The sequence below is a fragment of the Psittacula echo genome (assembly GCF_963264785.1).
Source record: "Psittacula echo genome assembly, chromosome: 4".
Taxonomy (NCBI): domain Eukaryota; kingdom Metazoa; phylum Chordata; class Aves; order Psittaciformes; family Psittacidae; genus Psittacula; species Psittacula echo.
In genome coordinates this window covers 46,644,837-46,716,647 of record NC_137738.1, presented here as the reverse complement: position 1 = coordinate 46,716,647, position 71,811 = coordinate 46,644,837, and the positions used below count along the sequence as shown (strand labels likewise).

At 44.8% G+C, this 71,811-nt stretch overlaps 1 protein-coding gene across 5 annotated transcripts; it reads left to right on the top strand.

The window, feature by feature from the left end:
* The first annotated feature begins 55,898 nt into the window (after positions 1-55,898).
* TNFAIP3 (TNF alpha induced protein 3) lies at positions 55,899-71,525 on the top strand. Of its 5 annotated transcripts, none has more exons than XR_013956611.1 (10): positions 55,899-56,250; positions 59,025-59,337; positions 63,346-63,536; positions 63,762-63,909; positions 64,112-64,282; positions 65,021-65,201; positions 66,678-67,588; positions 68,986-69,218; positions 69,893-70,734; positions 70,947-70,963. XR_013956611.1 is itself a non-coding variant. In XM_080615613.1 (10 exons), the coding sequence occupies exons 2-9, from the start codon at positions 59,025-59,027 to the stop codon at positions 70,172-70,174; spliced, it is 2,430 nt and encodes an 809-aa protein (XP_080471739.1). In that variant the 5' UTR covers positions 55,899-56,250; the 3' UTR covers positions 70,175-70,190; positions 70,947-71,525. The 5 variants fall into 5 exon arrangements, 4 of the variants coding, with proteins under 4 accessions (XP_080471739.1, XP_080471740.1, XP_080471737.1 ...); XM_080615613.1 differs by having other exon boundaries at positions 69,893-70,190; positions 70,947-71,525; XM_080615614.1 differs by having other exon boundaries at positions 59,036-59,337; positions 69,893-71,525.
* The last annotated feature ends 286 nt before the right edge of the window (positions 71,526-71,811 follow it).

Here is a 71,811-nt window from a genome sequence, read left to right as displayed (position 1 = left end):
CTTTGGCTAAAATTAGTTCTTCTGGCAATTTGCAGTTATCTCAGAAGACACCTCTGATAGCAGAGCTGAGTATGTTCCCCCCTGGAGCAGATGCTTCAGCTCCAGGAGTACAGTTCTCATGGAGCTGTAACCTCCACTGAGATGGATCTTCATGTACATCTTTAGCAAATGAAAATAAGGTATGTATTTTGTTAGAATATCAGAAACTGGAGAGGGACTCCTTACAAGGGCATGTAGTGACAGCACAAGTGGGAATAGCTTTAAGCTGAAAGAAGGGAGAATTAGATTAGATATTAGAAAGAAGTTCTTCACTATGAGAGTGCTGAGACACTGAAACAGGTTACCCAGAGAAGCTGTGGCTGCCCCATCCCTGACAGTGTTCAAGGCCAGGTTGGATGGGGCTTTGAGCAACCTGGTGTAGCGGGCGGTGTCCCTGCCCATGGCAGTGGGGTTGGAACTGGATGATCTGTAAGGTCTCTTCCAACTCAACCATCCTATGATACTTAATGCTGATATACTGAGTCTCATATCTGGGGGAAAAAAAAGAAATCACATTTTACCCCACCAGTGTCTATGTTACCTGTTTTAGCAAATCTCTGATTTTAAGAGCACAGATATTGCAACTCATAACTTTCAAAGATCTAAGACAACTGTTTCCCAAAGCTGCTGAGATTTTGGTCGTAGACCTTTGTAGCCTTTTATTAACGCATTATATGATTTTGCTATCAAGTGTAACTTCTGATATTAATAAATGTAACTATAGTTCCAAAGACAGACCATGACTTTGGGGGAAGGCTAATTTGCTCATACCTATTAACTGGCAACACAGTACAACAACAAACTCAGTGTCTGAGTCTCATCTGCCTTACCACTGCCTTCAGACTCACAGATCTGAACAGGCAGGTCAAGAACTGGGTCCTACCACTGTGATTCCTGGCCCTGCTACCAGCAACAAGATCAGACTGTTAGCAGGTTGCCCAGATTTACAGATCTCTTTCTGCTGCCACTTTACAGTATCCATGGGCACACAGAAAGGTCAAAACTGCATGATGCACCCATAGAAGGTAGAAGTGCTTGCCAGTGGCATTCACAATCATTGTTAGCACGATTATTTAGGTCACAAATCCCAAACATTAATAATGGTTCAATATCCATGTTGTCCCAGTTGGTCATACTTGGGATCCCTTGTGGTCACTTAACACTGTGCAGTCATCTGCAAAATCAGGTAATTCCAGGATTCCTGAGACATGTGGTAATACTATCTTGGATTCCAAGGAGATTTCCAAGCCTGCTGAACATTTCCACAAAGTTTTATGGAAAGCACAAGGTTCAAAATCAAGGGAGCAAACATCATTCCAGTCCAAAAATTACTCAAAAGTATGTTTTCTTTTGTTAATGAGTAACATGGGAAGCTTTTCCTTCTCAGATGGTAAGCAAAGAAGTCAGAAAGCATATGAGATCTAATCATAGCTGTGAATAGTCCAAAGATAAGTTCAGAAGTCTGATGGTTCTCATTGTCTTCCATTTCTTCTCTGCATTCTCTGGGAAATTCTTAGGATCATCCCCTTGCCTGAAAAGTACCATGTTTCTGGTGGCACCAAAAATGGAAGTTGTGTTTTGGTAGGAAAACCAGTTTGTGATTTATTTAATACAATAGTGGTCATGTCTGTGGTTGGTATACAAGGCCACCTTGAGTCAAAAAGATTTTTTACATATATTTTTCATGTAGGTCTCAGACATGCACACACAAACACAAAGACACACATATATGTTCCTTCTTGAAATTACTTTTTCTGCAAGGCAGGGGCTGTCAAGAGTTTGCAACTTTCATGAAAATATAATCATTTAGTGCTATCAAAACACATTTGTGTTTAGATAACAAGATGGATTTATAACCAGAACATGTTTATAAAATATTCCTTAAAAGGAAAAGAGGTTCCCAACAGGTCCTTAAAACTTTTTGTATGTTATTCCTCTGGTGATGGTAATGGGGGAATCCAGGAGACAAGCAATTGCCTTTTCCCCTTTAAGTGGCGAAATCTATTAAAGGATTTCAACAACGTGAAAAAAACCCTGTCTCTAAGGGAAGTGCTGAAACAGAGGCTGTGTTTTCATCATCTTGTAAAGCTGGCTAAAAGCACTCAGTATTGAAATACTACTACAGGTCTGCAGCTCAAGCCAAAAGGAGTGGCGCAAAGATACAGGACAAAAGTTTTTTTTCTTTCTTTTTGAAAGAGTTTAGGATGTGAAGAAGAAAAGGATATTCTCTCTTCTAAGCTTCTTCTTTTTTTTCTTTTTTTTTTCTATAGAGAGAACAAGGGAAAATATTCAGTCTGTTTGTTTGTTTCTTATAAGAAAAGAGAATATGAAAGCTGTGTTAATGACCCAACCTGAAGGACATGGATTTGTGATTGCATGGATCTGCTTTGCTGAGTCTTAACAGAAATTGCTTGATTCTTCATTATGGATTACTAGGACTACTATACTGAATCACAACAAAATTATGATGAATGCATTTTTCACCTAACAAAATATATTAATTCTCCTTTTAAATTTTACCTCTTTTAACAACTGTGAAGAAGTCTGGGAACCTTTCTAGATGTGAGACTTTAAAGAAGTATACCATGTAGCTACTTCTTAGTTTTAGGGATGTTCAGAGGACTGTGTGTTAAAGCAGAAGGCCTCTACCACTTCACACATGGTTATTTCATCCCCTGACCCTTTCTGTCTGTGTGACAGACCCACACAGAGAATGTCCCTGGTGGCTCACGGTGAGTCTCGTGGGAGGTTAAATCGGTGCGAGTTACACTTTTTTGTCCTTTAGTATCTCCAGGAGAAATCACGCTTAAATTTGTGCTGCTATTTTTGTGCCAGTTGTTTGCAATGGAAAGAGGAGTTTACCGTGTACTTTTGTGCTCTACTGTAGACATAAAAGGAAGTATCAAACTTCCACTGCTTATTGGCAAACTAGAAATAGAAATATTGAAGGGGAAGTCCAAGATGCTTTCTCCCCTCCCTTCAAAGTCATTACTTCATAGCTTGCATGAACAAACGGTCTTTAGAGAGACAGTCAGTGATTTACCCAATGCTGAAAGTACGTCTCTCCAGTGTGCTCACGGCAAAGTCACAAAAACTAGTGTGTATTTTGTAGTGGTACCCTGCAGTGCCAGAAGACTGAACTTTGAACTCCCCACGTTCCTGCTTTCTGAAAGCTCAGCCTTTAAGAAATACATGGTCCTTCCTACACCTTTTCCAGATTTGATTCTACCAAAAAAAAAAAAATCATTGTCTTTGATCTCCTGTACAGCAGAGTGTTTTAAATGAAAACATTCTGCCAAGTCCTTTTTATGTAACTGACTTGGAGCTACATAATATAAACAAATAGCTATTGCCATATCCTGAAATCTCTACAGCTCTAAGCAGGTTCAGTCCTGCCATCTCACACTGAGACAGGTGATCTTCACTCTTCTTGGCATACGGAGGTGCATGGGAGCAGAGTTATTCATGAGCCTACACCCATGCCAGGCTGAAACGGGTGACAAAACTTCCAGGGATTGCAGCAAGGCAATGTGAAACTCTAAACACCCAGTGAAATGATATTATCTATGACCATAGGGCAACCACAGCAGTGGGAGATAAGAAGCATTCCTAAGGCTGTAACCGTTCACCATGATGGTTAAAAAGGAAAAGGAAGAAAATTATTATACATCTGGAGAAGAACTGAGTGAGACTGGGTAGCCAAAGTGCAGGCGCAGCAAATCATTTGGACTCTGAGAAGCAAATGCTGGCGTATGAGTCCCTGTTAGGTGTGCAGGAGTAAATGTGTATTTACTGCCCTGTTGCCCCTGTTCACAGCCTTTGGGATTACATTCTGCCCCAATATGCTACCACAGAAAGCCACCTCTTCTCCAAGGTGGGCACTCTTATGTACTCTTATGCTGTGGTTAGTGGTTGCTCTGATGCTTATGCAAAAAGGGCTTTGCTTAGGCATTTGACAACATAGTGCTTTCTTGTGTTTTATGCTGTACCCATGTCATACGTATTAGTTCTGAGGTTTCTAGGAAAAAGCAACTGTGAATAGCAAACACCCCAGCACACTGGGAGGCACTTTGGCTCTTCTCCCACACCGGGAGGTAAGAGTTCAGCATGGAGAAAGGCTGGGTTGGTTAACTCCTGCAAGCAGCTTGGGAGGGATTACTTGCAGGCTTCTGAGGAGTTTCTGAGTTGTACTTTTTTGATGATGGGAGACAAGCTGGAAGACATTCAGTTTTCTAAAGCTGTCACAATGCTGGTAAGGCTCAGTTGGCACAAAAGGCGTCAGAAAGCTCCTGAAGGGGCTCTGGGCTTTCGGGTTCTCATCTGGGACCTTGCCCTGTAACTGGACTCCTTGACGTTCAGTAAAAGTGCAGCCATCCTGACATCTCCTGAGTCTGAATTCAGTATCTGACATAAGGATTTGGCTTTAAAGTCACTTCAGAAACAGACTGGGAAACCACTATGGAGGCTGGAAGTCTTAAGCGCTGGGAGCTATCTCTGCAGAGGAGGCAGGCAGTGGCTCATCATATCATCTGGTGTCTCCCTGGTGCTCATGTTGAACTTGTTCAGAGGAATTATAGTTACTCAGGGTGGATGGGAACAATGCTTAACTTGTCCTGACCAAACTATTGTCCAGTCTAAAATAATGACGTTTCTTAGCAAGGAATTACTATCTGAAAACAAACTATTGGCAAACTAAAAAGTGCCTTTCCTATTTCTGCATCCAATCCAAAGTTATACTGCCATGTCACGACCCAGCTTCCTCAGCTAGCATGTGTACTTTGATGCTGTTTTGGCCTGTTGCTTAGACACTCAAAATTCTTGTGTGGAGGCTTGTGTTTTCTAACAGCATTTTCCCTCTTTCTGTTTCTTTCCACAGGTCATCCAAACAGAGAAGAAAAAGATCAAAGTGCAGTTTCTAATGGGCAATCACAGAGTGTTTCTCACAGCTGAAATCTGGCTGATGCGTTGATTCTGTGTTCAGCAAGAGGTTCCCCAAACTTTTCCAGGAGTTGCTGGCAGCGGGCAGAAGCGAGCTGAGGCAAATCAGAGCAGCAAGTGACCATTTAGAGGCAGGGATGAGAGCAGTGAGTGCTGGCCAGGTGCTCAGGAAAGCCACGCTGCAACTGCACAGGCAGCAAACACTGCTTGCTCAGCTCTCACTGCTTCCAGGGATGCCTGTGGAACCCTGTGGCCAGGATCCAAGGCCCCCATTTGATTACATCTCTGTGCCATACAGCATGTGCAAGGCCATGGATGTAGAGGCAAGAGCTGAAGCTTCATGCCATGAGGATGAGCTGGGCAGGGGGTAATGTGAGAACTCTTAAAAACTAGCCCCATCCACCCACACAGCTTTGGTCCTAGCTTGGGGCTGAGGCAGCTGTTCCTTGTGCAGCATCAGAGAAGCAACAGTCTCAGGCATTCATTTCAACAGGCTGGCAAAGAGTGGGAATTAAATAATTTCTCCCTCTCTCCCTGAGCCTCTGGAAAATTCACTTAGTTCACCTGTACTCATTCTTCTGCTGTTGTTCCCCATGCCTTCATTCAGCAAAGACTCTTTCAGGCTCATTTGGAAGCCTGTTGAGTGAAACTGTTTTAAAAATCCTTACAGCTCTTTTCCTCACCCAGGCTGGGGTGATTGAGGGTGACACAAAACCGCTCAGAAGAGAGGGCTAGGTGTGATGATGGCCCTGGATCCATGAAAAGGCTGTAGGAACCCCGGCTGGCTGCTGCCTGCATGTGCATGGCAACAAAACACAATATACCTGCAGTTATGACAATTTCTGAGCCAGCTTTGAAGGCAACTGAGTGGTCTGACCATTTCACCTGGATCACAGGCTTTTACTCTCTTCACTTTTTTTTACAAAAAATTATATTTTCTCTAGGTCAGACACAGACAAAAGGTCAGCTGTGGTGCTAGTGCAGCAAAAGAGCTGATGAAGCTGCCGTTGCATCCCCCATGTCTAAAATGACTTGTGGTCAAAGGTGCTCATCTTTGAGTCTGTCCTGCTATAATATGGGGGCCATATCTGTATGAAAATAGTTTTGCACGTCCTCTTAACAGGATCGTGGGGGAGAACCATAAAACATTTTCTTTCCCTTTGATATTTGTGACTGTGGAATATCTCCACTATAGGCAGTAAAATAATAATAGTAATGTTGAGCATGTGGCAAACAAACAGTAAACCTGAGGTTTCTCGCCACAGGCTACATGGGCTTGCAAAACTCAGCCAGACATGCTTGGCCAGCACCTGCACACTTGCTTTGTTGTTGTTGCTGGTGTAGACGGAGTCAACCAAACTTGCAGAGAGCTGGTTTGCAACTGGACAAGGGCTTCAGACACTCAGCAAAGAGTCCCATCTCAGGTTACGGCAATCAGGCGTCTCTCTTTAGATGTGTGATGTTCAAAGCCCTGAGAGTCCTGGACTTTCCCAGCAGATTCCTCTGGAATGTAAATAGTCTTCAGATCCCCCACCAGGTGCCAGCAGGCTCCTTGGGGTTGCTGAAGGGGAAGTCCTCATGACATACTCAAACTAAATAATAATAACAATAATGATGTTTATGATGATGATGATGGAGGTGTTGAAGGTTTTTTGCCTCGAGGAAGGATGCTAGTTCAGGAAGAAGCAGTTGCTGTCACTGAAGAATGTTATTCAGAACAGGTCAACTTAAAATAGGATTTGCTGGATATCGGTAAGATATCTGCTCAGAATTCTGGCTGGTGATGCACTGACAAAGCAGAGGAATGTTTTTGCTGGCTTGAAGTGAAAATGTTGAAACAAATGTTTTAAATGAAGATCCTGGCACTGCAGATAATGAGCACCTCAAACTAAATTTGTGGGCACTTTGGAGATACTAAAGAAGTTACACACAGCAACTTTGGCTCTTTTTCGACCTCATGGACAGACAAGGGGACTGGTCTTAGTTCTGGCCCTGCCTTCCTGGGTAATCTTGAGCAAGCTGCTTCATCTTTCATGCTGCAGTTTCCCAAGACACCAAACCAATGTGTCTGCCATGGGCCTCCTTCATGGAGCAAGCCATGGAGAGAGCTGCGCATGACAATCTGCCAGGCACAGCCCTGAAAATGTGAATACTGATGCTGTTCCCACAAGATGGAACAGCACACTGAAGGTGACAGGCAGCAAGGACAGGGCTTATGGGGTGAGTCCGTGACAGCTTGGATACCTGTATCCCCATGACACGCTGCCTGAAAGGTAGATTGGCTGGTGCTAAAATATTCCCTAGGAAATAATTTTAATTTCTTTATTGCAAACCTCACCAAGTGTCTGTGTCTTTAAATCATATATATGTTGTTCTTGTCTCTTCCTTTTTTCATTTTCATTCCCTCTCCAAGTGTTTCCTGTGGGCCTCCTGACTACTTCTGCCCTACCTCTCCCCTCTGCACCAACTTCTCCTTTTTCCAGTCTCTTCCAGTTTGCTCCTCCCTCTGCCAGCAGCCCTTCCGAGCCAGATGTCACTTTCATAGCACTCCTTGGCCACTCCAACCAGCTGCTTGGGGGTTCCTGTTGCTGGACTATCCCTCTATGGGGAGCACACAGGCGGCATGGGACAATGGGTGAGCAGATGATGGCCCCACAAATGGAACCCTTTGGACAAACATGGCTGCTCATCAGTAGAACATCACTGATGGAGAACTGGGGATGGCCTGAGTTCCACTGAAGTGCCATGACCCATCTGGAACCACCTGGCAGTAACAGTCCCCCTACTTCTCCTGTCCTGCATCCCATCCTGTCATAGGGATATCCAGAACAGTGGGGTGGTAGCTGAGGCCCTGGTCTCGGGGCAGGAGGGAGTGCAGCCCTGACGGCAACAGGAGATCTCCAAAAGTGGATCCAGGAAGGCTGCCTGGCCTGGGTACCCATCCTAGGCTAGGCAGGGCAGCCACTGGGAAATCACCCAGCCTGTGCCAAAGGCATATTGCCTCTCCCTTGGGGCAGCTGCTATGGGGGAAGTCATGCCAGCACTGCTGCTGAGGCAGGGGTTGAGCTGGTGGGGCAGGCGAGGTTTGAAGAGGTCCAGAGAGATGTTGGACCCACTGATTCGCATCATTGGCACAGAACGGCAGGCATGCTCCTTGGCTGCTGGTGCTGGTGTCCACCTGGATGGGGCAGCTCCATGAAAGTGATTCTGAAAATGCTGCCAGGGATGTGTTCTCTTTTCTCCCTTTTTTCTTAATGTAAGTGAGAGTTCTTTGTTGCCAAAGAAAAACACTAACAACAGAAAAGTGGGCATGAAGGGACAGAGCAGGAAGCACGTGGCATGCCATGATGGGACTTGATACAAACTTTCTATTTTTAAAGTGGCTTAATATAGTCCTGAAAAAAATTGTTATGAAATATCTCCTTGCTCTCCTTAAAAACATCATGATTTTATGGGCAGCAGAACAGGCTGGTCCTTCGGCACCTAACAATGCTACTGCATTACCAGATCCCAGATATATCCGGCGAATATAGAGTCCATGCCGAGATCAGAGCCTGTTCTTAACCAAAGCTCCTTCTGCCTGTGCTACAGAAAGCATTTCATTTCCTAAGACATAGACACCTGAAGCAAAGGCTTCTAGTCAACAGGAGAGTGAAACTTCTAGACATTCAGAATCACAATTGCAGGAGCTGAAGGAAGGAAAATTATATCAGCATGAGGTCCATTCAAGAGATAAAGTTATTTAACTGATATATACATGGAGAAAGATCAAAGCCTCTTTCTGTGATGAGTAACTGTGATTCACACAGCTGGGAGGTGCAAAGAAATTACTCTACCTAGCTGGCTATCACCTGTTAGCCAGAAAGAAAGCATTTCTTTACATTTACTTTAAGGTACCCCTTTTGTTCCACAAATGTTTAAAGTACTATCCTGTAGCAATCAAATGGCAGGTGAAGTAGGAAGAGGAACAGCATGTTCTTGACTGACCTGGGTTCAGCTGTAAGAGTTATTTTTCTCCTTCTTGGTAGCTGATCCAGTGCTGTGTTTTGGCTTTAGTCTGAGAGCAGTGCAGATAACACACCGATGCTTTAGTTGTGTTTAAGTAGCGCTTACCCTGATCAAGGATTTTTCAGTCTCATGCTCTGCCCAGGGAGGAGGGGAAGCCAGGAGGGAGCAGAGACAGGACACCTGACTCAAACTAGCCAACGGGGTATTCCATACCACAGCACATTGTGCCCCGTGTGTGGACTTGGGAGAGTTACCTGGAATGGCACATTGCTGCTCAGGTCAGGCTGGGTATTGGTCAGCAGTTGGTGAGCAATTGTATTGTGCATCACTTGTGTTTATTGGTTTTTGTTTGTTTTTCCTTTTTAGTTTCATATTCTCTCCCCTTGTTATTTCCCTTATCATTATTATTAGTAGTAGTAATTTTGTATTATACTTTAGTTATTGGACTGTTCTTATCTCAACCCATGGGGTTTATATTCCTCTGATTCTCCTCCCCATCCTGCCTGGGGTGTGGGCAAGAAGGTGCTGTATGGTGCTGAGCTACCGGCTGGGCTTAAACCATGACATTGACACAAGAAATAAGTCACAGTTCCCTCCCACCACCAGAAAGGGAAGTCAACATAGCTGGAATGGCAAACTGCACTGGAGGAAATCACCTCTGTGTTTTAACCTCCCCCTTCTCCATGTCTTACCGTGGCAGTCCTGCAGGCTCTGAGGTCGCAGGTAAGGGGGCAAAAGAACCCATTCAGCACAAAAGACACTGCCCCAAAGGCATCTCAAAGCTTCACACTTGCACCGCAGAAGGCAGCATCGGCTTCTGGCTCCAAGCAGAGCAGCTGGGTCCAGCTTAGACCTCAGACTGGGGGAAGGCTCTAGTTTTGCCTGGACCTCTCCACTGTGGAATAGTCACCCACAGCCTGCGATGCTCCACATCGCCGCACAGGGCCTCTGGAGTCCTGAGCAGCCTGAGAATTGGCATTTGTTTTTTCTCCTAGATAAAGCCGTAGGAACGATTTTGTAGTGAAGACAGGAAAAGCTCTACGTAGCATGGCTTTGATGCAGGTTGCTCGGCTCCGGTAGCTCAGTTTAGCATCAGATAGGTATCAACCTGAACTGTTTCTGAGGACTTTTTTAGAAGTGAAATGAAGGTTCAGCAGAGGGTAAAAACCTCCTCTCTGCCCCACAGCCCTTTCCACCTCCTACCCCCACACCTCCCTCTGCCAGTGGGCACGAAGGAGCATGCCAAGGAGACAAAGTTTCACAGGGCTTCTTTCTATGGCAGTCCCAACCACTGTCTTCAGTAAAAGAGGCACGTATGGCATCACAAAATAAAGTTGAAAAGGAGAAAAATGCACAATACAAAAATGAAGATCAAATAATGACAGGAAACAGGAGAACAGCAGTAGGAAAAGCAGCACTATGTTGCAGTGGTTGCCTTTTTGTTCATTGCCTGAGCCATGCCTAGTGCAGCTGAATCCCAGGCTTGGGGTGCCTTAGACTGTGCTTCCTGCATGCAGAAGCAGAGCGAAGCCATGAGATAGTGTGGGAAGATGTTCACAGAAGATCAATATTACCTGACGCTGCTCATAATATGACTTTCAGCTTTCAGGCCTAATTTGTTCATGCCTAAGTGGCTGCTTTGGGATGAGGTTTTCTTAGGAGTATAATGAGGATGGGGAATGAATGCTGTTTATCCTAGATTTTTGGCAGATACCTGATTTTGGCAAAGCTGCATTGCCCCAACATGCTGGAACAGGGCTTTACATTTAGCAGGGAGATGGCTTTCAGTCAGAGAAGGGAGTTTCGCTATTCTTGGAATAATCTGCCCAAATTTGGTCAAGATATAGAAGCTTTCAGAGAAATTTCAGTTTGCACAACCTCAGGAAAAAGCTCACTGGATCTTCTGCAAGGACAATTCACACTGAGCATGTTTAGTACCAGGATTTCAGAAAGATCCCTGCTCAAGGCTTTAAGCACCAGAGTATGAGGAAGGGTGCTAACACTTCTGGGCAGCCCTGGCTCCTTCTCCTAGCCCCAGGCAATAATGATAAGGCAGATGCCTACCTGAATACAGGTGGACCAAGGACAAGTAGGCAGGGATATGGGTGGAACAGGTAGGAATAAAAGCCTGGTAGTCAGGGCCAGAGGATCAGACTGGGACTACATGCAATGTGTGTCATTTCTCATATGCTGAAGGCTGAGATAGTATTAGTTATGGTGCTGCAGCCTCTTTACTAACTGCCAGGTGAATCTGTCCATTTTATCTTCTATTCCACAGCAGCCCCTTTTCCTTTTGTCATCTCCTCTACTCCTTCCCCAATGCCCTTCCCTCTGACTGACTGCTGTCCTTTTCCCACCCTTCTCATAAGATCAGTGTTTTGCTGCTGGCCCCTGTAATTGCTTAGCTGTTTATTTCTTTGTGCTCATGCTGTCATGCTACCTTCTAGCGCAGCCCTCCCACATGCCACATCTGACATTTAGGGCACTCAGTTTTCTTGAAGCATGGTGCTGCCTCTAGCATTGCTGAGTCCTCTCTTACCTTCACCCAGCACTGCTAACTGATCCACATTACCTGCCAGATCGCCTTTGCTTAACTTTCCATCCATCAGCAGTGATGTTAACTTAGATGCTCTTACATGCTCCCAGCTCCCCCTCCCTGATTCTTGAAGTTACCAGTTCTCCTTAAAGCACCTGGGATCCCACACACACCTTCTCCCATGGCGAAGTCTCTCCTGGCTCACTCCCAGCCCCTGGTTTGCTCTTCACTTCTGCCCCTCTGAGAATAGTCCTCTGGGTCTGAAGACCACTTCCAGTGAGTCTATGCCCAGGCTAACTCCCTGCATTGCAGATTCATTTGCTTATTCTTCCTTATTCTTATTGAAGCATTTCTGCATCTCTAACTTAAATTATTCTTGCGCCTGCCTCTCTACCAGCACAGAGACAGTCTTTTCCTCATAGAAAAGTTCTCTTCTGACTTCCTTTCCTCTCTTGCCCAGTCATTTCCCCCAGGGAGCCCAGCCTATCCCTTCACATCTCTTTTCATTACCTCTTCTGCAGCATTTCACGTTGGCATTACACAGGGAAACGGAAACAATCTTAACTTTCAGAGACTGACTCTCAGACCCTTGTGTTGCCCCATCCTTTCTAGCCCTCACCATTCACTCATCAAGCCCCAGAAGTGCCAGCTCACTGGATTATTTCTTTGGGCCAATTCAAATCACCAACCCTGCAGAAAACATCCTCTGAGGCTTTAAGCTGGGTTTTTTCCTGCAGGGTGTTATTGGGCTGAATTTACAATAGTGAATTGGAAGCCAGTGGGCCAGAGGAAAGAGCAGCATCTGGCCAAGGAGAGAAGGGACACAGCAGGTGGAGGAGTGGAACCTTCCTCTTTCAGTGGCCCCAAGCTGTGAGAGTGGCTCAAACCACTGACTGTAGCTTCACCCTCACTTTCCTCTCGCTCTTTCCTTCATATTATAAATATGTCTCCCTCTAAAAGAACAACAGCTCAATTTCACTTGCTTTGCCAGTGAAGATGTCCAGGTTCCTTTCCCTTTTAAGCTCACTGGCAAATGGATTTTACATTATCTCCAGTCTAGAGTCTCCAAACAGTACTCTGCTGAGTTCCTGACCACTTCTTTCCTAGCTAAACCTCACATCAAGGCACATTAACAGATGTCTTGACCTCTCCACCCCTGTCCCTACAAACAGTGGTCATGAAACACTCACATTCTCTGGCCTCAGGATCCAGTCTTCTCTAGCACTTGTCTCCCAGCCTTCCCTCATCAGTCTCTTGTCACCATAGGTAGCATTCAGGCCTGTTAACATGGAAGCCATCTGCATCAGAAAGCTCTCTCCATGTTTTTGTGTTCAAGTTATATATAGATTTAAGTGTATGAATATTTGAACAAACCCTTTTGCACCACAGTTTTAACATGAATGTACCAGTTTACCCAGATGGCAGACTCTCACAGTAACTTAGGCAAAGAGACTCTCAGCTTCCTATCTAGAAAATAGGTGGATTTTGCTATCATCTCTTCTAATAGCCCAAGATGCTTGAATGCTCTACAGGAGGAAAACTGCATCTTGTGGTATTGTAGCATTGAAGAGGATCAACTGCTTAACTTCATTATGGGAAGCAAATCTGAGTATAAAAGCAATTTATACTGATGTAACTGAATCTATGCTAGTGCTTTTAGTGGCATAACTACATTAGCAAAAAAAGCCCCATACTTCTAATTGATATAATACTGCTGGAAAGATTTTACATATAAGTGGATCCACAGATTTATTTGCCTCAGGCATTTCTACCTGTGGTTCTGGTTATTTATTTTGGTTTGTTGTACAAAGTCAGGTGCACAGCATGCCACAATGTTCTGTCACTGGAAAGCACATCTGAGTACTCAGGCAGGGCTGGGCACACTCAGCACCTGTGTGAGCCAAGGTTTGGAAACTCCAAGTCCTCTTTGTTGCTCCCTAGGGCAATACCTTGTAGAGGCACATAGGGAAGTGTAGGATGTCTTTACAACTTCCTCCATCCTACATTTGCGTCCCATATATTTTCCAGTATTTAAAATAAATCCCTTTATTTCCGTATATTTTCCCTCTATGCAGATCATGCTTGGATCAGCAGAATTTGAGTACTGGTTTTACACCAGCTGTGATATCTTTCTGCAGGAGGCAAAAAACATCACTGTGGTAACAGTGACTGGCGATTTAATGAACAGCAGCCTTGCTGGTGGGAGGAAGCCACATTCCTGGAATTGCACACCTGCATTTTCCCCATCCTAACAGCATGGTGGTGCAAGGGAGGTTATTTTCCCACTGGGAAGGCAGCCAGGGGTAGCAGCTCAGACAGAAGGTCAGTGGGGAATCATCTCAGGGCTGGAACAGCCATGAGCCTGGGGCTAGCAAGAGCTGGGAGGGACCAGGGGAAAGGATGGGTGAGAGGCAGGTGTGCATGAGGAATATCTTCTGCACATGTGTAATACAGTAGTAATTTCAAGTATCCTTGCATCACACTTGAAGGTGATGAAGACCTATGGAAGGTAGACACTACCTGTGGCTCTTGAGCCCATTGATGCCAGCAGCTTATAGAGATGGCCCCTACAGAGCTTATTATAAAAAGCCTCGCTATGACGGAAGAAGCAGAGTGACTTTCTCTCATGATCTCAGATAAAGAACCGAAGAGCATCTTCCAGAAAACAATGCAGAGATGACACAGACCAAAGGAGTATTTTTGCATAATTGGACAAGAGACTTTGCAAGAGCACCAAGAGAAAAGCCCACACATTTGAAAAGAAATCAGACACATCTGCATTGCAACTGGCTCCCTACTTGCTCACATGTGCCTTGGCGCCAGCCCCGCTGTGTTTCAAAGATAGCCTACATCTCCACAAGCTTTGTGTGTTCATTTCATCTCAGTATCTCTACCTTCCATCTCTTCATTTTGGCCTTCAGAGGTTCGTACTGGGTTTTCGCAATGACAGCAAGAGTGGAGACCAGTTCCCCATCCCTGTTTCCAGCTTTATTTATAATATGTGCTCCCTAGATCCTTTGCATGGAACCTCAGCTCTCTGCTGCTCCTGGCTCATATCCCCAACCTCAGCACCTGAGTCCTGTGGCTGCCCTGTAAGCTAGACTCCTTCAGCTGTTTCTTTCTGCAGGCTGAAGAGACTGAGGACATCCTTCCTGATCTGGGCAGGGAGAGAAGGTTTAGGTAGTGAAGCCTGTTTATCTGCCTTTTTAGGAAGCTGGGCAGAAACAGGTTTCCAAAATTGTTGGTAGGTTGGAAAAAGGATTAAAGAGGATAGGAAAGTGTCTTGTTCAGGGCAGGTAAAATCTGTGACCAGAGCAATCACTGCTGTATGAAGAAAGTGGATAACAAGACTGTGGCTGCAACTGTTGGGATAGGTATCTATCATGCCAGCTCTACCTTAGCAACGTGCTGACAGCCAGAAGAGGAAGCTGCAACTGGTATTTTCCTACAGTGTTTTCCATCAGCTGGTAGAAAGGTATTATTTTTCCAGCAGGAATAAAATATAAAATCATGCACAAAGAAGAAATTTTCCTGTAAAAATGTTTTTCCACAGTTTATAGCATAGTGGGTTCAGTTTAGAAAAGTTTCTCTGTGACATTAGATGAAAGCCCGAAAGAGCATCTGCAGTCAATACTCAGACACAGCTGGAGCAGAAATGTTGGTCCATGGCCCTAGGTCCACTTCTCAAATCTAAATCTTTAAGGTACATTTTTTTGCCTCTTTTCTGTTACAGCCCAGGCAGGACATTGTTCTTAGTGACAAGCTTATTGCATGATAAATCCTCATGGACACTTTCTGACTCACCCCAGGAAAAATGAAACAGTGTGTCTGTCAGTCCTTGCCAAGGCTGGGACCCCTATGATTAATTTTTTACACTTATTTCTGAGCATCTAGTAGCATCTGAAAGCACGTGTGCAGACAAGTGACTGCCATTTGGTGCTTTCTCACTTGAATTTGGCAGTCCTTGTTTGTTCAGATTTCTTTGTCAAAGGGCACATTACCAAAATTCCCCTCTCAGACAGTAGCCCAAGGCATGGCTTGTTAGCTAAAGACTGTAGCCCACATAGATAAGATGCCTGCTGTCCTTATTTACACTGACACTAACCAGGCTTCTTGCCTTCCATCTGGAAATCACTGAAGGTTTGTCTAACCAGGACTAGCCTGACTCTCAAGAAAGCCTTACTTTCAAGAAAGTATGTTCTCCTCTGCATAGATAAGGGAAGACTTTGAAATCCCTGAGACAATCTCCAAGGCAGGGGATTTGTTTGCTTACAAATACATTTCAATGACCACTAAGAGTATCTGTCTCTCACCTTTTGTCTAAAACATACAGAAGCAAAGGTGAGGTGTCTGATACATAGTGAAGTGAGAAAGCAGCTGAATTCCTGAAGAAGACTCTGCTAAAGGTGTGAACTCTATTTCTACAAGTAAAAGCATGCTTTTACTTGTAGAAGCACTAGTAGTGCTACTACACTAGTAGTGCCTTCTAAAGGGGCGGGGTGCAGCTAAGTTCTTTCATTTCTGAGGACTGAGTGTGTAGTTTTAGTTGAGTCATCCCAGTTTTCCCACTTATCCTTGGGAGGTGGGCCAGCAATGGCCAAACTATCCAGTCCTCTCCCTGATGCTTCCCTGTGCCTGACGGCTACAAGACACCTACCACATACTGCACCACCATGAGCTGAGAGGAGGGGAAATTCCAGAAGTAATGTGGCGGAGCAAGACCAGGCACGCAGCTGTGTCCCAGGACAACCCTGCTGGCTCATTTCCTCCTGGGACTGAGGCCTGGGGTTGCCCTTCAAATGGGGTAGCTTGGCTCTGGCCGACCTGGCAGTCTCTAGTTATTGCATTCTCTTTCTGCAGCTGGCTCCAGTTGGTCACTAGGTGACCCTCAGTAAGCAGCAGGAAGGTCAGCCAGGGACAGGGAAGAGTGGGAGCTCCCCTTTCTGCCTTTTTATCCCCTTTTCAGTGGGAGCATCCCAAGCATTTACGCTGCACTTAGAGTAATGTAAAATTGCACCTGGCAATTTTATGTGGCAATCTCAGCAAAATGACAGCTTCTCTTGCATCCCCAAGTCAATGAGAATTGGGGTCATGGTGCCATTTCCAGGAAGTCTTCTAGATCTTGCCCTTTGATGGTAAGATAAGATCACTGGTACATATAGAATAGAATCAACTGAGTTGGAAAAGACTTTTAAGGTCATTGAGTCCAACCGTTACCCCAGAACTGCCAAGCCCACCATTAAATCATGTTACTAAGGGCAAACTGATCTCCTCTCAAGGTCTCCTGTCATGGTGCCCCTCATAATCTCCACTTACAGCCACCCCTCAGCACCCCATAGTGGCACAGAGTATAGCTACTGCCCCTACCCCTCATACCCCCTCAAGATCTCCCTTCATGGTCACCCCTCATGCCCCATGGCTGCCTGTACTTTCCCCTCACGATCTCCCATCATGAATGCCCCTCACCCCTCAGTGCCGCCCTTGCTCCCTCCTCATGATCACCCATCACACTTCATGGCTGACCCTCCTCTCCCCTCATGATCTTCCATCATGGCTGCCCCTGCTCTCCACCCATGACTGCCCCTGATCTCCCCTCACAATCTCCCTCATGGCCACTGCTCCACTCAACTCATGATCTTCTTCTATGGGTGCCCGTGCTCTTCGCTCATGATCTCCCCTCATAGCTACCCCTGCTCTCCCCTCTTGATATCCCCTCATGGACACCCCTCCTCTCACCTCACAATCTCCCCTCATGGTTGCCCCTCCTCTCCCCTCTCAATCTTCCCTCATGGCTGCCCCTCCTCTCCCTTCATGATCTTCCCTCATGATCTCCCCTCACTGTCGCCCCTGTTCTCCTCTCACAATCTCCCCTCATGGCCATTTCCCTTCTCCCTTCAAGAATTCGCTCACTCCTCATGGCTGCCCCTCCTCTCCGCTCACGATCTCCTCTCATGGCCACCCAACCTCTCCCCTGACGATCTCCCCTCATGGCTGCCCCTGCCCTCCCCTCCCGATCTCCCCTCATGGCCGCCCCTGCTCTTCTCTCACGGTCTCATCTCATGGCTGCCCCTCCTCTCCTCTCACAATTTCCCCTCATGGCTGCCCCTCCTCTCCTCTCACGATCTTCCCTCACGGCTGCCCCTGCTCTTCTCTCAAGATCTCCCCTCATGGCTGCCCCTGCTCTCCCCTATTGATCTTCCCTCACGGCTGCCCCTGCTCTTCTCTCAAGATCTCCCCTCATGGCTGCCCCTGCTCTCCCCTATCGATCTTCCCTCACGGCTGCCCCTGCTCTTCTTTCACAATCTCCCCTCATGGCTGCCCCTCCTCTCCCCTCTCAATCTCCCCTCATAGCTGCCCCTGATATTCCCTCACAATCTCCCCTCATGGCTGCCCCTCCTCTCCCTTCTCAATCTCTCCTCATGGCTGCCCCTGCTCTTCCCTCACAATCTCCCCTCATGGCTGTGCCTCCTCTCACCTCACGATCTCCCCTCATGGCTGCCCCTCCTCTCCCTTCTCAATCTCTCCTCATGGCTGCCCCTGCTCTTCCCTCACAATCTCCCCTCATGGCTGTGCCTCCTCTCACCTCATGATCTCCCCTCATGGCTGCCCTTGCTCCCCTCTCACGATCTCCCCTCATGGCTGCCCCTGCTCTCCCCTGACAGTCTCCCCTCATGGCTGCCCCTGCTCTCCCCTCATGATCTCCTCTCATGGCTGCCCTTGCTTTCCCCTCACAATCTCCCCTCATGGCTGCCCCTGATCTCCCCTCACAATCTTCCCTCATGGCCACTCCTCCTCTTCCTTCATGGTGTTCCCTCATGATCTCCTCTCATGGCTGCCCTTGCTTTCCCCTCACAATCTCCCCTCATGGCTGCCCCTGATCTCCCCTCACAATCTTCCCTCATGGCCACTCCTCCTCTTCCTTCATGGTGTTCCCTCATGATCTCCCCCCACTGTTGCCCCTGCTCTCCCCTCACAATCTCCTGTCATGGCCACCCCTCCTCTCCCCTCTCAATCTCCCCTCTTGGCTGTCCCTGCTTTCCCCTCATGATCTCCCCTCATGGCTGCCCCTCCTCTCCCCTCTCAATCTTCCCTCATGGCTGCCCCTCCTCTCCCCTCTCAATCTTCCCTCATGGCTGCCCCTGTTCTCCCCTCAGGATCTCCCTTCATGGCTGCCCCTCCTCTCCACTATCGATCTTTCCTCATGGTTGCCCCTCCTCTCCTCTCACAATCTCCCCTCATGTCTGTCCCTGCTTTCCCCTCACAATCTCCCCTCATGTGTGCCCCTGATCTCCCCTCACAATCTTCCCTCATGGCTGCCCCTCCTCTCCCTTCATGATCTTCCCTCATGATCTCGCCTCACTGTCACCCCTGCTCTCTCCTCACGATCTCCCCTCATGGAATCACTTTCTCCCCTCAGGAATTCACTCAGTCATCATGGCCGCCTCTCCTCTCCCCTGATGATCTCCTCTCATGGCTACCCCTGTTCTCTTCTCACAATCTCCCCTCATGGCCCACCCTCCTGTTTCCTCCTGATCTTCCCTCATAGCCACCGCTGCTCTCCCCTCACAATCTTCCCTCATGGCTGCCCCTCCTCTCCCTTCATGATCTTCCCTCACAATCTCCCCTCACAGCCACGCCTGCTCTTCCCTCAGGACCTCCTCTCATAGCCACTTCCCTTCTCCCCTCACGATTCTGCGCACTCCTCATCACCGCCCCTTCTCTCCTCTCACAGTCTTCCCTCATGGCCACCCCTCCTCTCCCTTCAGGATCTTCCCTCATGATCTCCCCTCACGGCTACCCCTGCTCTCTACTCAAGAGCTCCCTTCATGGCTACCCCTGTTCTCCTCTTATGATCTTCCCTTATGGCTGCCTCTCCTTTCCCTTCACAATCTCCCCTTCATGGACGCTCCTCTTTTCCCCTCACCACTCATGAAAGAGGATGCTGTACTGTTTATGCTGCCATGCCGTCATCTAGCTTGTGAGCTAACTCAGTCCCCCATAACCCCCAGCCCCCTGCTCATCCACCCTGGAGAAGTACTGTTTCATTTTCCTTTTGGGAAAGGGCATCTGGTTCCCTGTGAAACAAACCCATGTGCAGCAGAGAGAACAGGTCACCCCAGGGTGGCCTTAGAATGTGGCATGGACAACCTGCACCACATTTGCCTTCCTCCACTCCACATTTTCCTCCAGTACTGTCCCACACAGACATCTCTAGGCACCAGCTTCTGCATGACCTCACCTCACTTGGTGTGGCATGCAGCAGCTGGGAGGTATCCTCAGCTTCACACCATACGAAGAATCCCAGAGAGGGCCTTTTCATCAGGAACTGTAGCAATAGGACAAGAGGCAATGGGTTCAAACTTAAACAGGGGAGATTTAGGTTAGGTATAAGGAAGAAATTCTTTACTGTTTGAGTGGTGAGGCACTGGAACAGGCAGCCCAAGGGAGCTGTGGCTGACCCATCCCTGGCAGTGTTCAAGGTCAGGTTGTATGGGACTTTGAGCAACCTGGTCTTGCGAGAGGTATCCCTGCCCATGGCAGGGTGGTTGGAACTAGAAGATATTAAGGTCCTTTCCAACCCAAACCATTCTGTGCTTCTATAAAAGTACTTCTGCAGTAGACTGCGATGCAGCCCTCTCATTGCTTCAGAACTTTGAACTGAGGAAACACAGAAGCAGCATTGATCACGTCCTAAAGCCCCAGCTGCAGTGCATGGAGGTGAAAGAGGTCTGAGACAAGCCCGCTGTAACCTGGGTGTGGTCACTGTTCTCTAGCCCTGAGCAGTAGGAGCATAGCCACTGGCACTGCCTGGCTGGGGCAGTGACTGTGTATGCATTGGGGAAAATATGGTTAGCAGAGCGTCACAGTCCATGATGTCCCCATTGTGTTTCACTTGTCATTAGGACACTAAAGAGAGTTGTCAATATTTCATGACATCACCATCACTGCTGCCTTCCAAATGTAATTGCTTGTTATATGTTTATTACCTGTAGGAATATTAACTTGCAGTTACTGGCATACCTTAGCTACTGATGAAAGGTCCTTTTTACTTTGTTTGCTTTCACAGACATTTACTTGCTATAGTTAAGTAACTGCAGTGCTACCTTTGTTATTAGAGAGAACTTTCAAAATAACTGCCTGGAAGGTAGAGCACCACTTGTGCCAAGGAACATTATCAGGGGGCACACCTCTTCCCTCTTTTCAGTGCTTACCACATGGAAAAGGGCAGAGCTAGTAATGGAAATATGGTCTCATATGCTTTCTTTTTTAAAACAGATGTTCTGCCTTGCAAACAAGGTGGATATTTGAAGGCAGAGCACAGAGCTCTTCTTTGTGTGGGCAGAACTTCATGAAGAACAAGAGGTATTTTCATATACATATGTGATTCAAGAGAAAGTACTGTGAAAAAAAGAAAAGAGGATAATATATGCCAGCCTTATGTGTTTGCTTCTTCCTATATCCATCTCTTTTCCCCTATCCTCATGACTAGGAATGTTTCTGTAAAGTGCCATGCTACATAAATCGAGCAGGAAAAATGACTGATGCCATACCAATGATTATAGAGAAGAGCCCTTGTTGCTGGCTGAGTGAAATGCCGTTCCCAGCTGGGATTTGTTTGACTCCTGCAGTGCAGCAGAACTGATGTGTTGTACGTCACTCACAGGGACAGGGGCATGATTTGGTATGGCTTTTTTTTCACAGGAGCACCCAGGGGCTCAGGACTCGTCTGCTCTGCAGCCCAGCTTGTCCAATACAAAGTTGAGTTGAGGCATTGGTCAGATCCTGGCAGTGATGCACACAAAGGAAAAACTGACAGCTGCCTTACGTTAGAGAGACCTAGGCCACGGCTTCTATGGGCCCCTTTCTATACACGCACCGCATTTTTCTGAGATGAAGGTGTTACAGCTCTTATCTCCAGTGTGTATTTTTGTGTGTGAAGGTATATAAATGCATAGGACAACCAACCCAGATGGAGGTACCAACTACTTCCATCTTGGTAAAGCACAGGACCCCAAAGGCAATTGCAGAGAGCTCAGTGACAGGAAGAAAAAAAGCTATGGATAATAACGTCAAAATATCAGAACTACCAAACTAAACCACAGCCCTGACAGTTGCCTATCTGGGAGGGACATAAGGATTTCCTTTCTATGAAACCACAGCAGGCTCTGCTATAGCAAAGGGAAAATTGCCATCAGAAAGCAGAGGTTTCCTGCTGTAGGACTAGAAAAGCATCTGAGGAATTATCTAGGATGACTCACAGAAATGTTACTTTTAACAGGCAGACAGATCAGCCCAGCATCACCTCAGCAAGTTCTGGTCTGTAGTAATTTGACACTGCAAACTCCTTGTTCTGTCACGCTGCCAAATTCCCCTGCCTGGTTTGGGCAGCACTGCATTTCAATTATCAGAAGATTTATAAGTTGTATCAGTAAGATTCTTCTCCTTGATATTAAGGCCTTTAGTCTCCAAACTAATCCACCATCTCCCTAGAGTTAAACAGAGAAGCTGGAGCATGAGCTTCTGGCACAGCACAAAAAATGTGTTTGTTTAGAGCTTTTATAGGCCCTTAAAAATAAAACTTATATTTTCTTGAGGTTTTTTCCCCCCTTTCTCTTTTTTTTCAAAAGCCTTTGTTTATCCAGAAGATCAGCCAGAAGAGCAGAGTCTAGTTTTCCAAACTCATTCGAGCATTTTCAGAGGAGATAGGCTTACTTCATGGTCTTCATATTTTGCACATCCTACTATGTGGTCACTCCTGTGATTAGTAAAAACGTTGTCATATAGGTTACAGTGACACTGGCCTGAAAATAACATTTCCTATGAAGACTCCAAATTTTAGTTACAGTACAAGAATGAAAAAGAGATTGGTAACATCCTAAATAACATCAGTCCTCTGGGGTTTGACTTTACCTGGAAGGTCTAGAAATAAAGATTGCCACTGTAAGTGATTTCCATTTCACAATTCTTTCCCTTTCTTGTTTTCTGAGAGTCAATTCCAATTACAGAGTCTCTAGTTACGGGAGTTTAGAATGGAGACTTTCTCAAGCCAGAAAGGGGAATTAATCTTTAAATACACCCAATACTCATTGTGGAGAAATAGGTCTCTTCCCAGGGAAAATTCAGGTTAACAGCTAGTCACCCAAATTTTCTGGCAAAGGCCAGGAAACGAGAAGGAAGAAAACAGAAAGTGGAGGAAGTTAAAACCAAAACAAAAGACTCAAAGTAAAAATTGTTTTTTCTTTGAGTCTGCCAAGAAACACTGAGGTAGCAGAGAATGGAAATGCATTTTTGCTGCTTTTCATGATGAGGCTCTTTTCTCCATTGTAAATGTCGTCCTTGAAAATATTTATGAATCCCTAGCCCTGACTCCACTATTTTAGACAACCAGTCCCTTGAGGGTTCTCTAACAAGAACATTTTAATATAAATTCACTCACTCGTAATCCTCAGTCAGATATTCAAATACTCACAAAGCTTGAGTGTTTCTCATGATGATGTGGACCCATATCTACTTTCTATGAAGTCTCAAAAAATTCTCTAAATAAACAGAAAAATTAATAACAATTTTGCCCGTGAGAAGATGTGCTACTGTTACACCTCAGCAAGTAAGATGCCTTAAAATCAGTTATGAATTTGAAACCTATCTGAGAGTGCAGGTGGCTACTTGGTCTAGCAGATAGCAGGGACTGTGCTTTTGTGCATGTGAAAGCGTGTATGAGCCTATATACTTATTCTTCAAGCATTTAAAATTCCATTTTCAGTTGGTAATGGTAGCACACATTTCCCCCCTTTTTCTGCCAGTGAGAATGTGAAAAGGATTTACATGCAGTATTTCTTCAACAGCATGGTTTGGGGGAGGAGAGGTGTCTATTTTGTGATTTTTCCATACTGTCTCCATCTGGGGAAAATGTGTGGAGGTGAACTATTCAAGCCTGCTAAATTCAGCTTTTCACTTTTCCTTAGGGCCAGTGTTAAACTACTTCTTCATCACCATCATCATCATTATTATTATTATTTTACCTGCTCTGTAGTTTTGCTGAAGCTGAGGGGGATTTGAAAGCTGCAGTAGGAAAAAGAAAATGAAACATGATCTGACAGTACTCTCATAGAATGCAGTCAGCAAAGTCTGGGCAAGTCTGAAGACCAATGTGCACAAATCAATCTATGTGAAAGTTTTGCTTGGATCACCGTTGCAGTGTATTTTCCCCTCTCCACCCCTTAAACTACCCTGATCTAGAATATGAACATCTCTATTTCCATTTCTAACCCCTGAGTACACATTGTCTCCTGATTCATCCTAGCTTTGAAGAATTTTTTCCATAAACAGAAACAGAATGAAAATGAAATTCACATGATATTTCAAGTTTAGTTTGATGTTCATGTAAAAATGGACTTTTCCTGGAAATGACAAATTCCCAAGTGCAAGGACTGATTTTGCTACACATAATTTCCCAGCAAGGAAATACATAAATAGAAATATTTTGACTTTTTTCATTATGATCTTGGAATCTTTCTCTTTTAAGGAGCACAGTTAATGGAGGTGACAAAACTTCCCTGAATACTTTTTGAGAAATGCGCAGAAGACAGGATGATCAGAGCCAGTGTTGTAACAATAGTCCCAACAAAAGTTGGATTACCTCATCACAACTTCCTCTGAACCATAAGGTTAACCAGTTCGGTTGGCTTGGAACACATACAAATGTTTTGTTACTTGTCAGCGCTTGTCCAACATCTGTTACCTACACTGATGGGTGTAGTGACTATTGCCAGCACCTGTAGGTACAGCTTTGTTGTATAAGCAGACAAAACAAATGCTCGTCTTCCTCTTCTGCAGCTGCACCTTTGCCACATGCTCCTCTCCAAACCCTCTGTGCAGCTCCTGTTCCATGTAGAATGCAAATCTCCCTGCTCACTCTGTCTCTGCATCTATTTTAGTCTTTTCCTGCACTCTTCTCCTCCCAGATCCTTTCTGAGGTCTCAAAGCTCTCTGCTCCTGCTCTAGCCACCCACCATGTGCCTTCTATCACCCTCTTTCTCCTCTCACCCAGCCATAATCACCCCACTCTCCCCATCCCCCACCACCTCACAGCACCCATCAGCAGGGATGCTCTGTTCATGCTCTAACAACTGCTGGCCTGAATTACCTTCCCAGCACCTACAATGTTTGGGAGCTTGCCTGAAATGCACAGTAACAGTGGTCAGTGTGCCTTCGCACAGGTCCAGAAAGGAGAAGTAGCACTCTGCTATCAGTCAAGTAATTGCTTAGACACTCGGAATAGTGGTCTCTTCATTCCTGCGTCATGTCCTGGTTTTGGCATCTTGGGAACATCTTGAAAACCTCAGCACAGACCAGGTTCATTATCAGGATCTGATGTGGTCTGATGGTGAGAATAATAAAATGCTTTTTCACCCATCCTTTCTGCCTTATGAAAGAAGGGGTTGAACTCTCGGAAACTGTAACTGTGTAAAGTCAGAGATAGGAAAATGTAGTTTGAAGTCCACATGAACTTTATCCTTTTCAGAAGAAAACAGACATATTTTACAGCTCTTCAGGAAAAAAAGAATATAGAGGCCAGGGTTTTGTGGGACTGGGGGAACTCTAGAGATTTTTCTGCTCCTTTTTAGGTCAGTACTGTAAGAAAATCTGGCCACGTCTATACAGGAAGGTTATGCTGATTTAACTGAAATCCATTTTTTAAATTCCTTTTAAGCCTAACAAACTGTGGAAAATCCATCCAGGAAGATGAAGATGGTACTGACACTTCTGGTTCACCAAGAAACAAAGCCAGAGGTTTCCATTCCTATAAGGGGGTGAGTGGAATGTGACATTCGCTCATGTACCGAAATCTTAGCACAAAGCCACACTTTACATTTCAGGTCCCTTAATATAACAAATGGTGACTCCGGATACTCCAGAATATCCAGATGTGAACCAGGCACAACCAGGATGCAACCAGGATGCAGATCCACCAGCTCTGCTGAATGAGAGCAGGGTCTGCTGGAGAAGCAGCACAGAGAGCTGCCACTGCTGGCATCTTCATTTGCTGCACCAAGCATCATCAAGGCTCATCTGTCAAGATTCCTTTCTTGTTTTCCTCCTACTAGGTTTAAACATGGCTTGAACCAGTTTGGCTTGCAATCATTTCACTGCACATGAAGCCCATGCACTGGGCTAGTGATAGCAGTGTCAAATATCACGTAGCTGGTTTTGTCAGTATATCTCTAGGATCTTTAACAGTCTCAATAACGATCTCAGTAACAGTCCTGCTGGCTGTCTCAAGTAATAAAACCAGACTTGACAAGAGGACTTTACTGTCCTCTTTCCAGCTGGACTCTCTGCTCCAGCAGAGCACACTCACTGCCCACTAGGAGAATATATTTCCACCTTTTACAACATTCTGTTTGCGTCTTTGACAAACTCTGAATATATTGACTTTAAGCAGGATGTACTGGCTTAAGCATAACATTGACCTTCCCCTAAGACTTCTCCACAGCTAATATGCCCACAATATTTTTTCATATCTCTTTTCTGCTTAATAAGAAACCATATTTAGGTCACAGTAGCTTATCTGCTTGTGCTATACATTTCCCTAAGAGCAGCTGAAATTGCTGACTGTCTTTGCAACAGAGCAACAAAGAATATTTTAGGCTGATGGCTTACACTTGCTTTGCTGGACAACTGACACAGGAGGAAATGGAGCAGCAGGTGGAAGTGCAGTAATACAGATTATTTAAGCTGCCTCTCGCAGTTCAGGCACCTCTTGAAGGGGAACTCTGGAATCACTGTGAGGGAGTTTCCTCTGTTTGTACCTTTGGCTTCTCCTCACTTACTGCTTAGGGGTTTCCTTTGTTTAGTAGACCAGCATGCCCTTGCAATCCATAGGACTCAAATGAAGATGAGGAACCCTAGTCCACATCCTGTATCGCAAGTGTTTTAGCAGTTCCCCTTTAATCAGCTGCATACTTATTAAGGAGGAATCTGTATTTGGGCTTTTTTTAAACCCAATCTTACCTATTGAGTAGCCTGACAAGTCTAAGTTCTTTCTGGCTTTTGAATTACAGAGATCTCCAAAACTTTTTTCCTTTCTTATTCTTTAGGAATTTATATTATTTTCATTCATTCTGTCATAGGAAACCACATTACAGGGAAACCAAAAGCTGCATTTTGCAATCTTTGTCTCCAAACCTCTGACAGAAAATAGAGGATGACATAGCCACTTAGCATCATATACCTTGACACACTGCATTCAAAACTTCTGCTTGGACAAGATGTGTCAGTGTTTCAAATGTATAGCACAGTGAAGTATGGGCTGGCTTCACTCACCACTCAGGCTGGCAAAGAAACAGCACAGTGCAGAAAGCATCACTGCTGCAGAGGGGGAAGGCACCCCACTGAACCTGTTGTTCATGAGCAGGATTTGTGTGCGATGTGATGTTTGGAAGTCATCTGTGGCATAACAATCACAAAATGAGAGTTTCATATCTTTATCGAGGATCTGGACAAGGGGATTCAGTGCACCCTCAGTAAGTCTGCAGACAGCATCAAGTTGGGCAGGAGTGTTGACCTGCTTGAGGGTAGGAAGGCTTTGCAGAGGGATCTGGACAGGCTGGATCCATGGGCGGAGGGCACCTGTATGAGGTTCAACAATATTCAGTGATGGGACCTGCACCTGGGCCACAACAACCCCATGCAGTGCTACAGGCCTGGGGAAGAGTGTCTGGAAAGCCATGTTAATTTTTGGGCCTTTTGAGACAAGAAAGGCACTGAGGTGCTGGAGTGTGTCCATGAAGGGCAATGAAGTTGGTGAAGGGTCTTGAGAACAAGTTTTATGAGGAATGGGTGAGGAAACTGAGGCTGTTTAGCCTAGAGAAAGGAGACTCAGGGGTGACCTTATCACTCTACAACTACCTGAAACGAGGTTGTAGTTAGGTGAGCATTGGTCACCCCTCCCAAGTAATCATGGAATCATAGAATAGTTAGGGTTGGAAAGGACCTTACGATCATTGTTGTGGTTTAAGCCCAGGCTGTAAATTAGAACCACGCTGTCTACTTCCCCCCCACACCTTTCTTCCCTCCTCTCCTGGAGGGACAGGGAGGAGAATCAAAAGAATGCAACTCCCATGGGTTGAGATAAGAACAGTTTAATAACTAAGGTATAACACAAATCACTACTGCTACCACCAATAATAATAATGATAAAGGAAATAACAAGGGAAGAGAATATAACACCTCATCGACCTGTACCTCGCCCCCACCCCACAGAGATCCAGCCCTCCCGGGAACTCTCAGTTCTACATCCTAGGCATGACATGCTGTTGTATGGAATACCTCTTTGGCTAGTTTGGGTCAGGTGTCCTGTCCCTGCTTCCTCCTGGCTTCTCCTCCTCCCTGGCAGAGCATGAGACTCACAAAGTCCTTGGTCAGGGTAAACATTCTGACCAGCAACTGAAAACATCGGCTTTATCAGTATTATTCCCAGGCTGAAAGTCAAAACCACAGCGCTGCACCAGCTACTAAGAAGGAGAAAAACTGACTGCTGCTGCTGAACTCAGGACAATCATCTAGTTCCAACACCCTGCCATGGGCAGTGATGTCTCACCCTAGACCATATCTCCCAAGGCTCTGCCCAGTCTGGCCTTGCACACTGCCAGGGATGGAGCAGTGACCACCTCTTTGGGCAATCTGTTCCAGTGCCTCACTGCCCTCACAGTAAAGAACTTCTTTATATAAAGAGCGATAACACAAGAGGAAATGGCTTCATGTTGCACCAGGGAAGGTTTAGATTGTATACTAGGAAAAATTTCTTCATTGAAAGGTTGTCAAGCACTTGAACAGGCTGCCCTGTTCCACCAGGGCACTCAACCAGGTAAGTGATTGAGTCACCATCCCCGGAGGTATTTAAAAGATGTGTAGATGTGGTGCTTAGGCACAGGGTTTAGTGGTGGCAGTGCTGGGTTAACGGTTGGACTCAATGATCTTAAAGGTCTTTTCCAACCTTAACTATTCTACTCTGTGACCCTCAGCAGCCTTGCTCTGGGTGCTAGTATGATATTACCAGTCCTTCTAGGATGGCTCTGCGCCCAAACCAATCCTCCATGCCAAGATGTAGAAGTTTTTATCCCTGGCACAGTGCCAGGCTAATGAAAGGATGCTGAGCTGTCCTGGAGATGCCTTGTGACATGGCACCATGCCACACACACATCCATAGCAGTGTATGCTGCTTCCACTGCAGTGGGGTTAGGTATGCCCTGAACGACTTGTGCCAGTAGCGCTGGTAGGGTCAGGCTCTGTGTTTCCTCAGGAGGACTTGTCACTAGGGTCTTTTTCTGAACATTGCTGTGTTCAGTGTCACAGACCTGTCTGCTACCGAGTCCCCTTGGGCTCTGGGTTAGGCAAAGGGAGTCACTGAACGGCACACCTTTTTCTCGTATAAAGGAAAACTAAAACATAAACAAAACACCCCCAGAAAAAGAAAGAAGTTTCAGTTATTCCAAGTAAATGCAAACTAGTTGGTCCCTGCTTGATCCTTATGGGGTTCCGCTCCTACCACACACCTCACCTCCTCTCCACTCTTGCCTTTGGAAACCAGGAGCTCAGCAAAGGAGGCTGTACTGTGCCTACTGCAAGATGCATTGGTCCCGTGCTGGCATTCTCAGTCCTGGATTTTGCACAGCACTGTACATTTTAGAGGGCTGCTTTTCAGTGTTCTCTTGCATTCATCACAGAAAAGACTTACTTGACAGTTTCTGTATCTTGAATGGCTGTCAGGCGGTACAAACCACAGAGAGAAGGTGCATGCATTCTGAAAAACTCCCTCTTTGCAGTTGGAGGTCAGTCACTCCTACTGAAAAAGGAACGCTTCATTATTTTAATCCCTAAACACTGGTGTCAGTTCCCTGTTTAGACTCCAGAGTTTTATGTTCTGCCCATATTAGGACAGCCTTTTAAGTGGTGATTCAACTAACCAGTCTCAACTGCCGCTATGTAAACCTCTTCTCCTAGGCTTGACCCTGGAGTAGCCCTTGTGGGGCTCTCACAGTGCATATCAGCAAGAGGAGCTGCAGTGCTCTGGAGAGCCTCTTCACCTTTCCCACCAGCAGCAGGAATACCTGCATCCTGACCTTCAGAGAGCAGCCTGCAGCATTTCCCATACAATCTGAGTCATGGGATGGAAGCTGAATGCTACTTGTCTGCTGGAGACAAGTGAAGTGGATTTTGTGGGATTTTTGATGGACTTCCCTCACAAAACACTCCTGCTTTTTACCCGGAGGAAGCGGAAATGCGTCTACATCCCCTCTCCCTGGGTTATAATACCAGCAGAGAACTGCCTTTTGAAGGAAAAAGGGAGAAAGCCAAGCTGGCCATGCCCTTCACCATGGACTTTGAATCAAAACTGAATCACTGTTTGCTCATTCTAAGACCATGCCTGAGCACTTCCCCAGAGGCTTGAAACCGGGAAGGCTTCTTTCCTGCCTTTGATGAGTAACTTCCATGTCAGTGGGAGCAGGGGCTGGGGGGGGGGGAGGGGCTGTACTTCCTCAAATACTACAGCTCAGCTACAGCAAGGGTAGCTCATAGCTCCTCAGCCTCAGGCACTCAGTGACTTAATTCCTGGTTTAATGTGCCTTGGGCATCCAGGCCCAGGAAGGAACTGGTCAGGATTTATCATTGGGAAGCTCCCCAGGGACAGGGGTGGGATGTCAGCATGTGGATGAGGGTCAGAATCAGGCCTGGTGAGGGGAACTGGTGTTAAACATGGCCCTGGCATATCCAGGCAGAGTTGTGCTAAGGCCCGTTAGGATAAGCTTGTGCTGCTTGTGGTCTGCTAACTCCAGCTCTATCTAGGCAGGGTCCTGGGGGCAGCAACAAACTGCCATCTTGGGTCACCTCCTGCAGCCAAGGGTGTGGAGGGATGCTGTGGCAGGAGGATAACCCTCCTTGAATACCAACAAGTCTGCAGAGAAGGGGCACCTTGGAGAGCACACACAAGCCCATAACAGGAAGATCTCCTGTCAGAGGTTGCTTGTCACAAGAGTTGAAGGCATAGCTCTGTAGGGAATGATGCTTTAAACTTAAACAGGGGAAGTTTAGATAGATATAAGGAAGAAGTTCTTTACTGTGAGGGTGGTGAGGCACTGGAATGGGTTGCCCAAGGAAGTTGTGAATACTCCATCCCTGGCAGTGTTCAAGGCCGGGTTGGACAGAGTCTTGGGTGACATGGTTTAGTGTGAGGTGTCCCATGGCAGGGGTGTAGGAATTTGATGATCTTAAAGTCCTTTCCAACCCTAATTATTTTATGATTCTATAAGCTTCAGGGGTAACACACAGAACTGGCTACCCTAACTTGCTTTTCAGAGCCCCCAGTGAAGGAGATGCCATGAAACAGGCTTGGGCTGTATTTATACCTCTACCCTCCTATGACTGTATGCATTATCACTTTGGGTCTCCATCCTGCTGGACAGCAGCAGGAGAAGCTTCATAGGGTAAACCTGACTTGTCCTCAGAAATCCTAAAGTATGCTGTACCTCTGAAAGGATTTAATATCACATGTGTCTGAGGATGTTTGGCTTGAAAAACAGACTGCAGAAAGCCTGTGGTAGCTCCTCCCTGTCACTGTGTCACCGTGTAACATGTCCTCAAGAACAAAGGTGGCTTCACATCATCAATCTGCCATATATCCTACAGGGACTGCAGAGAGTCACCTTTTTTTCTAGCCTTGTGACACACAAGCCAGGCAGATCGACACATCACTGCATGTCATCTTCTCGTTTTTCTGGTGCACACTGGGCTTGCTCTGTACTTTCCAGTTGTTCTCGGGCTGTTGGCATCCTGCCTGCCTTCAGTCAGCTGCCAGTGAGTCACCCTGGCCTCCCAGCAGGACTTACTGAGAACAACCACAAAAGCCATCAGTGACTGTGGGTCAGAGCTCATCCCCAGAAGACAGGCATCTTTCCTCTCCCGCCACAAACTTTCACTGAGAGTGAACTTGCTGGCTCTCAGCAACAGCTGATGCCAGTCCCTGCCACAGCAAAGGCAATAAAAAGCAATAGGGTTAACAATTTCCAAGAATAACAGAGGAGCACTTTTCTTTCTCATGCATCATTTTCATGAATGAGTTGTTCATTCAGTTTTGGTAATTCCTACATTCAGAAAAAAACCCATCAAACCAACCAACACAAACACAGTGACTTCTCTTGGCTGCTGGTGGCAGCTCAGCACTGGGATCTGCAGGGAAGTAACAGACTCACACTGAGTTTCTGAGCCACAAGGAAGGAAGGAAGGAAGAAGTATGATACAGTGGCACTGCTGAGCATGACAACTGCCCCACAGGAAACAAGGGTGCCCTCGTCTTGGAGCAGAATTTGCACGTGACTGATTTTGGGTTGGGAAGTTAAATATCCCAAATAACTGTAATTATTTTAATGCTGTGGTATCATATTGATTATGTATTCTAGGGAGATTAAAACTGTCAAAATTGGCCGGTGTTATATGCTTTGTCTCTGTGTGTATCTGTACCTCACTTACAAGGAGTGTGTATCCTGCTGGGTAAACCTTGCTGGGCAAAGCTGGGTTTCTGTTCCAATCTCTGAGTCTACAGACATCTCACCAGGCTCAGGCACTCGTGCATGATTGAGCCCTGCTTTAACATTAGAATCTTCTCAAGCAATGGGTCACCATCCCTTTCGCCCAGCATCCACATCATCTGAGCTCATCTTAAAATACCAATGTTTGCCAAGCAAACACTTACACAAGCCTACTGCTTGATTACAGTTAGAGAAATCAGGGGAAACACCACTGCTGCTGGACTGGAGCTTAATCAGTTGATCAAAGGTGGACAGAGGGGTCAAAATATATTCCTTTTATCTTTTTAACCATTCACCCAGTTCTGAAACTTTTCGTGGCACTCAGAGTGCGGGATAATATCTAGACGTGGGATCACAGGGTATGGGGCTGGAATGGATGTTAAGAGTTCTCTATTGCAGTCTCTTGCTCAAAGCAGGCACAACTGAAAGCTCAGGCCAGGCTGCTCAGGGCTCTGTCTGGCCAGTCTTGAACAGCTCCAAGGATGCACGACCCTAGTTGGGTGGCCTGGTTCAGTGCTTCACTGTCCTCATGGTCATGTATCTCTTTATACCCAGCCTAAGCCTCTTGTTTCAGCTTCAGCCTCTCGTCTCTGGCTCTCCTAATGTATAATGCTGTGAATATCCTGGCACTGTCGTCTTGCTGACCTCTCCATACATACTGGGGGACTGCTGTTAGGTCCTTACAAAGATATCTTTGTGCCTTACAAAGACGCCCCAGGGCAAACCAGAACTGACCCTTCAGCCTCTCCTCATAGGGCAAGGTGCTCTGGTTGTGACCATCTTGGTGGCCCTCTGCTGAACATGCTCCAACTTTCCTGTACTTGGCAGGGGAGGGGGAGTGTACAAGAGTGGACATGGTATTCTAGATGTGGACTGATGAGCTCTGAGTGGAGGGTGATAATCCCTCCCCCCATCTACTGCATCTCCTCCTATTAACACAGCCCAGGATGCCGTTGGCCTCCTTTGCTGTGAGGACACATTGCTGGCTCACATTTATTTTGCTGCCTGCCCCCAGTCCTCTTTGTCAGGGCTGCTCTTCAGCCAGTCAGTCCCCTTGCCATATCACTGTGAGGGTCTTTTCCTTCCTAGGTGCACAGCTTCACATTTGATTTGCTTTTGTTAAATTTTGTGAGGTTCTTGTGAGCCTCTCCAGGGCCTGGCACCCCTGTCTCTTAACCTTCTTACATTTGCACAGAGCTGGAATTTTCCTACTTCCTTCAGTTCTTCTTCATGTGTAGACACCACTGGGAAAAAAAAACCCAAATGTTCTCCTTAAACTAGACCTGCAAGCAGTCACAGCATATGACAGTTAAAGCTTAGCAAATTTGAAGCATTTGCAACAATAGACTGCCTTAAGTTGGCAATATGAAATGAATTCTTGCAGAAGGGTGAAAGATACTTTTGATTCGTTTGGTTCCACTGACAAAACACAGCACTACGTCTGAATTATAGACAGCAGAATACTTCATCTTCCACTTGTATTATGAAATGTCCATTTTGGAGAATGCTGCATAATTTTGTAACTGAAATGAGGCTCAGAAAAGGACAGACAGGGAACAAAGGGAGAAGCATTGTCTGCCTTGGTTTCCTGTGAGTAACAGCTGAAATGACATCCCTAACTAATACATCAAAAATGAAAGGGTGGACAGGCATGACCCTTGATTCTGGTCTCAGTAATTCTCAGGGATGTTCCTTGCCAGCCCATTGTTATTATTCTGGTCTGGCACCAGAAAACAGCACTTGGGACCTTCAAATGCACTCAGAAACTTCAGCGAGTGTTTAAACTGGAACAGGGGAAGTTCAGGTTAGATATAAGGAAGAAGTTCTTTACTGTGAGGATGGAGAGGCACTGAAATAGCTTGCCCAAAGAAGTGGTAAATTCTCCATCCCTGGCAGTGTTCAGTGCCAGGTTGGAGTCTTGGGTGACATAGTCTAGCATGAGGTGTCCCTGTTCATGGCAGGGAGGTTGGAACTAGATGATCTTAAAGTCCTTTGCAACCCTAGCTATTCCATGATTCTATGATTATATGACCTTTCTTTGGTGTGGCCATCCAAGACATGCAACACAGAACCAGCACTAGTAACACAAAGGGGAGGCAAAGCCTTGCAGCGTGACAGTAGGAACAGTTGATTTTACTCTTGGTGTTTACCAGAAAGAGAAATTACCTGATTTAGCCACTGCCACTGCCCCCTCACCAGTAACCTATCCACCTCAAAGGTCTGTGTTTATTTTTATAACGTGCCTGTGACTTGCCAGGATTCAACCCACTTGAAACCTGCAGGTTTCATGATGGGGAGGGGGGGGGAAACACCACCCACTGTGTGCCTCACGCTAACAGCAACTGCCTGCAATCTGCTCCCTCTCCTTCCCACACACACCTACCTCACCCACACTGCTGTCACCAAGAGGGCTGCAGTAGAGGGGACCTTCCCTCGTCACCACTGCCCCACACTGCAATCACAAGCAATCATTATTCACAGGCAGGGAAGGGCTGATAAAGCGAGAGACAGAGGGTGAAGTCTAAGAGGGTGCATGTCATGCCTAAAGCTGATGATGCCAAGCACAGCCTCACTGAACAGGAAGCCAAAGGATCGATGTCAGCAGAGTCTTATGCCTGTAAAAACAATGTGCATGAGATCAGCCTCTGGCCTCGGCCACAGCAAGCTGAACAAGCCCTCTGGCACAGATGGTAATCACCTACATCACACCTATGTTTGCTAGGTCAAAAATGGGATAACCGAAAAAAGATAAAAAACACTTTTCTCTTTAGAGCTGACATCTCTATCAGTAGGACTACATGTCCTTAAAGGCAAAACGCTTGTAGATGACGCTTGAAACAGAACTGTGCAGAAAACAGCTGCACTTCAGGAATTGTGGAGCTTTACTCAAAAACAGTATAAAAAGTAGAAAATCAGTGTACAGCAAAAATAAGCAAACCAGCAGTCTTGCAAGAACTGTCCATTAAAAATAACTTATTATGTGTCCAGCTGGAAACAGTAGCCACTTTTACAACAGGGCTGATGACCATTCTGTGTGCAAATGATCCACTTCCACCTGCCCAGAGTTATGGTCTTATGGTCAAAAGTCACCAGGATAGTCTGGTAGAAAAAACCTTCACTTCAGCTATTACAAAATATTGGTTTCAAACAAAATTGGTTGTTGTTGGGAAATGAAAAATAAGTGTGGCTTTCCCTGGTCATACAGCTAAACATCACTTCCAGTAAAATGGCAGTCAGTTCTTGTGAAATTGCCACACATTCGATACACAAGCACTAGATGCATGAAGGAGTACTGGTAATGTGCTGTATGAATGATTAAAGTGGTTTTCCTTTGGTTTTTCCTCCATTATGTAATTACAAGAGTTTGGCTAATGCAAAATTCTTGATAAGTTAAGCAGAGGCACATGAATGAATTCATATACAAGTGGATATATGATATATGTATATATTTGAAGTTGATATGTGAGGACAGTTTTGCTGGGTAAGGAGAGAAGGCAAGGATGCCACCTTTGAAGAAGAAATTTAATAAAGGAATTGCTATACAGGCAGTGGTTGCTGGTTACAATCGACAGCACCAAAAACTGCCGCTCTTGGCTTAACTATCTGATTCATAAAGTGAAATAAAAGCTAAGTCTATAGGACACAAAGGGGTATCTGAAATTCTCTGAAGGCTCTCAAAAGAGACATTAACCTATTTTTTGTTTGTTTTCGTGGAAAGCCAAGTCCTGAAAAGTTTTGCTGGCAACCCCATGGCAGAAACATGACTTCCCAGGTTGCCCCATGCCACTACTCCCCATCTTGCTGCACTGCTTTGGCTGTACCCCAAACCCCACCTGGTGTCATCACCCAGCCGACGTGCCATGGGGTGCACTGAACACCACTGCCCAGCCGAGGCAAACCACTGACATCCATTAGGAATTTCTTGTTTGGCACACAATCAAAGTCAGAAATACACCACATTTCTTTGGTGCTCATCACCCAGGACATGGCAAGAAGATGCTTGGGGATGGGTAGGTAAGGACAACATCACCAAATGGGTCTGTTGTCCTCCTGCCACCCACGGAGTGACTTGGTGACTTGCACATGTTCTCACAGACCTCCATCATGATGACCTCCAGCTTCACTGCAGACACAAGAAATGCCACAGAGAAGCAATGCAGGGGCTTGCAGCCCTGCTGACCAGCCTGGCCCCTGACAGTGCTGGGACTGGCAGCAGCGACAGCATGCACCAGTGATGTGAGGTTTAAAGCTTAGTACTGCCGCTGGTCCTAACTGCACCGGGGCACATGAGATATCCAGCCAGCAGTGGATCTGTGTTCTCTAGGTTGGCTTTTCACTGTAAAGACAGAAAGTAAAATCACAAAATAGGCACCTGCACTATAAATACTTATTTTCCCCACATTTCTTTAATGGGAAAAAGAACCCTTCACTTCCTTCCTACAAAGGCGAACTGTTTGGTGACAAATGATGTATATATTCATACTGCTCGGCTCCAGCTGCAGAGTGCAGAATTTAGGGAATTCTAAGGGAAACGGGAGGAGACACCCCCAGTCAGTAAAGCTAAGGAGACACTAGACCAGCTTGTGAAACCCTTATCATTGCAGCTGTTTAACAACAGTTAATAGGAGCATCTGTCAGAATCAGCTGAGCTGTGCAGGGTCTTGCCTCAGGGCAGGGTAGGACAGATCACCTCTGAGTGCTGGGCTTCTTGTCTCTCATGACCCAATAAAAACTCATCTCAACCTGTTACTGTAAAGAGTGCTGTAACCTCTGCTGATGCTGAAAAGTGCCAAAACCTCAGTTCTAAATACTATGAGAAAGATAGTAACCATGCAGCAACACAGTTTCTCTAACAGAAAGCAGAGGATCAGCAGTGACTCAGAGAAAATAATGCTGCCTCCTGAATCATTGCTTCCATTGCTGCCATGTTACCATCTGCAGCACCTGGGAATTTTCTTCACCATCACCCACCCTCCAGCAGGGCTCCTAGAACTTTATCTGCTGATGTGTGGTCATACGACAACCTAAGGCTGTGGACAGCTAGTGACAGTCAGTTTGCACAGGGTTGTTTCTCAGTAACACGTGCTGTGCTCATGTTAGGGAATAAAATTTCGTGGAGTCCCAAAAAGCACTTTCAGTTCTCTAGAGAATGGTCACTTCTCTCAGATATCAGCCACATGGATAAAAGTGGATTCTTCCTCAAGAATACAAGCAAAGTCAGTGTACCTAGGCAATTCAGACCATCTCTCTGCTTATCTGACATGGATTATAGCTGTCACTATGTACCCATAGCACAGTAGAACACTGCAGATTGCTGCAGGCCAGCACTGCATTCTGCCCTTTCACGATTCCTCTCCCTTGTGCACTGCTTGCATCCACATTGCTCAACAGGCTCCACAAAGGAAAGCAGCATCCTCATTCACATTCAATGAATGAGAAAACTGAGTCAGAGAGTACTGAGTACAGTTATGTACTGACAGTACATAAGTATAGCAAGAATGCAACTAGGTCTTGTAGCTGGCTAGTAGGCAGACAGTCCTCATGAAGATGCATGGCTGTGTCACCATGATAAAACATTGTCCCTTTGGTCGGTGAAGGGGCTGATATGAGGAAACTGGGCCCAGAGTTCAAAGGACAGACTGCACTTCTTGCCCTGAAGCATTAACTCACACACTAACACCCTCCAGGGCCTTTGTGCCTGCGTTGAGCAGGCAGATATCCCAGCCACCGATAGCTCACTCAAATGGAAAAGGCATCCTCTGGTAGTATAAGCTACTGCCTGCTTTCCTGACAGTAGGAGGTGAAGGGAGGGGACATGCCTCTGCTGTCTTGATACCCAGCTGTGGTAACCCCTCCTTAGGACCATTAGATGCTGGCCTATATAAAAGCAGAGCCACAGGCTAATCTGACAGCCGTCAGGCCAGGCACATGACCTTCAGCTCTGGGATATATGTGCCAGAGAGTGCAGGCTTAAGGCAACCTCACACACACATACCAACATACTTGCCCCTCTGCAGACTGTCCCACAAAGTCCAATGGAAACCAACAAAATCATTTTCTGTGCTCTCAGCGAAAGAAAGGCAAAGTTCCAGGGAAAAGAGCTTAGTACTGACACTCGTTTTCCTAGGAAGACAGACTATTACAGCAGCTGCAGTTGCTCTTAATTCACCTGAACTGCTTCACAATCTGTAAGGCTCATTTTTACCATGAGGATTGGAGAAGATAACATGCAAACAATAGCCCATCTCTCACTTATCACTTTTTCTGCTTTACCCTCTGATGGTGTCTTGCCACTGACTAAGGCCTCAGCCGCTGCACATGTGCACATGATGTGACTAGCACCATTGAGCTCACAAAGAAAGTATGCATACAGATCCCAAGTCCAAGCCCGAACAGTCTGGAGACAAAAATGACCTCTTTGATGTATGTGAGAAGAGCAGTTAGAAACATTCCTTGATGGCTGACAGGACTCCAGGATGTTTTCTTATAATGGCAATTGCATATGCTGATGTTTCAAATAGCCACTCAAACACTAATTTTCTGGCTACAGCTATGGTAAATGCCTTAATTTCAGAAACTGTCATGGTCCCCTAGGGGGACTGCACTACTTCGCCCTTCAGTGGCCTATTTTTGCTTCGAAGCTCTTCAAATGCTTTTCTTAGAAAAGATGTAGCCAAAACCAGATCAGATTGAAACAGTGGAAAATCACCCTGGGATACCTGAAAACCCCCTCACCTTTAGATTTCTGCATGATGTTGCAGTGCAGTTTTGTGTATTGTGCGTTTATAATCACTGACAGACCACAATCACTTTTTGGAAGGGACTGGAGGGCTCCATTTCCAATCACATAGGTTTTCCCTGGGACATTTTCCCACAGGTTTATTTTGTGTGTAACTGAAATTTGCATGAGAAAGTTTGAGCAGTTTTAAAGGCTTTCCCTCCCCACTTGCTAAGCAGAGAGCTAGCGGCTTCCTGTTAAGGAAATATTTAGTCTGCTCTTGTCTTTGTTAGTCAAGTCTGGCATTCCCCTCTGAAAAAAAAAAGAAAAGAAGATATTGCTTAAAAAAAAAACCTGTCAAGTGATGCTAAATTAGCTTATACCTATATAATAGTTAAAGAGCGTGGGCTTATCCTCCCACATCTGGTACACAAGTGGGCTGAGATGACTGACCGCTACACTCACCACTTCCAGAGGCCATCTATTTCTAAGAATGTTGTGGTTTTTCATTCCCACAGGGGCTTTTCATTCCCACATGCATACAAATCTAGCACATGGGTTTACTCCAGACCAGCACAGCAAGGATGGGCCTTTCCACTGAACACATAGCAGAAGACAGAAACACAACATACCAGTGACTTCAATCTGCAACCTCTTGTAGCAACTATGCCAGAAAGTGAACCAGATTAATCTGTTCTGGGGTGATACTGATCATGTAACTAAGGCAAAGAAAATCGGTTGAATGTCAACAGCCATCCCTAAGCAACAACTGGTCTGTTGTGGCCACTGACAGGTATGAAAAGAATCAATGAGGTTAAGAGAGATTTAAGGTCTGCAGCAGCAGATTTGTTATTTGCAGAGAAAGTCATAAGCACTTTTTCATGCCAGTATGCTGTGGGGGAAAAAAAGGAGACAATAGGAAAGGATTAAAGTGGTTTAACCTTCTTTCTTAAATCAGCATCTCATACTTACCATTCTTAATTCTGTAAATATGCACCTGCTAGGAGAAAAGCACTGCTGCTTAAAGCCATGACAAATTTACAAATTTGCAACCTAGCATGTATTACCATGCTGTAGCATCACCAACCTAAGTTACTGTGAAACTTTCAAATCACTTCAGCAGCATGTAACAGCAGCAGACACTCCCCACTGATACAATATGGGAGATCATGCATGCTCTCCCTCTAGAATAAAGGGAGAACTTATTCTAATACTAGTACTACTACTGGCCTAGTACTACTATTGGCCAAAGGGAACTCTCACAAGGTGAAACTACCCTCTGTCATGACTGCTAGGCAGGGAAATGCCAAAGGCTTGTTGTAGCATTAAACACTAGTGATTGAAAACCGTAGGCTCAGTGCTTCAACAACCCAGGAGTAATGTTTGCCAAGAAGCACATTCCTGTCTTGCTTGAGCTAACCATTAAAAAGTGACTGGTCACTTCACTTGCCTTCTTTTAGTGGTGTCTTTTTAAAAGGTACTTAGTCTAGATGCTTCTCCAGTGCTGCATGAGTGCCCTTCCTTGAGTTTCTTTTGGGTGTCAGGTACACAAAAATAAGACACCCCAAAGTAAACAGTAATCTTTGAAAATCTGAGTGGCAAAAGTAGCCATTTAAAAGACAATTACTAGTTACATTATACTAAAAAGGATGCTTCTACATACCTTCCTAAGAAGGGTATTGATATTCTTGTGTATGCCCCATTCAGTTAAACTATACCTGTACAAAGGTATTTATTACCTGATCTGGCTATTTTTGCTTTTCTTGAAAGTAAGCACAGCTTTATGAGCTATAAGTGCTTTGTGGATACAGTCCCTACACAGAAGAGCCACACTTCCTCCTTTTTCACATGGGTTAACAATATGATGTCTCACTCCACATGTGTTTAAGATACTGTATATGTTGGGAAAAAGACAGTCTATCCAGTGTCCACACTGGTCTATTCCAACTTAGCTAATCTAGGTTCAGGATGTGTTTGAAATATCCACACTCAAACAGCCCTCTCACTCACTGGAGTCAGTATCCAGACGTTCAAATGGACTGCATTAGGGACAAAGATATAAAGAATTAGAATCAGCAGTCCTGAGTCTGATTCAAATCAGCTGCCAAGTAATTCCCCAAAAAAAATCTTTTTGCAGGAGGAGACATATACCAGAAAGATCATCTTCCAGAAAGTTTAACCAGATAAGACCTCCTTGAATGTTATTACTATTTCTGTGTTCTCTTCAGGTTGGAACGTACCTCTCAGGACTGCTCATACCCATTGCTACCTCCATACCATGGGTCCCAATCCTGATTGACAATGTTTTTTGTGTGCAAATCTTAATATGCATCAACAGCAAGTACAGTACAGAATTAGTTGTCTAAGTGAAATATATGCTGTGATTGTGGTGAAGAAAAACGATAGGTCAAGGCCTGCAGCATTTTCTACTCACAGCTAATATTAAACGTTTTCCAGTAGCTGATGTCAAGGCCCACAGTTTCAGTTGTAACTAGAGCTGCAGCAGAAGAGAAGGTAAAAATCTGCACAACCTCTTTATTTTATGACTGTTTCCTTGGGGTTTTCTTGGAAAGGCTGAAGATACTTTTATTATCCTTTTACTTATTACTTCCACAGTGTAACTAAAGAAAGTTCCATTCCTAATTTTGTTAAATATTACAAAATATTGTCTGTTGTTTGTTGTTTGTTTTCTAAAGGGACACAAGACATTGCCTTCCTGCTATGAATACAGAGTATGTAAAATATACTTTCATGTCTGAGACCAAGAGAAGACATCAGTGAAGACAGTCACCAGGAAAACTGTATTCTGAGTTTTAAAATGTTACCGATAAATATCCCACATGGTGTCAAACTCATTGCTCAGAGTCTACAGACTGTAATGACATTTGGAATAAATTCCACTCTGTTCTTATTTTCATGGTGAAGTAAACAAAATTACGGGTTTTTTTATTGCTGAGAAATTAAATGTTCTGTACCCAAACTAGTGACTAGAGTAAGGACCTCTACTTGGTTTGGGGCTTTTATTTTTTTCTCCACTGACTTTTTGCTAGTGAGCGACCTACATTGTAGAGGGTTGGTTTTTTTCCCCCCTGCTTCCAACTGGCCTCACAGATTCCTGTGACTCACAGAAATTTTTAAAAACAAACCATCAAATGTGTGAATTTTGAAGTATCAGTTACAGTTTCATGATCAGTTATTAGAGGGGATTCCACACACTCTAAGTGCAATGGAAAGGAGTACCCCTTTGCTCATTAGGGTACAGGTGAACATCAGTTCAAGGAAACTACCTTTAATTCCAAAGCCAGACCTCATCCATGTTCCTGGCTTTGAGCTGTTGATACCAGAAGCTCTTTTGAGTCCATCACATAAGACCCATACAGACCCCAGATTGTAAAATCAAGATTCATTAAGATTTCCTTCAGTATCAGACCTGGATTTCTCCTCTAACATGCTTAGTGTTCCCGAATAATTATTTATTCCAGACCTGCCCCTAGCTATGTTAAATGGTGAGACAATCACTGAATTCCAAGGTAAACTGCAGACCTGTGTTTATCTATGCAGTGTTTCTAACCCAACGTGACTGGAAGAAAAATGTATGCCTTGTTTGATCTTTAGGGGGAAAGTGCAAGATGCAGGGATTTGGGGTTTGTTCCCAACTCTTCAATGTTCCTTTCAAATCTACATAGGACAGATCTGTAAAATGACTGCAATAGTTGCCCACTTTTCTAAAATCCTGCTACTATGAATGCAAACATATTCATTAAGATTATTGCATTAATGACACTATTATTTGGCAACACAGTATACTACACTATGATGAGGAAAGCATCACTCATCTTGCATTAGAGGGAGTGACCATTTCAGCAAACAGCTTGCCAATATGTTTACGTTGTGCACAGAAATGTTCATCAGACATTTACAAACCAAACAGTTAGGGTAGGAAATCCCAGAATTTAAGTTACCTTTGCAGCTCTATTTTAGTTGCTCTGTGCCTTAGGAGAGTCCTTTCAAGATCTCACAATAACTTTTTCCACCCCACAACACCCACCGCGATCTCTTTACATGCATAGCTAGTCATTTGGTGAGCAGCTCTTTCGGCTTTCATGTCCTCCTCTTTGCTCAGCACCTAGCCTCATGCTTTACTTACTACTCAAAAATGGCTCTGAAAATAACATTACTCAAACACTCCTGCCTCATTATTAAAGCATCTGAGTGTCTCTGAATGTTAGCTAATCTTTGTTCGTAAGCCCTGCAGCATGAGGGGGTGGTACAATCCACATTTTACACATAAGGAACTGAAGTACAAAGTGATTAAGGTCAAAAGTTTCCATTACTTCTGTGTACTCCCTAGGACCTGATTTCTCAGCTTATTTAATACTCTACTTTCTGTCTCCAAAGCACAGTGCGCATTACCTCAGCTACAGCTGTGAGAACTCAGCACTCCTTCACGTCAGACCCAAAATCTCCACCCGCACATGCGTCATACGAGGAGCACCCAGTCAGTCATCACCTCTGAGAAGGTATGTTTCAAAACTTGCCTGGCACCACACAGAAATTTTGTGGCAAAGGAGAGGATAAAGCACAGTTTCCCAGGCCAGAATGTGACTGCCTTCACCACACGGCTGTGCTCGCTCTCTGTGCAATCCCTTCCTCAGCCCACAGCTTCAGAGTGAGATGGAGAGCAAGGTGAAGGTCCTGGACACAGTGGGGGATGTCCTCTTCACTCCACCTTGCATCCCGCACTGCCCCTGGGCAAATGATTTATGTACTGTGAAGGAGACAGGCTTTCTCTCATGTATGACACTTAGTGACTTCAGTGTTCTTTAATCCCAGGGGGAGTGGGACAAAGGCAATGGACAACCCCTGGTGTAGAAATGGCAAACCTCACGGAGTTTGAACACCAATCCATGCCCAAGCACAGACTGTGCCACACGGCATACATGTCTCTGCCCACCGCCTCACATTTTCTCCTTTTCATTTCCCACACCTCTGTGCTCAGGTTCCACCTCTTTCTTTCTTATCCCTCTTATTTTGTTGTCTTCAGCTTTCAGTCTCCATTCCTCAAGGTTCGCTACCAAGCTTCCATCTCCTTGCTTTACCAAGTTTCAGTCTTCTTTTCTAGCCCTTCTGGCCAAGTCTTCATCTCTTCAAAATTCATATTAGACATTTTGCTGATAGTCTTCAACTTCTTTGTTCTGTTTTTCAACTCCTTGTCACAGCCTTTCCCTTGGGCTCCTCCTATCCCTGTCCCACTCAGTTCCTTCCTTTACTTGATCTATTTTTCTCCAGACGTTTCCTTTTCTTATCCTGTATTTTAGCTCCTAGTAAGACTTGGTGATTTTTCCATCATTGATTTCCCCAATCCCAGTTGGTTTCTATTCTAATACTGTTGATGAATGATTTGATTGACTGAATCGCTTCCCTTACACAGCTTCTCAGCGCCCAGTTTCCTGTCTTCCACAGAAACTGTTCTGTATACCCCGTCTTCTCAGATCTGAAACTCAGTCTTTTTCCACTTTAGTTACCAGAAGTCACCACCAAGTCTCAGCTGCCACTCAAGTAACACCAGGCTCTTCCAAAGTCACAGATATTCCCCTCTTCTACAGTGCTGGTCAGCAAGACAAAGGCCACTAATGGCATGAGACAGGGAGCAGCTCCCTTGTTCCCTTGTTTCATTTTCATTGCCTCTCGCCTTGATTTGGACTAGTGGGGGCAGGAAATGTAGGAGGTCCAGCCTTGTCCTGCAGGTAAGGGATGCAGCAAACCATCTCTGGATCACCCTGCATGGTTGCACTCTGTTGCACAGGGGACAGCATTGGATCTGTGAGGGGATGGCATATACTTCACACTGTGGGTAGCACATAGTTGCAGAATGGCAACTTACTCCAGTTCTGGATAAAGCTAGTTTAGCTTAGTGGAAGAACCAAAAACTCTATAAAAGAAGTGTTTTAATCTGGAAGCAAATGCAGATTTTTCTATTCCTTATATTAACCTGAAAAATTATATTCACCTGCATTTTTAGTCATTAGAAAACCTTTCATTTCCATTTACAGCATTGGAAACAAAAACCAAAAGGCACAAAGTGAAGAACAAGGAGACAGTGCTATAGCTTTCTGCCTTTTAACTAAGAGCCTTTGGTTAACTTTTTGGTACGTGAGGAGATCCACGCTCTTCTTCCACAGCTACTATCATCAGATGGTACAGCCCAGGGTAAGGTGCTCCCTACTTTGCATATTGAGACTCTTCTAGTCTATTTAGAAATACATAACTTAAGTTCCCTCATTGTTAGTCTATGATGAAACCCAACTCCTTGGTGCTTTCTCTCCTACCCAGAAAGTAAATAATTAAGTTCCACAGTTAGAGCAAGAGGAAAGACTCTCCCTCCATACCCTGTGCTTCAGCATAGCTTGGAGATTTTCTTACTTCACCAAGGAGGGTAAAGGAAATGCAGGTTTGCCCCTGTCTTCACTTAGCTTTCTGTGGCACAGGCAGAAATTCTCTGGGTTGCAAGTGGCACATCCCTGATGCATAAGTCTTTCTGTTGCAATAAGTCAGGTTTCTGATCCTAAGAATCAGAGCAATTTAAAGAAAAAGTTGGTGAAATTTTTTACTTAGGCAAAACTATGCATTCTTTCCCTAGCCTTGTCCCTAGAAAAGAATAAGCTATTTCAAGTCAGGCTTTCCCTCTTTCCCCTGTCACCAAATTGACTGTGGAGACTATTATTAGACACTTCATCCAAAAAAAAAAAAAAGTGGTTTGACAAACATGGAAAAAACCAGGAAACCAGGTTTTAACACCAGTGATACTTAGTAAACTGGTTTGCCTGGTTCTGCTTATAATTAAGACTTAAGACTGAAACACATGCTCTAATTTCATTCTTCAGAGACATAGTATCAGCTTTCTCTTAATAAGAATGATGGCTTAACATGGAACAGATACACTGAGTATTGAACTAAAGCAAAAACTGGGTGAGTGTGCGTAGGTGCCTCTAATCTGCAAAACCACTCAAGCAATGGTGAATGTTTAGATAGGGGATTTACCTTTGATGAGCAATTGAGATGTTAAATCAGCTATGGACTACAACAGCATTGTGAGGGTTTTATGCACAGTTCAGTGGAAGTAGGTGAACTACTGCAGAGCTTCATCAGAATCATGTGGGATTTTGTTAGGAGTCGCCCTCTCTGAACAGGATAGCTCCAGTTCTAGGAAGTATCTCCAGAGTTCGCAGACTCCCACTTTGAACTTTGAAGTAACAGTGCTGCTCTACTTTGGTGTGTTGTAAACTCTTCCCATTTTGGTGTCATCTGTCCTATCTATAAAGGAACTAATGTCTCTGCAGAACATGAAGTCAGAGATAATCCTGGTTTCATTAATGCCAACATACGGTATAGATGCCAAGCAGCCAAGAGGTCAGAATAGATCTTCCTTCTTCAGTTTCCACAAGAACCTACCACAGAGAGTGCAGAGATTACTTCCTCCCTGCATCTTGAGGGATTCAATGTACCGAAGAAAGAGAACAGAGGTAAATCATATAGATACCTGCTCCTACAGCCAACATAACATACCTGTAGCCAGAAGAGTAAATAGTCACAAGAGCACAGGAATTCCTGGAATGATGTGTGCTTAGAGTAAGGTCCTGATCTGTGACGAAGAATGACTGCTAATGACAGCTAATGACTGCTGTTTTGAATGGAGAACTTTTAAAAGACAGACATATCCATGCTGAGTGTACTTGCAGCAGCTAGATGAGAGTGACTGTGTCAGAGTGTACCTAGTGAGCCATACAGACACTGAGACACTACCCCTAGAACTGATGATCTAGAAGCATCACAAGAAAAGCCTGAAGCTTATCACTACATTTTCCATCATGCTGAAGTGAATCAGATAAAGCCTCTCTCAGGAAGCGGATTCTGAATCATGAATCTGTTATAACCGATCACAATGCTGTTAGATCCACTCGATATGGCAGAAGAGATACTTTCTTGTTCAGGTAGCAGGATGATCAGTAAGGGTGCTGTAGGGGCAGACAGATGAGCTCACGGCATCCTGGCTACCCCCAAAGTCTGGAGCACAAGGGGATGCAATGCAGGCAGGTCTGAGCAATGTGAACGGTGCCCTGCAGGTACAGCCTGCAGACCAGCTGCACGGTAGCCTAGCGCTGTGCCTGTAAGAACAAAAAGGCACGAAGATTGGGAGGACTCATGACAAAGAGATGAAAAGTTATTGCTGAGAGTGTCAAAGAGAAGAAATTCATAGGTAATCTGTGAAAACCACCCCTATGTACTCCATAGATATCATGCCATAGTCTTTATTCCTGTTGTTTGCATTCTGCTGCGTCTGTCCTCTCCAGCTGGGGACCAGTAACGAGTGGTGTCCCTCAGGGATGGGGGTTGGGACCAGTCTTGTTCAACATCTTTGTCGGTGACATGGACAGTGGGATTGAGTGCACCCTCAGCAAGTTTGCCGATGACACCAAGCTGTGGGCTCAGTTGATATGCTGGAGGGAAGTGATGCCATCCAGAGGGACCTGGACACGCTTGTGAGGTGGGCTGATGCCAACCTTATGAAGTTTAACCATGCCAAGTGCAAGGTCCTACACCTGGGTCGGAGCAATCCCAGGCACAGCTACAGGTTGGGCAGAGAAGAGATTCAGAGCAGCCCTGCAGAGAAGGACTTGGGGGTGTTGGTCGATGAGAAAATGAACATGAGCCGGCTTCAGTGTGCACTCGCAGCCCAGAAAGCCAACCGTATCCTGGGCTGCATCAAAAGGAGCGTGACCAGCAGGTCGAAGGAGGTGATCCTGCCCCTCTACTCTGCTCTTGTGAGACCTCACTTGGAGTATTGTGTGCGGTTCTGGTGTCCTCAACATAAAAAGGACATGGAACTGTTGGAACAAGTCCAGAGGAGGGCCACGAGGATGATCAGGGGACTGGAGCACCTCCCGTATGAAGATAGGCTGAGAAAGTTGGGGCTGTTCAGCCTGGAGAAGAGAAGGCTGCGTGGAGACCTCATAGCAGCCTCCAATATCTGAAGGGGGGCTATAGAGATGCTGGGGATGGACTATTCATCAGGGACTGTAGTGACAGGACAAGGGGTAGCAGGGGAAGTTTAGATTGGATCTAAGGAAGAAATTCTTTACTGTTAGGGTGGTGAGGCACTGGAATGGGTTGCCCAAGGAAGTTGTGAATGCTCCATCCTTGGCGGTGTTCAAGGCCAGGCTGGACAGAGCCTTGGGTGGCACGGTTTAGTGTGAGGTGTCCCTGCCCATGGCAGGGGGGTTGGAACTAGATGATCTTAAGGTCCTTTCCAACCCTGACTATTCTATGATTCTAAGATATAGGGTATAGTCCTTCTGTGTTCCACATCTCTACAGTCTGTGCACACATGTGTACATAGATGAATATCCTTACTGGAGCCCATGTATTACTTTCATGTTAGAAGAATTATTATTCACACATATATCCAGCATACGCTGTTCTGTGTTTCTCAGCGGATGACGTAACACAGGGCACTCTCTTTGATACTCATTTTCTTTCTATTTTTGTTGTAAACTGTAACCACCCCTGAAATGCAGCCATTTTTTCAGGAGAATAACATAGCTACTTCTCAGAGCACACCTAAATGACGTTATTTCGCCCATGAAATGACAGCATGCCATAAACCTTCTGAAATTGCAAGGGGAAAGCTATGTAGGCAGAAACACTTGGCCTCACCAAAACATGTCAAGCCAGTGCAAGCCTTTACTGCAGCGAGAAATCCCATAGAATAGTTAGGGAACTTCAGCAGCTATCCCATTTGAGTTAAAAAAAAAAAAAAAAAAAAGGTTTAAAAGCAACTTTCTGTAAAACTGGTCTACCAAATAAAGAAGTGCCTCCTTGAAAGAGTATGGCAAATTCTTCAATCCAATTAGAAAGCATGCAAAATGCTTTTGGGCAATGAGCTATAACAGAACATACTAAAAATGAAAAATCTATGGCCCCTCAGAAGTTGCCTGTCCCTAACACAGTCTATGTTACTATGCCATGAAAAGGGACTCCAATTCTGTATGAAAAAGGTCAGCACACAGAGAGATGCATTTGCTTGGTGCGGGTGATCCAGATGGGGCAGTCCTCAATTTTAATGCTCTAGGACCATGACAATGGAAAAACAGTTAGGGTGCTCCACATAGACTAGAGTTTAATAGATTTCTATAGTGTCTCCTAAACATGAAAAGATGTTTCTTTCTCTACTACTCCCAAATCTATCTTGGACTACTTTTAATTCTCTCCACCTTAATGAGTGAATGGTTAATTTATAGCAAGCAGCTTGTGGGCTGTCTTCTGCAGCTGCAAAAATTACAGAAGTGCTGGCATGCAACATTGAAAACACATTCCCCACATGTACACAGCAGAAATCTTAAAATATTCTCTCTGTGGAGATAGGAATAAATGATTATGTCAGTGTTACCAATGAGTACTGTCATCACAAAAATGGGGATTCCCCTCTCCCTGAAATCAGTATGAATCAGAAGAAAACAATGTATTTTTTGAGCTAAAACACATGATCAGAGGCATCCCACAGGCATTCACTAAATCTATATTTACAAAGCAAATTCACAATTTCTCTGGTGGGAGATGGTTGTTAGTTTTTAGGAAACAATCTGTGGACTCCGTTATTTAATTCAGCAAATGTTGGTAAATTCCCATGCGAAAACAAACATCGTTCTCTGGAGAATTAATTTGGAGGAGAATTTCTTGGGGAAATTCTGGCACTGCTAATACAGGGCAAATAGAATTTTCTCTCCACTTGGAAAGCTAGCTTGAATTTCTGGCCACTCATATATGCCTCTTGTGTTATTCCCCATGAAAGAATTTGCCTCACACAGAGGAAATGCCTTTCCTCTGCTTTTCAAAGTCCGGGAATGAATTCACTTCCTCATTGTCACTGAAAATGGCTGTGAGTTTTGAACATGCCTAGAATGTAGCTAACCTGATAACATACACGATACTGAAACCTATTCAATACTTAACATTTTTTCAGGTAAACCTCAGTGAAACTGTTTGGCTGAGGGTGTGCCAAATAAGATTAAATCACACACCTACACTAGTCATTCTAAAACAGGATTTACAGTAAGCACTGGGGCTACCAGACCACTCATACTCTTTGACAAAATCAAAACAGTATCCTCCTGAAAGTGATGCTGAGCACCTAGCAGCAGTTATGGGGCTGACATAGAAAATACAGATGAAGCTCAATGGCCTGTGCTATTGAGGAGGTCAGACTAGACAATTATGAACATGAAAGTCTGATCAGAAGTATTCACCATGTACTGTAGAAATCTATATTTGTTGGCTATTTCTTTCACATTTTGATGAATTGGGGGAAATTACAAAAATTGCAGAGGGAAAAGAGTGACAAGCTTCATGCTCTATGATTCATGGCTGAAGACTAATTTCAGATGGTCACTTTTTATTTCCTTAGGACTCCCCAGTTAATTCCATTGCTAGGAGCTGCTAAGAAGAGATATTTCCATAATGACAGAAAACAGTGTCAGCAGTTCTTCCATGTTAGCAACGAATGATACAGAGTCACTCAGTCACGTAATCACCAAGCACATAGAAATTAACCACAATTCAAAATAGCTTTACTGATTTTAAAGGGTGTAAGGCTGGCTTAATAAATGGACACATACATAAGAAAATATGTTATTGGAAGTATCTAAAAGAAATTTTGAACAGCTTGCAGTGATTTTTTTTTATTTTTTTTTTTACCATTTAGATTATACAAACCACGTATTTTTTGGGAAAAAATAAAACCTTATAGTGAGACTGGAATTCACTGGGAAAGCAGCACAAAATGATAATGACCTGTAAGACTGTCAAGTCTGCTGAACTTCAGGCTGTCCTATGTAAGAAAGTTTGACTGACTGCATTGTACATTAAAATTGTTTGAGGAATAGAGGAGTAAGGGCTTTAATTATATGACAAGGCAGGCATTCACTAGCTGCATTCTCTGACCCTTCCCATCTACTCCCAGAGGGTATAGCTCTGTGCTAAATGCTTACCTTACACCTAAAGTTAGGATAGCTGCTCACATATACAGAATACAGAAGGAAAACAACAGTAGCTCCTGCCAGACTTCTGACAAGGCACTGTCTTTAGCTATTTGTTTGTTAAGCAGTTGCTGACTCCTGGATGTTAATGTGCTGGCTGAAACAAACAGCTCTGAAATCCGGACTCTGCTTTAGGGTCCCCTGCTGTGGTGTGCACTCTACATTTAGGCAGCACAGCAGTTGCCCCAGCCTAAAGACCAAGGGAAAGGCTAAAACGAGTGGGCTTGCACTGCCTAAACCCAGCCATTTGCTCTGTGCATTAAGGCAGGAAGTTTTCTACATCCACAGATAACACTGCAGAACCCATAGCTCTGCAGTGTTATCTATGCAGAGCTTTATGCTTGCAACTCTCAACCTAAATCAAAGACCATTAAGAAAGTTGTAGTTTACAGTGTACTGAAGCCTGCTACACTTCGATGCTAACTTTCTTGAAGCAAAGACCACACTGTTAATATGCACAGTAAATAACCATGTGTCTAGGTCTTAAGGTACAGCAAACACAAAACAAGAAAAGGCTCGGTCACAAAGAGTTTGTAGTCAGAATTAAGCAAACAAGATGTGGAAAAATGTGAGACATGAAACATCCTCACAATTACCATAAAACTGAGAAACCGAGGTACCAGAATGTTAAGGCACAACCCCAAATCCCACAGGAAAACTGTGGCAAAGTATGGGCTGGAAAAGCATCAGGAACAACCCAACCCATCTCTGTGCTCTTTCCTGGGCATCTTCCCAATCAGTGTGAGAAACAGGGCACTGAGCTCAATGGGCATTTGGTTTGGCTTACTATTGCTGCTCTCATTTTCTTCAATTTAGCCACAAGCCCTGTCTGAGCCTGCTTCAAAATCCAGCAAAAGCACTTCACTCTCCTAGGCAAAAATAATGTAGGTCTTGTGCTTATTTTTTGCTGGGGCTGACTGGAATTCCCTGTATTGTGCATTGCAGAGGTGAGTAATGCTGGACTGTGGTGCTGTCTCAAACGCAGCTATACATACCTCTATGTCTCTGCAGTTCTTACAGGCCTGAGGCTCTATCTGCTATTTACAGATATCAGAGGAATGTATGACAGATAAAAATCAAGTTAGAAAGATACTATCACTACCACTGCAACCTCTTCACACATTTCACACTCTCATAAAACAGCTGGAAAAGCATTCAGAGATTTCAGCTTGCCTGTTACCTCCACACCAGGAGGTAAGTATGGTTAAGGCCAACCTTCAGTATAGTTAAAGCCATACCTAACCCTCATCTGGCTAATAGATGTTAAAAATGTCCAGTGTTTGCCTCCATAAAGTGAAAAAGCAGAGGGAGCCTTGTCCCAGTAGCACGAACCCCTACTCCCAGTACAGTCTCTTGCCACAATATGCTTGTAATAATCTCCCAGGGAGTCTAGAGTCTCTTACTGCATTTGGATGAGTGTAATGGAAAATTCACAAAACCAGTTCAGCTCTTCCTATCTAAGTGGCAGAAACAAGTTTGGGTATTTTTTTTATTTATTTATTTATTTTACTATCACTACTGGATTCAGGAGTAAGCACTGGTTTGCTGTCTGATAGAGGCTTAAGGGATTTTCCTCCTTTTTGCTTCTCTGCAACAACAAGCTCTTCTCATTGCTTCTCCACCAGGAAAAGAAGCAACAAAAGGGCTCCTGGAAGACGGAAGTCCTGAACTCAAGGGTGACCTCAACCACTGCTGTTGCAATAGAAGGGATTTCCCTTTTACGATCCTTTTCCTCCCTTCTTGATGAATCACCCCTCTTACAGAATTATCTGATACTGAAAGACCTAGCAAATGACTGAGCTATTAAATGCTGAATGCTGCTATCCATAAGCATTATCACAGTCATCCTCCTATGACAGAATATTACAGGAGTGCTGTCTTGACAATGAGTCTTTCCTAATGTAATCTCTGAAACACTTGGTGGTGTTGTTCTGAAGGCTCTGAGGTCCTCCTTTAATTTAGTGAGCATGAGCTCCTCCTTCCTGAACAGAAAAAAGAAGTGAAATAATTAAAATAATTTAGAGATACAGAGCTGAATGGGTCCTTGAGAGATTTATTCTTCTTCCCAGGTACAATAAAGAACTATTAGTGACTGATGTGCATGAAACTGATTACTTAATTCCCCTCCAAAGATTGATATTCTGCAGCTTTCTTCAACAGCCTGCTCCAGGGTTATACAAACTTCACCACTTGTAAGGGTGAGGTTTTTTACCCTTAAGCCTAATCAGCATCTAGGTAGCTGCAGCTGAAATTATTTCTTATCCTGTCCTCAATGGCAAGGAGAACTTCCCCCTCCCCTCAAGAGATACAGATATGCATATATACGTATATATATATGTATATATACAGATATACATAAAAATATGTGTGTGTATGTATATATATAGGTATGTGTGTATGTATGTGTGTCTACACACACACTTCAAAGAAGAAAATTTTCCTTGCCCTTACATATATGTATATATGTTTATATTTTGTCAGATAGAAACATTATAACATAAATGATGGGATAATCCATGGGGTATAATTACAAGAAATAGGAGTAAATCAGAAAAGAGGAATGTGTGTTCATGTGTTCTACAATTATCGATGTTGTTGATGTTTTTAATGTATTCCTACATTGCCTAGGAGATCCAGTTGACAAGACAAAACTTCATTTTGTGCTGTGCAAACTCAGATCAAATGAATTCCTGCCATCCTGCTCAGATGTGTATGATAAACATCAGCCTTAGCCATGCCACGTGCAATCAACTTTCAGTTTATCAAGGTGTAAATAGCAATTACAAATAATCAGATGTGCTTACTGTTTAGAAACATAAAAATAAGCTGTTGCCTTTTCAGGTTTTCCCAGGACTCAGCATCTCCCTCATAGGCTCATAACTAATACCTGCAGAACCATTGATCTCCTTACTCACACTTATTTTCCTTTCCTCTTTCTAGTAATTGAAAACCAGAAGGGGCTAGGGCCACTTGCTAACCTATTTTCTGCAGTTTCATGTAAAAAGCAGGGTATAAGTCAGCTTGTCTTTCCCTACTTCCTACTTTAGCTCCTCATTCCCACTCCACAGTGAAACTCTACATCACTTCAAATGTTCTCTGTAAAACCCTCTGATGGGCAAGGCTTCATAACACGAGAGAAATGCTTTGGATAAAACCAAACACATATATATATAGCTTTTTCCTAATCAGTAATCCAGTGTCTCAGCCCACATGAGGCGATAGGGAAATTATCCAGGAGCAGGGAACAGGAAGATGCTGAAGGAAACATACTCTGGGTAAATTACACACACACATAGCTGCCCTGGCTATGCAAGTAATTACCCAGCCCAGTTCCTCAGGAATCCAGACCCCTGGATCCCAGCCATCCCTCAGCCCATCAGTCTTTAAGTGTGGAGCCTTCCTATCAAACTACTACTTACCAAGGCAGCAGAGAGGCTAGGTGGGGAGAAAAAAAAAAAAAAAAAAAAAAGAGGGGAGTGGGGGAAGGGGAGAAGAGCTGTACTAAAAACCTTAAAAATCCCCACAAAAAAATGGAAGGGATTATTCTTTTTCCAGCCATATCCCCGACTTCTTTTTGAACAAAGGCAGAGAAGGAAGGACGGCAGGCTTCACAGAGCCAGCCACGGGCCTACAAATGCTGGGAAAGAGCATCTGCCACATAACCACACCATGTAGCACAAGCACAGGAGCTGAGCCTGCTGCTGGAGCTGAGAGCCCAAGGCTGAACTCTTCCAAAATCCACCTGCTCTCTGAAGGACTCTCAAGACCTAATTCCAAAGTGTGGCGCTACCCTGGCTTCTCATCAAGTCATAGCGGCGGATGCTCAAGAATGGGTAGGAGCTCAGCCTCTCTAAGGATAAAGTCCTTTAAAGCTGCAAGAAACCTGTTGCATTGTACTTCATTTCTGAGTGCCTTCATGTTGCAAGGCTGGTGAGCAAAGAACTCCCCTTTTTCCAGCAGAAATCTCCTTCATAAGTCATATTTACAGGCCTTAAGTATTGTTTTTTATTCAGCATGTTTTTCCACTACACAGTTTTAGAATGTTTAAAGGTGTGAATTGATTACAATAATTAATATGTCATGATTCCTACAAATTGCTAGGCAGGTCCAAGAGCTTACAAACACACTTGTGCACTAAGATCTTCCTGATTTGGTAACTTCAGGCAGAAGTTCCACCCCTTGCCTGCAATAACCTTACTTTGAGCAGGGCTGGATTAAGGCTTATCTCCTGCCTTAAAATGCCAGAATATGGAGTCAGAGGATTATGTATCAGTCTAACCTCTAATTAGAGAAATGAAGCCACTTGTGGTTACTTACAATACAAATTAAACCTGTGAAGCAAATACAAACTAAATGGGGAAAACTACAACTTGCTTGGGTTCGAAAACAGTCGGGAAAAACAATAGCAGGGCTCCCTTTCCATCCTGTTGGGATGATACCTGCAGGGGTGTGGGCACCTACACCCAGAACCTACACTCTTGACACCAGCTTCTGCATGGGCACAGAGGCCAGCAGGCCCTGTGCAACGCTTGCCCGTGTGGACAAGGACGAGGTAACGGATCCTGGAAATCCGCGCCTCCTTCACTCCTGCTCCTGGTGCAACCGGGGTGCGGGTACACCAGGGTGCAAGGGAGCTGCTTCGCGCTCTGGGCACGGCAGGACAGGCTGCAGCTGCCGCCTCCCCAGCACAACTCCCCGCAGTCCAAGGGACCTTCTCCACCGCTGCGCTGGAGACAGGACGATATCCCACACCGGGACGCTGCTCCGGCCCCAGCCCCTAAGATCCGCGGGCCGCCTCACACCCCCACCAAGCACCGGAGCGAGGCCGACGGGAAAGCTCCCCCCCCCCCCCCCCAATATGTGGGGTGCAGAAAAAGGAAGGAACAAATGACAAACGGCTCCGAAACGCCCGCCGGTGAGCCAGAGCGACCTACAGGCAGCTGGGCCGGGCCTGGAATGCGGCGGTGCCCCCTAGCGGCGGCGGCCGTGGGTGCCGGCTGCGGTTGTCACATGTCGGAAAGTCCCCGGCGCTGCCGGTGGAAATCCCCGGTGGGGCTTTTTGTTGTTGTGTTTTCTCCTCTCTTCCTCGCTAGGGCGCTGAAACAGAAAGGGGAAAAAAAAAAAACAAACCCAAGAGGCTCGGCTCAGCCCCTCATTCCGCGGCGGCAAGAGCAACAACAGCAACAGCTCCGGCGCGGAGAGTGCGGCGGAGGGAAGGAGAGCCCTAGCTCGGTTCGGGGCTTGATGGCTGCCGAATACGACTTCTCCCCACCGCCCCAGCCCCGTTGCTGAAGCAGGAGTTACCGACTGGAGTAGGAGCCCGCCGGCGGAGGGGTGAGCACTGCTTGAGCATAAGGAAGGAGGGAGGGAGGGAAGGCGGCGGGGCGGCTTCCCCTCTAGCGTGCCGCTCGACTGCGAGGGGACCGGGCGGGTTCGCAGGGGTCGCTTTGGCCGCCTGCGGGCGTGCGGCGCCTCCTGCTGGCTGGGGCGGGCGCCGCGGGTGTGTTTCTGCAGCCCTGTAACTCGGGGGGTTTGTTACTGCTGCTTTTCGGAAGGCAGGGAATTGGTGTAACTCTATGAAACCATCGGAACATCTCCGGACAGTGTGCAGCTTTCCCGAGCATCCCCGGTACTACATGTTCAGGAAGGATACCGCCTCAGATCGCTGTTGAATCATTGTTTACAGCTGTTCTGGGAACTCGTAGTACTTGTCAGAAGGTTAAAATAGCATAGTGTCTAGTAAAGCACAGTGCAGTATAAGCTAATCTAATTGTAGCTTTGTTTTCTGACTTTTAAAGCCCTACCTTAGGTGGCTGGTAAGTTCTGCTTGTTTCATCATTGTTTTTGAAAAATAAGGGTTGTTCAGCTATTGCCTTGATTGACATCTAATGACCATAAATAGCACAGTGATTTCCATGTGTGGAAAGGAAAATATGTCTGCAGAATAGAATATTGAATAGCATAGTTTCAGCAAATGCTTCTCTAAACTCAGTACTTTTTGTTACATAAAGCTGGAAATAACCATTTCAAGGGTCCATGCTGATGGTACTTAATCATGTGATTAGTCTTTATTCATGTAAGAAACTCCCGTTGACTCAATGACTCTACTTACATCAGTAAGAAATTCAGTCATCTCATATCAAAGTATAGCTATGGTTATTAAACAAACATTAATAAAGGCTTGTTTATGTTTGATTTTTTAAAATCATCCATACATTTAAATATGGGATTACAAAATAGCATGTGTAAAACCATACTGGTAGGGAGAGTTGATGAGAAAATGTGTTATTTCCATTATATGGCTGTATGTTGGTGGAGGAATGATAAGAATATGCCATGTTTGTTAGCTAAAGAAAACATTTTCCATGTATTGCAGGAAGTGCCAGCTCTGAGCCCTGCCCCTAGTGCTCTTACAAGATCACAGGAGGTGCTGTGTGAATGCAATTGCTCTGAGTGGAGAGGACTTTGCAGCATCTTGTGTTTCACCTGCTTCTTTTTAGGGCTTGAGGGGACGTCCACTGAACCTGTCCATCAGCTGGTACTTGGAGAGGTTATAGAGGGCAGCTTTTGGCAGCAGGTGTTTAAGGCCGTCATCGTACCCTGGCAGGGTCCTTTCCAGTGCTCTGGCTCTGGTTGGAGGTGGAGATTACCAATGGAAGTGTCTTGGTGAAGGGGAGAGAGCAGCTGGTTCCCCATGGGAAGGGTGTGCTAAGTCCTTTTGTGCAAGAGGGGTCTTCTGCCTCTTCAAACCTGGGAGTGTCTTCCTGGTCAGTCCATCAGGCTGTAGTCCTTCCTCCTTTTCCTGGCCCTCTGGACTTGCATCTCCATGAGAAAGTTTCCTAATAGTTGCATAAACCGGTTTTCAGTTGCTTCTTGTCTCCCTGTACTTGGCAAGGTGTATATTCAGCCCTTGGTAGATATTTATGCCTTGATATTTGTCCCTAGATTCATAACCACAATGGTGTATTCTTCTGATGTGTTCTAAACACGTTAGGCATGACTACCTTTATTTGTCTTAATAGAACTTTTGCTTTCTTTTTAAACAGAAAGACAGCATTGGGAGCCTCTCCGTGTAAAAATAGGTTGTTGGTGGCGTTACTGTAGTGCACAGGAGTTTTGAGGGATGTGGTCCCTACGTTTGGCTCTAGCTAGCCACAGAGTTAGTGTGCCGTGCATAAGTATTTCAGAGATGTAGATAGTTTGAGGTTATGGGGGTTTTTGTTCTTCCTGCTATAGCCCATGAGGCCAGAGATACTAAAGAAAGGAATGCAGGGCAGCAAACATTACGTGTCCCACTGTGGAAAAATATTGGGGGTTTTGAGCCAAATGGAAATGCTTTTTCAGCTATGTTGACTTACCTCTGAGTAATAGCAGCACTGCAGCCTGCACCCCCACACGCAGCACAAGCATCTCTGGGCAGTAGCCCTACTGCTCACAAAATATAAGAAGGCTCAAGAAGAGTAACATAAGGCTGTCCTTGAGTACTTGCTGTGCAACAAATTTGCTATCTTCGGCCACCGTGAGTATGGGGCAGATGCTAGCATGGCTTGTAAATCTTGGGGCTCTTTTTGGACTGAACCAAGCATCCCTTCTCAGAGTATATGGGCTGTGGAAATGTGAAATGGTCATTATCTGCTGGTTTTTTGGCATGTCATCAAAATGAGAGCTTGAAACATGCTGTAAGTTCAGCAAGTTCATATGGGATTCCACTGTGCAATTATCAATTAGTCAGTTTCTAGGATAATTTTCCCTTCCCTTGATCTTGCCTTCTTTTATCCTTACTTTGATTTAAATGCCTTTTTTTTTTTTTTTTTTTAACGATTTCCTTAGTTATGGATAAATTGTCTTTAATATCTCAGTAAATGATAGCAGAAAATTATGGAAAGTCAGTGTCTATACCCAAGTAATGCAGAAAGGCTAATGGGTATGAGCTTTAAAAAGCATCCTCTACATAAGGCTCAGTGGACTTCATCTACTTTGTGCTCGTTTTAGGCAAAACTGCAGCCAGAATCCTGCCCCTGAAACTGCCTTCTCAGTCTCTGCAGAAGTGATAGCGCTGTCGTGCAAGGACACTAACATGTCAATAAAAGGATTCTTTTTCATTTCAGATGTCTTCTAGAAACATGGCTGGCCAACACATCCTTCCTCAAGCTTTGTATCAGAGCAATATGCTGAAAGCCATGAAGATTAGAGAGAGGACACCTGAAGATCTGGTCAAACCCCCCAATGGAATAATTCACCACTTCAGGACTATGCACAGATACACCATAGAAATGTTCAGAATGTGCCAGTTTTGTCCTCAGTTTCGGGAAACGCTTCAGAAGGCCCTGACTGACCAGGCCACACAGACTTCACTGGAGCGCCAGAGGAAGCTCAACTGGTGCATGGAAGTTCGGAGACTTGTCCCTTTGAAGACTAATGGTAAGTTGTGAGCATGTCTTTTCACTTGCATTGAAATGGCTGATATGAATGTAGCACTTTTATTAATAGCATCTGAGTTCATGTTACTGAAACAGACGTGTGCAGCTTTAAAGAAGTGGTGCCTTTTAATCTTAGTTCTGTAAACTAAAATTCTTTCCACATGATGTAGTGTCCTGAGGCTGTAGCAGACCCCTGCCCATACCACAGGGTTATGAATAGCCTGAAAATCTCACAGATGTTTTCTTAATATCAGTAACCCGTGGCATGTCAGAGTAGAATACCAGGCAGGAAACTTGAATCTGACTCTGCGGTGTGTCGGCTGCCTCATCAGAAGTGCTGAGCAGCCTTTAATGCCAGGCAAGAGGAGCCTTCAGCTGCTTTGAGCGGCGGGGATGCATTCCTATATGTGTATATAGCAGAATTAATGTCCTGCCATAAGCCCTGCCTTTGTAGCTGTCAGGCAGAGTTCACTTGCGGATCCAACTTTAACGGTGGCGCAGGCAGGAGTGTCCTGGACATGGAGCCTCTGGGAACCTGTCCTCACTGGCCCTGGAGCCAGCACCCTGCACCCGGCTGGCTCCCTCATCTTCAGCTACCTGGCAGGGTTTGCCAGCTCTTGCATTCCCTCAGCACTCACCAGTAACTACTGTGTGTTTGATTTGTAGCCATTTTTGTGCAACACCAAGTTGCAGTGCCCTTTTCATTCAAGGGTAAGTGCTGGTTTGAGGACTTGGCTTTTGGGTTAAATTGTGTGTATTGCATCAAATGCTGTAAATTAAAAGGTACACAGCAGCTCAAAGACTGCCTGAATGGGTTACATGTGTCCGCAGTCTTGAGCAGGAAACTTTTGCACAGGACTGTAAGGTTTGCTGGGCGTTTCACATTCAGTGGAGGAAAGATTCAGTAATTGCCATGACTTATGGTCACGTACCTGAAAACTTGGACTCAGGATTCCCTACAGCACAGATTGTCCCAAACTGGGGAGGTAGACTGGGACGGTGAGGACTCCAGGAACATGGAAAATACATACTCTTCGCTCAAAGAGCAGATCACAGTGGCTATAGAAACACTGGGTGCGGTGGACCTGCAGCCTTGTTGAAGTCCTTATGTTCTGTGGATGCTTCTTTTCTTATCTGCTTATATACTCGTTGCCCTTATCTTCTAGTCCACATTCTTCCCATCCCAAGTTCTACCGTGTTTCTCAGTCTGATTACACACAGCCGTGTTGTGCAAAAGCCGTAAGAAGAGAACTGCTGTGCAAATGTTACTGCCCTGACCTAGAAGAGCCTGCTCCTAATGAGTGTCTCTGTAACTGTGATAAAGGCATTGTCCTCATGGTGAGCTTCTGTGGGCTGCCTCTGCACTGGCATAAAATTCTCATAACTGTAATTAGGCTGGGCATGGAGATCATGTGATCTTGGACTTCAGAAGGGCTGGAGTGGCAGCTGGGATAGGCAGTACTCTACAGGTTCTAGGAACGTAACATTGCTCAAAGCATTGCATCTTCAAAACTTCACCCCAAGAGATGCACTCTAGCAGATTTACTAGGAAAATGGACAACGTGTGGGTGAATAGCAGCAGTTTTGGAATCCCCCAGCTCCTGTCAATATGAGCCCTGCAGGGGTTAATACTGCCTGGACGGGCCCTTGTTGCTGACAACCTTATACTCAATAACTGTGACTTCTTGCCTTGTCTCATGACTGTCAGCCAGTGTTACACATGGGAACAGTGTGGACTTGGATCTCATCCGTGAGCCGGCATACCAATAGACAAGATGCTAAAATATTAGGGCAAGTTGAGGGAAGGCAGAGCAAGGACTCGGTTTGTGGCCCCCCTGTACCCTGTGCACTTGGCAGCTCAGTCAGCTTCAGCTCAGTGCTTTAGGGTCATCAAGGGCATGAGTAGCAGGAGTGGCTTTGGGAGCCTGCGGTTTATGCAAAGTAGTTGTAGTGAGAGACCTTAGCACGAGAGAGAAGGTAGATCAGACTGAGGGAGAGGATCCCTGAAAGAAGGGACAGAAGCCTGGAGAAGCCATGTATTATCCCAGAAAATAGCATGTTGGGGTTTTATTTGGCATGAAGAATATTTTGTTAAAGCATTTAGCTGCCTAACCTATAGATGTGGGAGGAATATATTAGTTCTTTCAGTCAGTGGTGGGCTTTCTTCAGAAAATTCTGGGGGTTTTTTTGGATGAAGGTTGTAATTGTTGAAAACAAATAAAGTATCTCCTATAGGATCTTTCAGTGTATATTTTAGCTGATACGTGTATGAGTTTGTGGAGTGGTTGGGATTTTTTAACAGAAAAACCCACCCTTTTGAATCCCCACGTGTTTCTTTGCAGACCTGTGAATGGAGGATGGAAGGAAAGCAGTAGGAATACAGAAATTGAAACTGTTTCTTGTTGGCTGCTGTCTGCTTTTTCTTTTTAATTTAAAAATTCCAGCCTTTCTTGGCTGCAGAGATTTCGCTTGTATAATGAATTGGCATTCATTCCGGCTCACCCTGCCACACCCCCTGGGAAAGTCCGAGGGAGGCTCCGCTGCTCAACCCGGCACACCGCAGAACAAAAAGTACAACTGTTACTCAATTGCTAGTCAAACAGCGCAGGGGAATTCCAAGTGCTGTGTAAGGAATTTTGGGCAGCACATCTCAATAAAGAATTGAAAGTGAGCTCTCGAAGAGAGAGCAAATAACTTAATCTTATCTTTACTCTAGATTTTGCAAAGGGAAAATTTTAATGGGATTAGTATGTCAGCTTTCTTGGTCAGAAGGAAACCCAGTCAGAGTTCTGTCTTACATGTTCCCTGATTTTTGAACTCCAGTAAGCAGCCTGTGGACTTGATGTAAACTTAGCAGGACAGTATTCAGAAACCAGAAGGCAGTTGCAGGAACCTGATGTACACAGAGTCTGTAACAATTCATGAAGTGTTGAGCTTTTTCCATATGAGAAAAAACCTAGTAGCTTTACCATGGTCATGTCCCCTATTCCAAGAAAATTGCTGTGGCTTTTTAGCACTGGGTCAATCTTTTTACCTCTGTAGTAAACACCGGACCTAGTTTTCTATCTAAGGATATGACAATAATGATTCTTGATGTCTCCCTTTTAGGGCAGACATCCCCTTTTGAAGAAGATTGCTAGAGATAGAACTTGAAACCCAGCCATAGGCATATTTTGTCACACCTTTTAATTAAGTTAGTTGACTCCTCTAAGTCTCAGTTTCACCGCCTCTGAAATTGCAGGACATCACTTTCCTTCCTACCTGTAAAGAGGACTTTTTCAGTGCAAGGCGGGTGTCTAAATGAAAATCAAATCATTGTTTTTCATTTAGTTAGTTTTAAATTTTGTGTTTTAAAGAACAACCCTCTAAATGAAATATTTAACAGCCCAGCATACTATCAGTTCCGAGAGGAAGGCAAGAGGTGTTCCTATGATTGCTTTACATAAATCACTTACTCTTCTCTTTCTATCTTGTTTTTTATTACAATTCCTCTATCAGGCAAGGCCAAGTGCCAATCCTTTCAATGCAGTGCTTGCCAGGGGACATGAGGCTTGGTGCTACTATAGTATTTTCTTAGTGGTTTCTATTATCTCTACCACGTGCCATCATGTGTATATTTGTGTCAACACTGATGAGGGAGAGTTACATGTTCTTTTGTAGTTTTAAGATGATTTTGTTGCATTCAAAACCTGTTTCAACTATGTTTGACATTTGCAGTTGGCCCCAAAATTTAGTTCGTGATACCAGTCAAAGTTAATAAGGGGCATTATTGAATGACAACACTGACCAGTGAAGGGACAAAACCAGTAGAGAGGAGACTTTCTTCCTTTCTGTCTCTGAGCAAAGAGCTCATAGGTGTGATCTCCTTATTAAAACCTTTCTGTCTGAGGCTTAGGGAGAAGTATATAGGGAATATGCATTTGCGCAGCATATTTCCGTATCCTGAGTGCTTGTGGGGTTTTACTTGAGCAACCATTTAAAAATAATGTACTCTTTCTTTTTTTTGCAGGTGATGGCAATTGCCTCATGCATGCTGCATCACAGTACATGTGGGGTATTGAAGATATTGACCTTGTCTTAAGAAAAACATTGTTTAGTGCACTGAAGGAGATTGACACACGGAACTTCAAGCTCCGCTGGCAGCGGGAGGCCATTAAATCCAAGGAGTTTGTAGAAACAGGACTCCACTATGACACCCGGGTAAGGTGGCCTGAGGGAATGCTGCTGTTTTCTGATGCTTGTCAGCATTGCCTTATTGATTTAGTTCGCTTTTTTGCTTCATGGATTCCGCTATTAGTGGAGAGTAGAAATAGTTTTCCTGTGAAGTAAATGGGAAAATGTGATTATTTTGAGTACTGGTGAGCTGCAGCTGGTTCCTGACCTCCATGTCTTTGAACTGTTACTGAGGGATGTTTCTTTCCCCAGAACTGGGAGGAGGAGTGGGAATACCTCATTGAAATGACCTCCCCAGAAACATCTGGGGCTCGAAACAGGCTTCCATATAATGCACTAGAAGAAATCCACATCTTCATCCTTGCTAACATCCTCAGAAGGCCAGTCATTGTCCTTGCAGGTGAGTTGCCAGCCAGTCATCTCACCGTGTTACTCTGTGCTATGTTGGTAATCTTACTTCAGTAACGGCTGCTTTCAGGCAGATGCGTTTCAGAACAGGGTGTTTTCAGCAACTGTTCTAAACCAGCCAGAGTATGTTTTTTCTTGCCTGTAGCACATACTTACTTGTGTTTATTTGTGTTTTCTTTTTCTCCCTTATGCAGATAAAGTGGTAAGAAGTTTAGAGTCAGGCTCCAGTTTTGCTCCTCTGAACGTTGGGGGTATTTACTTGCCTCTCCTTTGGCCAGCTGAAGAATGCTACAGGTACCCAATTGTGCTCGGCTATGACAACATGCATTTTACACCACTAGTGACTCTGAAGGACAGCGGACCAGGTATTTTTCAAGTACCTTCTTTGGTATTTATGTAGCTTCTTCGGTATCAACATGGTGATAAAGCATTTAAAGTATAATCTGGTTTAGATTTGCATTCTTAAAGTTAAAATAAATGTAAAAGATTCCTTTGGAATATGTTCTTGATGTGTGACCAAAACCAGCTTTGTCTGTAAACCTGAAACTAAATAAGAACTAAAGGGTGCCCTCAAAATACTGTCTGAAAGGAGAGTGCAACTCACCTGCTTGCAGGCTGGAATCAGTCAAAGGGTGGCCTCTGCTTCCTTGTGTTCTGGTCTCCTTTCCACACCTCGTCATAAGAGAAGAAGTTTTGAAGGACACGATCTAACAGCAGTGTACTGCTGTCTGGCAGGGATCATGAAATATATGCTTTGTCATTTTTAATGCACTTCTGAATGGATAGCAGTTCTACAGGTTCAAGTTAGGCATCTTCCTGTGGAAAGGCATAACAAACTAAGATCTACAATGCTGCCCACGATGAGAAGAAAATTGCTAGGGGGAGAAACATAAAAACTCCATGGGATGGGGCTAAGTTTGTGGTCCAGATGTGTCTGTGTCCTCCCCCAGTGGCACTGTTTAGAAACTGGTTGGTCTGGCCAGCCATTCTTCTCTCTCTTCAGAATTCACCAGCAGTGGTGACATCTCCAAGTTTTGCAACTTTTGGTTACTCCTGCCTGGTAAAATATATATATATCGCTAATCCATCTTGTTTCCCCACAGAAATCCGGGCTGTCCCTCTGGTCACCAGTGAAAAAGGCAGATTTGAGGATTTGCGTGTGCACTTTCTGACAGACACAGAAGAGAGGGAGAAAGAGCAGCTGCTGAAAGACTATTTGATGGTGATAGAAATTCCAGTGCAAGGCTGGGATCATGGAACAACTCATCTAATTAATGCTGCAAAGTGAGTGTCATTGCTGTTTCCTCAAAGCCATCTTTTTTACAGAGATGGGAGAAGCTGGACAGTCTGGTGTGTTCCTTCAGTCTTTCCTTCCTTCCACAGTAGTTCCTGTGTTTACCCTCTGAAATATTAAATATTTACATTACTGTTGACATGCTTTGTAGTTGTATGAGCTCAGACCAGTTTCAGATTTAAAGGCAAGAATGTCTTCGGACTTAGCAGACTGAAACTAGTATTTTAGAAGGGTAAACCAAATGCATTACTTCCACTGACTTTAAATTACACAGAAGGGTGGCTGAAAAGTAGTTACATCCAGGAACTAGTTAAACTCACCTCTTGAGCTTTCTGTTAGGGCACATTGCATAAAAGGCAGTTGGTGTAATTTTGGCTGCCGTAGGGAAAGTACTTAGTGGTATGTTCTTAGCACAGATGCCTCGATGCCCTGGGCTGTTGCAATGTTGTAGGCAGGAAGTTGTGGCTGGTAGAGGAACCGGCGTCTGTGCTCATTCCCCTGACGGTTAAGCATCAGAAACGTGCAAGGGGCAGCTGGTGGCACTCATCATCTTCTTGCATTTATGGGATGCTGATAGCAGTGTCCATCTAGCCCCTTTCCCAGAGTAGGGGGGAAGTGACTCCCTGTATCCTCTGTCTTTGCTTCTGTTACAACACAGGAAGGTATCTTTATGCTGTTGGGTGGTTTTGGTTTAGGAGCCTTGAAATTTGAAGTCCTTCTATCCAAAGGTTATACGCATACATGAAGAGTAGAAATTGAGCTTCCCTGGGCGCACTGCATAGATGTTACCATTACTGGTAATGTTCCAGAACACACCTCAATCCTACCAGCTGTGGCATGGTGAGGCTTTGGTGTGGGATTTTCTCCTGCTGTTGGGGACAGAGTAGGGATGACGTGATGGATGCTAGTGTTACACACACCACACTGAAGCCCTGTAGTTTGTGTGAAGAATTGCACTGGTAGATACAGAACAAACAGGGCAAAACCAGGAGCAGATTTCATGATAAGCTGTATCGCAAAACACTGAACCCGCTGTAGGAAAGGTGCATGCTTAGCATGAGCTGGTGAAGAGAAGGATCTTCTATTCTAACCCCCACTCAGCTGAGCGCTGGTCTTCAGAGGTATTCAGGATTTGGGAGACTTCTCACTTCTGAGAGGTCATCCATATTCTTTGTGCAAACAGCTCTCAGATAGAAAACCCTCACCTAGAAAATCCTTTTAAGAATCATTTAGCATCATGTCACACCACTTTATTAGATGTGAAAGTCTCCATCTGACATCACTGAACACCTGCCTTTAAAATTATTTCCATTTACAGCAACAGTTTTAACATCCTGGATCTTCTATCTGAGTAATATGGATGTGCATTAAATCTGCATTTCCTCCTTGCATTGCTTGCATTTGCCTCCACCCCCACCATCTGCCCTTTTCAACCACTGATGCAATCTTCCTTTTCTGGCTGTCAGGTTAGATGAAGGCAACCTACCCAAAGAAATAAACCTTGTGGAAGATTACTTTCAACTGGTGCAGCATGAGTACAAGAAGTGGCAGGAAAATGCTGAACCTGCAAGAAGAGAGAACTGCTCCAGGAACAGACAGGAACTGTCTCTTTCCCAGCTCTCCCTCTTACAGGTGAAATGTGAAACACCAAATTGCCCTTTCTACATGTCTGTGAACACCCAGCCCTACTGCCATGAGTGCTTTGAGCGGAGGTCACAAGGAAACAAAGGAAGAAAGCAGACCTCTGCAACAGCACCTGAGAAACTGATGGCAGCTGGGGCAGGCTCCTCCCATGGGGATGTTATTGTACCTGGGGGATGGACATCTGAAGGGCCTGTAACAGGGCCTCGCTCCGCACCTCCAACGGCTCCGAGCCTTTTCCTATACAGCGAGACCACAGCCATGAAATGCAGGACACCAGACTGCCCCTTTACATTGAATGTGCAGCACAACGGGCTTTGCGAACGGTGCTACAACTCCAGGCAGCTTGGTCCTTCCAACAACTTGGATGACCGGACACATTTAGACTATGCCACATGCAAGGTGTGCCGTCAGAAGGCCAAAAGGACTTTCAATGGCACATGCAGCACTTGCTTCAAGAGGTCTACAGAGCGCTCCTCAAATGGCAGCCCTGCTTTCCTGCCCGTGTGCCACCAGAGATCCACATCTGACCCATCCCAGATCTTGCAGAGCCTCCTCCAGAACCCCTGCCATCAGGTTCCCAACAGCCCTGGCGAGGAGCCACTGCCACCAGTGCTGCCACCTGAGGAGAAGAGGGGAGGCAACCTCTGCAGGAAACCTGGCTGCAAGTTCTTTGGGACGTCGCAGAACGAGGGCTTTTGCACGCTGTGTTTCTTTGAGTACAGGGAAAACCATGGTAAGTGGAGATGGGGTGAGCTCTGGCACACTTCAGCTGCAGACTGGCCTCCTTGAGCTATGAAGCTGTGCATGCACGGGGTGTTGAATGGGCAGGGGGTAATGGGCATGGTGTGGAGCAGAAGCAGCAATGTGAGAAGGTGCTTTTTTGGCTCATAATATAAGAGGGCACAGAGTAACAGTGTGGGAAATCTGTGAAATGTCTTGTAAAACTTCCTGTCAGCTTTCATGGAAGCAAAACTAGCTCAAGGACAGAGCTGGGGTTTGATCCCTCCCCACCATTCACTGCAGTCATGATTAGGTATGAATTTTCTTCACAGCTAGACAAGTTGTAAGGGTCAATGAGGAAAATGCTATTGTATTGATGGTACTGAAAACCAGTTATGTTAGCAAGGCTTTTAAAAAGCTTGGGATGAATTTGAAGATCTGTATCTGTTCTAGATGTAACAGATACAACACTGGCGTCACTACTGAAGTCACCTTGATAAGCAGAACAAGTAAAAGTTGACTGTAAATAACGTTCTTGTATTTTGGAGTAACTTAGAAATGCATTGTTATAATCTACCTTGAAATCTTCCTTGGTGATATCATATGTATGCGTGCACGTGTATGTTTAAAGGCAAGCCTTCAAAAATACAATACCCTGGGAATAAATCATAACATGAAATCTTCGTCTTTCATGCTACTGCCCTGTTACACAGGTAAAGAGCCTTTGGTATAGAAGGTGAAAGGCACATGTAAGACAGAATAATTGCTTATCTCTTATGTCTCGTTGCTGACAAGTGTGCCAACAAACACAGAAATATAAGATGGTTTGGGTTGGAAGAGACCTTTAAAGACCATGTAGTCCAACTCCCCTGCCGTGTATAGGAACATCTTTCACAATGCTGCACTTTCAAATTAGGGAACCTCTATGCCAGCTTGCAATAGCTTATTTTCCAGTGTTGTTCACAATGAGAATTTTTTCCTTCTGATTGTGGAATATATAAGATTGCTTCATGAGACCAAAAAGCATAAGGCACTTTTTCCCATTAAGGTCTGTGCCACTGTACTACCATTACGCCTGAAATGGGGGAGGCAGGGGAATGTCAGGCTAGGTCACAGATGACATGCTGAAGCCAAAGGTGAAATTCCTCTTGACTTCAGTGGGATCTATTTTTCCCACTAAAGGCAAGTTTTTCCAAAATCAGTTGTTTCAACAGGTTCTGATGTGAAAATCTGTCTGTATTAGCTCCCTTATTTATGTAGCGTGTAGGAAAGTTCATCAACTGAGGGGCTCAGGATTGTCACATGTTTTGGGTTATGTCTATTTTTAAATTGGGTAACTTTTCGTAGTTGCTTTGGCTCATCAGATCTATGAGGCACATTCAAACTTCTCCTGTCCTTACTTTGTATTAGACAGCGCTTTGCTATGCCACCAGAGGAGACCTCAGAGGAAGTCCGCACCAGTGGGTCAGTCAGGGACCTCTGTTGCCGCCTTCCGTAACACTGTGTCCTGCCAGCGGCGTGACTGTGACACCCTGGGCAGCACAATGCTCGAGGGGTACTGCCAGAACTGCTTCATTAAAGCCCAGAACCAGCGATTTCAGGAAGCCAGGAGAACAGAAGAACAGCTGGTGAGACAGCCAGAAGTAAGTGTGAACTTCTCACCATCTTCCTGTTGCTTAGCACTGCATGTTTTTCTCTTGTGCAAACAACTTGGGATGAACACTAAAAAATCCTCTACTGACTGCATCCTAAGTATCATGGAGAGACAAGTGTATGGCATGATTTTTGTGTGCTTCAACTGAGCAGCACTCCTAAAAGCCTCTCTCAGTTTAGGGTTATCATGGCCGAGCTCAGTTTTACCTCAGCTGGGAGTTTGCCAGCAATTTCAGTGGAAGCAATTGGACCAACATGTGATTTATTTGCTGGCTGGGGAGAGATTTTAATTACTACTCTAGATCTATGCAACTGCATCGAGGGCTTTAGTCCACTTCATGTTGCCTTTTTTATTGAGCCCATTACAGACCTTTTGCTCCACATTTTCTTGTCTTTTATAAATTTGGTTTGGTTTGCCCCTTTTAGAATTGAGAGCTACCGAAGATAAAAACAATTATTGATTTTTTCTAAGAAATGACAGAATCTGTGGTTTTCTTTGGTAAAGCCCAACTTGGCTTTTGGTATTGCACTTTTCAGAAGCAGCATGTGTCTGCATGTAACCCCAGTGATTACCTATACAAACCATGAGCAGAGTTGCAAATGAATGAAAAACCACTTGTGCTGCTGGCACAGCAACTGACAGTGTGTTTTAATGTTTTTCAAGAGAACAGAGCAGCGCAGAGATCTGCAGCGAACAGCATTGAGTAAGCAGAAGAGACAGTGTGCTGTGGCTTCATGTAGAAACAACCTGGACTGCAGGAACAATGACTTGTGCCAGGAGTGCCAGCGCCTCGGTCTGCTTCCTCCATCAGGGAGTGCCAGGAACTCATCTGCAGAGGAGCCCCCAAAGCAGCGCTGCCGAGCCCCTGCCTGTGATCACTATGGCAATGCCAAGTGCAACGGCTACTGCAATGAATGCTACCAGTTCAAGCAGATCTATGGCTAGTGGAGGGGAGGACTTGGTAAATAACAGGAAAGCAGTACCAGCTACTTCCTTCACTGAAATGGTGCTATGTCCAGAACACTTAACAGTCCTGGGAGTGGGAGGGAGGGGAGGAATATAAGCTGTGTGCTCATGTTCATGTTTATTCCCAAGATGGGAATAAATGTCTACTTCCTCTAAACACTGCATACAAGGACTGCTGAGAAAAGCAGGTTGCCTTCTGCACAGAGCTTTCATGACTAAGCTCCTACAATGCCATATTTAATCCTTGGACTTCCCAGGAGGAAGTGTGAAGCATTTGAATCCAGAGAACTTCGCAGTTCTGCCTCTTTCTTAATACCTCCCCTGCTCCTGGGTGAGGTGCTGCGGCTGCTGTCAGAGGTGCAGGACCTCTTTGTGTTTGCATACATCAGTCAGAGTCAAGTCTTTCCTGAGCGGGATCCTGCAGGACAGGCTGATGCAACTTGCAGTTCATGTCTGAAGAAGCTTGCTTTGGGTTGCGTGTTGGTGTTCTTACAGAGCTGTTCTAGGCGGGAGCTCCCACAGACGTTCAGGGTGTTATGGTGAGCAGTGCTGTGTTTGCAGAGCCCTCAGTAAACCACAGCCAGATACAAGACCAGCATTGGTCTGCTCCTTTAACATGTTTAACTAATCAGCATTTAGATCCTTTCCCATATCCCAAGACGTCTGAAAAGACAGGTGATTACAGAAGCAATTTTCATGAGCATATGCATGTGATGGGAAAACTGAATCCTGCTGTTCCCTGCTCTTACAGAAGGAATTGCCTCCAACATACAAAAATACCCCAAAGTCCTTCAGCTTCAGTTCTGAAACCAGAGCAACTCTTCTCTTGCATTGTAAGTGTTGGGAATATGTCTGCTGCTGTTCCTACTCATTTCTGTCTCTGTCATCCTTGATGTGATTCTGTTATCATGCAAACAGCTTGGAGCTCCATAACAGAATGCTTTTGGTTTGAGATTTTACTCCTGGAGTTCAGTCTGCAGTACTTTTCGTGATCTTGCTGTTCCTGTTGTGCCCAGTGCCTGCTTCTCTCTTCTCCTTTCTCTCTTCTCCTTTCATGCCTTTAAAGTTTTCAGCATCTATTTTGCTGCTATGATTTTGGAGGTGACACCTCTTCTAAGTTGCTTCTCAAATTTAGAAACTTTGTCTGCTTAACAAAAACCAGTTTTTTGAAAAGACAAAATCAAACTCATGACTTATTTCTGTTAAAATTCATATATTTGTGGTACTTAATGTGAACATGTTTTAAAATATTTATACTATTTGAAACAATGCAACTTGAAATTTGCACAGCTAGGATTTTTTTTTTATGTGTATTTACCCTTGTGTTGAAAGTTACGAACTTAAATGTATAATTGAAAAACATTCTCTGATATAAAGAAATAAATTATTGAAGGATTGACTTGGTGATTTTATATGGATAAGAGAGAGCACAGTTGAGCATGGGACACCTCCTGAAGAAAGCATTTTTGTCCAGGACCACCATTCAGCATGTTACCAAGTGCTCCCTGGTTCAGATCATGTAGCCAAGCACTTTGAAGAGGTGATAACTTACTGAGAATCTCTGCATACTCTCACCTTATGTCAGCATTCTCTCAGGAAGAGCTCTTGGTGCTGTC

What these genes read in the sequence shown, in the direction of transcription:
- TNFAIP3 (XM_080615613.1), top strand. Translation starts at nt 59,025, where the DNA reads ATGTCTTCTAGAAACATGGCTGGCCAACACATCCTTCCTCAAGCTTTG. An exon ending in TGTCCCTTTGAAGACTAATG is followed by an intron (nt 59,338 to 63,345) that starts GTAAGTTGTGAG and finishes TTTTTTTTGCAG; the next exon opens with GTGATGGCAATTGCCTCATG. An exon ending in GCCAGTCATTGTCCTTGCAG is followed by an intron (nt 63,910 to 64,111) that starts GTGAGTTGCCAG and finishes TCCCTTATGCAG; the next exon opens with ATAAAGTGGTAAGAAGTTTA.